The sequence below is a fragment of the Seriola dumerili genome, unplaced genomic scaffold (genome assembly GCF_002260705.1).
Source record: "Seriola dumerili isolate Sdu_G_001 unplaced genomic scaffold, Sdu_1.0 BDQW01000035.1, whole genome shotgun sequence".
NCBI classification, from domain to species: domain Eukaryota; kingdom Metazoa; phylum Chordata; class Actinopteri; order Carangiformes; family Carangidae; genus Seriola; species Seriola dumerili.
The window spans coordinates 541,245-602,820 of NW_019174290.1; the positions used below are offsets into that span (position 1 = coordinate 541,245).

The 61,576-nt window shown below is 41.5% G+C and overlaps 1 protein-coding gene across 1 annotated transcript; it reads right to left on the reverse strand.

Annotated features, from left to right (window-relative positions):
* Nucleotides 1-24,572: 24,572 nt before the first annotated feature.
* LOC111216697 (vasorin-like) lies at nucleotides 24,573-56,067 on the reverse strand. Its single transcript, XM_022738315.1, has 2 exons — nucleotides 55,815-56,067; nucleotides 24,573-29,484 (listed from the first exon to the last, which is right to left on the reverse strand). The coding sequence occupies exon 2, from the start codon at nucleotides 29,461-29,463 to the stop codon at nucleotides 27,337-27,339; it is 2,127 nt and encodes a 708-aa protein (XP_022594036.1). The 5' UTR covers nucleotides 29,464-29,484; nucleotides 55,815-56,067; the 3' UTR covers nucleotides 24,573-27,336.
* Nucleotides 56,068-61,576: the final 5,509 nt, after the last annotated feature.

Sequence of the window (61,576 nt, forward strand, 5' to 3'; positions counted from 1 at the left end):
AAGATTAGTTAATAGCCATTTTGGAAAAGTTTTGAATCAGTATGGCACACGAAAATGTACTGTACACTGCTTACTAATTGGGAAAATTGTAGTTTTATATATCAACCTGAAATTTTCCACACTTACAGGAGATGTAAAATTTAAAGACTCTTATAATTCATGTTTTCGAAGGTTCACTGTAAAACAAAAAACAAGCACAATTCCATTTTAAAAAAGTGCATATCTAATGTACTATATTTTCATTGAGATAAATAAAGTAGTTTATGCTTATAACAGTACAAGTTTCTTTTTCAATTTAAGCTATTTCCCATTGTTTCCTGCCTTCATGCTAAGCTAAGCTAGCTGGTAGCTGGCAGAAACATCAGCTTTGTGCATCGATCTTCTCATCTAGCTCTCAGCATGAAGTTAGACTTTTCTTTTTGGAGAAATTTTAACTTAATGTTGTCAGAAGAAACAGTCATTCGGTGATCTTTGTTCCATCTCTCTCTTCATCTGCAGTTTTCCATTGCGGCATAAAGCTCATGAATCAAAACAAAACTGCTCGGACGCAAATGGCAAATTCAGTATTATTGTTAAGTAATTTTATCTTTGACTATGTCTCAAACTGTTGTAATTTTTGGGGCCATTGCAGTAATACTGCCAATTTACTGTGTTCAACCTAATTTTAGGGGCTGTATTGTTTTTGCAGCCGTGCAGTTGACGAGATGATGGTGGTTACAGAGTATGAAGGTTGATGGGTTTGTCAGATTGATCGTTTCTTAAAATGTTTTTCGTCCAAGAAAGGAATTCCACCAGCCTCTCCAGTTTGTTTTCAAAGATAAAAATAGAGGAATGTTGTTTTTTTCCTGATCGTTCCAAGTGAGGGCAGAAAGACTAGCTCCCTCACCTTTGATCCTTTTTTTTTACAGCAACACACAAATACCACAGAGGTGACTGCAGGTGGTATGACCTTGACCTCTAAACTATTAGTAGCAGGGTTAGAGAAGGGTTATGGAAAAGATCTAAGGGGCCAGTTTGCAGTTTGTGTTTCTTCTTTAAATTAGATGATAAGTGATTATCACTTATCAAAGATGACAGAAGAGTTTGTGTTTTCAAGCTTCCTGATTTAAAACTTTGTGGAAACTAGCAAGCAAGTATTCACACAAAGCATTCACACACACATACCAAAGACATGAAACATTTGGGATTAAGGGAGCTTCAAAGTCCTGAAGAAGCTGATGAGGACCAACCCAATTACACCTTGCAGTAATTTTACAGGATGTACTTTGTAGTGAGAGTTGTGGCTAATATTTTGTCCACCCTAATTTAAATAAATGATGGTAGAAAATATAGTCAACAAACGGACTTAACCTTATATAGATTTGTGTCTTGGTTAAATTAGCATGAGGTTTAGAGCTAGGCATATATTTGTAATCTTTAAAAGAGGTATTTTTAAGTTTTGCTATTGATACATAGCCAATACAAGAGGTTATAATACAAGTAGCTCTGAGCAGCTACTTCTTCAGAGCAGCCTGGGCCAGGGCTAGCTGGTTAGCATGCTAACTTCAGTAGAAGAAAAGACGTGATTAGGAGTTAAGAGTTAACATTGGTGTTGTTTTCCACCTCTGGAGACAGCTGTTGGAGAGTGAAGGAATGAAGTTTGATGCTGAACTCTGAACAATGTTTCTACTACACTGGTTAGTAAACAGCTTTTAATGCTGAGGCTGCCTAGGTAGCGACAGCAAAACTTAAACATAGCTCCTTAAAGTTATATTTATGTAAGTATCATGTGTGTATGTGTGTGTGTGTGTGTGTGTGTTTCTCTCTGCCACATTTCTTCTCCTTAAATCAAAGCAATAAAAGATGACAAATAACAGAAATATGCCAAAAGTCTAAAACCAGTGTTGTCACATATTTAATAAATCACTTATGGTGGTTTTGAATGGTTTTAGATTCAATTCCACCAAGAAAGAGAAAATTACCATTTGCAGATATGTGTGATATTTCTTCAAAGTCAGAAATGTGCAGTGTGGTGCCTGTGGGGCTGAGGATGACTACTTCCACCACAGCATATTTCCTTAGGGCTTTGGAGAAGTGACACAGTCAAAGAGTCATTTGTTTTTCAGAGATGACTCTGCCAGAAAGAGGAAAAAAACACTTGAATGTTTACTTAATCAAGGCTGCATGCTGACTTGGCAAGAAATAAATCTGAAATGATTACCTTGCAAAGTTCATAACATTCATGGAAAACCTGTTTCATTTTTAGTATGAAGAATGAAGTGTTGAAATGTACGTCTTGTGAAAGCTTGAAGGAGATAAAAAAAGAAAGTAGAGAAATATTTGTTTTTCCATTGCAGCACCACATAGTGCAGGAGACTGCAGTGCTCAGTAATAATCTTGTTTTGGTTAAGATTAAAAGAGAGATGGAGAAAAGAAAACTAAAAAGACAGATGCAGTCTGAAAATGAAGTCTGAAGATAATTTATTAGTTTTCATGGAACACACTCACTCACAAGAATTTCCTCTCTTCTCTGATTCTCTTGCAGTTTATAGCATAAACACTAGCAAAGTAATAGGCCTCCTGGTCCTTCAGTCCCATACCACAACATGTAAGGACCCTTTTATGGCTTTATTGATCTGTCACAGTTGGGTGTAGCTGAATGAATCACACACTGCATGCAATTAAATGAATAGCATTAGGTTTAGACAATCACAAAGTCACTTTAGTTGAAGGCTTACTATCTGGGATGATAATTGAGTATCACCGATCTTCCTGTAGCTGTAGCTAACCACCTCTCTGGAGTCTTATGTTAATGTTCATCACTGCATCCAAAAAATATTAGCAGTCTAGAGTAAGGATGCTCCAATCACAGATACCGATCATCTATGAGTGAGATCAGCCGCACAGCACACAGCGCCTCTCTCAGCTGCAGACACCAGAGTATTAACCACAGGTGACCGGTTTTAAGGTGATCAGTGACTAGAAGCAGATTCACTGATCACATATTTTTTTTAATGAAAATCGGCCGATCAATCGGAGCATCCCTAGGCTCCAGCCATGCTAGCGGCTCTGAGGTTGCACAGTGGTGGTTTGAGCTAAATGCTAGCCTTAGCACGCAAGCATGCTCACAGTGATGATGCCTGATGTTTAGCAGGTATAATGTTCCCCTAAGAAGCTATTACAATTCCTCTTGAGCAGAGCATTAATGTATGTTCAACATTTGTTTGCAATTCATCCAGTAGTTTATTCTTCAATTTAATTAAAAAATGTCAACCACATGGTGGCATTAGAGCTGAAGTCAAGTTCAGACTGGTCCGAAGTGGTGGACCAGCTGACCACCATCACTTTAACCGCACCACTAGCATGACTACAGAAACAGTTTTGGTACCTTGATATTAGATATTAAGCATTTAATGGATATATTAACTTGCAAACTAATATGCCATTGATGTGACACAAACACACCACTGAGGAATCACATGTTGCTTCCACAGATCAAATACACTGTTGAGTTGTGTTTTCCCATCATAAAATCTTTGTGTGGTGGTGCAGCTTTTTGGCAAACTTTTTAATGTCGTGGGTTTGATCTTCATGCAGTGTTAGAGGAACTAATATTTTTTTTTCTTTCTTTCTGACACCCATAAAAATGCAAATTCATGCTTTTCTTACTGTCATTGGTCAAAAAATGTGAATTTTGGTGATGTGGTAGAAACAGCCTGTATTTGTTGCATGCATATTAATACCCGTACCCATCTGAAATCATGCTATCATTTATTAATATGATGGAAGCCATGTTGTCAGTGCAGTCCCTTTGCATGAGAACAGACCAGATTTATAATAATGGGAATCTTTTTCGGCTCATGAATGTTGGACTGAACTTGTTGCTCAGCTGTGATAGCTGTTAACGTTTTAACATGTGTTGACAGTTGTGCATGTTGCTCTGCCAACCTTGCAAAAACAATACAGTCCAGTTTCTAGTAAATCAACATTGCATTAAGACCAGTTTTTCTGGTCAGTTTACAGAGGGAATACGTGAGCTCGTCATTGATTTGGCTCCAGTTCCTGGCAGAGGTAGATGTTTAACAGGAAGGTGTGGTTTTAAGGGCCGGCTCTTTCCGTTTCAATGAAAGAAAGGAAAAAAAAAAAAAAAAAATTTTCAATAACAATCAATAAGCTGTTGATGGAAGTGTTTTTTCGATGTGTGTTTGTGTTTGGGAGAGAGAGAGAGAGAGACCTGTGACCTCCTGTGTGTGGGAAGGAGAGCGAGTTAGAGTCTCACCGCAGTAAAGTAACATTCTGAGTTGCAGATGAGGCGTGACAGGACTGACAGCGGTGGGAGTCTTCGTTATTAACAGCAACCAATAAATAGTAACGTTTATTTTTTTTTTCCTGTCCCTAACCCTGTGGACTCTGCTTTCACACCCTCACAGGCTCATATATATTATATTCAATTACTTTTATCCTTCAATTTGAAATAACTAGTTCGTCTTTAAGGTAAGAGAGGACTCAGGGAAACGGCAGAAAATGAGGGACAGTGTTTTTTAAATGGCTGGACCATGTGGAAGAATAGTATGCTTCTCGCAATTTTTCACTCCAGCTAACATGTTATGCATGAGGCACTGGAACATAGCGGGGGCGTTGTGCAACCCTAATGGCATAACGGTGTATTGGAGGAAATCGCCGGGTGTGACCAACATGGATGTCTCCATCCCAGGGAGCAGAAAACAAGTTGGGTTTGGTGCCTGAATTGGCCGTAGTCTGTAGTCATTACAAAACTGAGGAATATCGTCTGATTTCTTTTGGAAACTATGCAGGGTGAATTCCAGGCACCACAGCTATGACCCTTCTAAACCAACGTTTGCTGGGGATGATCAGAAAATATCAACAAGTTGTCATCAATCAAATGAATAATATCAGTGTAAGCTTACTCAGATGAAACAAGAAAGACTCTCAATTACTCAACACTTGAGTGAGTTTCTCAAGCGACTAACAAGCATAGAGCCACTGTTGTTGTCAGCCCTTCCTCGGAGCGATGATATATAGGAAGTCACATGGATACTGGCGCGGTGGGAGGCAGGAGCGGAGCATTACTGTCAGGAAAAGTAACACTTGAGCATCTTAACGTGTCAAACTGTGGAATTTCTTTTCCTATCGGGTGTTTGAATCACATGATTTGTGTCACAGCTTTTTTCTTTCCACCAGATATGGGCAATAAAACTGGGCTTGTAGGCTGCAATCATCAATTACCATACATAGGAGAAAAGAGGGTGAAAAGAAACAGCAGCCCACAGATGGGCGGATGGGAAAGGAGGGAGACAAGAAGTCCCCTTGGTCTCTGTTGCGGCTGTGACTTCACCACTGCACTTGCACATGTGCTCACTCGATCGCTCTTCCATCTGCTGACATCCACTTTGTATCATCATCTTTTGCTTCTCCACAAACAACACCTCCACACACACACACACACACACACACACACACACACACACACACACCATGGATAAACTGATGGGGATTTCCACTCATTTGTGTTGCCTTTGGTCGTAAATGAATTGTTCGTTTGTAGTAAAACCTTTAACTGGACTCTTCTTGCTACGTTCCCTGAGCCAGTCTTCCTTATATATAATACACAGATGGGTGACAAGTACGTGTATTTCACAAAGTAGTAGAGCTGATTGTCACCCATTTCTATCATTCTTATTACATGTGATACTTTAGGTCAAATCTCAAATTTAAGCGACTAAAATTGCTGAAGTAATGCAGTGCTGCATAACACTGATTAGCCTGGTGCTCTAATCAATAACAGTGTTTTTTGCTTTAGCTTAGACATAATATCGGAGAAGGTTTTTATGGAATTTGGAAAAATATTGCATTTGGACTGTGGTGCAGTGTTTCCATTCATATCTTAAAACAAAACACTATTGAGCTTGTATGGGTCATACTAAAGGTCAGATGATGCTGTTAATCAAATGTGGAATTGTGATTATCACTGGTACTTTAATTAAATATTTGGTGCTTGTTACTGATTGTAAAGGTCGAACTTTGAAAGGCCATAACAGCAATAAAGTAAAAGTTCATTCTTGACCAGGAAACGATAATTTCACACACAAAAAAAAAAAAGCTTCCAGTCTTATCTCGACGAATTTATCAAAAGATGTTGTTTGCTTTACTTTACTCAGCACAGCAAAGACCGTGAAACTTTTCGCAGAGGGAACTTTGTTCACGTATGTTTCATACTGTTTTCTGCACATACAGAAGCCACACAGGCCTGTATATAAATGTTATACATTATATTCTATACACAGAGGCTCCAATGGGAAAGGCTGTGGTGGTGGGAAATGGGGGAGTGGGGGTGGGGGTGGTCTGTCACCCCTCCTGTCTGATTCAGGTTGTCAGGGTCATGTGACGTCTTGACCTGACTGTTTGTCTTCACAGGGTTGACTGGGAGACTTGACTCCGTCTCTGGGATTGAAATTGATCCACAGCTCTGTAATCAGTGCTGGGCAAACAAGACAAGGACGTTCGTCTCTCTCTCTCTCATACACACACACACACACACACACACACACACACACAGGCACACGAGTAAAAGGTAAAAGTCCAGTTCGTTTAGTGACCGTCCAACATGATCTTTAGTTGCGAATGTCAGCTTGTGAGTTGCAAATGTTAAAGAGGCCCCAGCCTTAGAGGGAGAAGTCAACTACTGACTGGCCTCTGACCTATAGCAGTGTTGGCTGAGACTCATGGGTATTGTAGTATTTAAAGCTCCTCTCCCTATCAAACTAGTGGAAAAATCATAATTTCTCATTAACAAAATAAAAAAAACCCAAAAATGTTGATGTTATGCTTAAAATAAACCAGGGATTCACAGAAGGGAAAATGCTTCTGGAAGCTGGAACCGCAGTGGCTTCTTTATGTGTCTTCACACTAAATACAACAGATTCAAACTGTAGCACCTTTTGTAAAATTCACCCTTGCTTAAGTTGGGCTGAGTGACTTTTCGTTAACTGTTCAGTATTTAGTATAGTCATATACTTTTTCAAACTGGTCATGGAAATCTCACAGCTGATCCATAAATAAAGAAAAAGGCCAGTTTCTCAGCTTAGCAACTTCTTGTTTTCAGCTTCCTTCTCATTTTTGTTCTCGTGACTGTCCTCTCTCTTCCAGTTTAAATCGCAGACAGATGATGTCTCGTCCCTCAGGCTCTGACAGTGGCGAGAGCTGTTTATGTATACAGTAAAAATGCACATGCACACATAAACTCATATTCAAAGCCCATGGCTGAAATTGTCTCCCCTGTCTTCCTTTGAATAGCCTTAACATGAATTACAGGAAGTCCCCCATGCTTGAATAGGAGGGAAAAAGTCCTGCTTGGAAAAACGCCCCGGCCCAAAGAAGTCATAAAAGACTTATGGATATGAACGTAAAGGAAACAGAAGTATGAGTTTTAGATTATGGGGTATAAATTTAACAGGAATAGGCTACAGACCCAGGAATAGTTTCGTCATCTCTGAATAAAACCTTCATTCAGAGGAACAAATTAGGACAGGAGGCTTGGATCACTGAGCAGGGATGCAGTAAATCCATCATGCTTTACACCTTATATGTACAGCAGGAATACTCAGTGGAAAAGTGCTTCACTCCATCGATAATACCGTTCACTGCACTCTCATTTAATTTTATTAATCCAAGGAAAGTTTCCAGTAGGTTTTAGCTGCTTCTATGTTTCACTTTTTACCGGGTTTGCACACATTTACACCTTTTAACTTGTTCTGTTTTGTTCTCCTACATCTGTCCGAACCATGAACTAAATATATATATACATATATATATATGTATATATATATATAAAAAAAGAATAATAACATTGCTGGGACACTGGCTCCCACTAAATTCCACATGCATCATTCAGATGTGGGTCTTCATCAGTCCTACTGGCATACAACTACATTAAAAGAAAAGCTTACTTGGAGTAAAAAAAGTGCTGTCTACATATTTGTGGTCTTTTCTCTTCTATGGAACAATGGTCCAGTTTTCCTATTTTTCTCTGATTGTCAGACGGCGACAGAGTGAGTTCAAATTAGTTCAACATTTTGGATAATACACGTATTTTCTTTCATCCATCCAACCATCCACTATCATTCGTCTGTACGATAGCAATGCAATGTTAGCTAGAGCCAGCAGCTGCTTAGCTTGGCATAAAAGACTGGAGGTAGCTACTGTAGTCTGTCTCTGTCCTCAGGTAACCTCTGAAGTTCACTAATCAACATGTGATAGCTTTTGCCAAGGAGCAGTTTTTCAGTTTTTATACGGATTAAACAAAAGAGATAGTACACGTTAATTATCGACCTTTAGAGGTGCTGCGAAGCTGATTTTATTAGCTTTAGGCTAGCTGTTTCCTCCTGTCACTGTGCTAAGCTAACTGACTGCTGGCTCCAGCTACAGTATTCATCTTCTCTGCAGCTGGTCCTGACCTCTGAACTCCAAAGAGGAGGGAAAGCAGATTAACATAATTCAAGACTAGTACCTCTGTCTGACTTTAGGACCTTCAAAATAAAACCTATCCTCACACATTCTCTTATGTTTTTATTTTTAGCTCAAGTTCCATTCACTACAAGTCTTAGCATATTTGTCTGGGGTAGAACGAGGTTCAACGGTTTTGTTGTGGTTCATGACAGGTCCCACAAACACAGCAACAAACCAAGACAACAAAAAAAGCTCAGAGTCGGTCATTTTATTGGTCAGTTTCATGCAAGAACAAACTGACCACGTATAATTTACAACACACAGAGACACATGTGGTTCAAGGACAAAATGAAAGAAATCAACTCCACATTTATTATTCATTGTATTCAGTTATTTCCCTCCGCCAGTTCATTTAAAGATGTATATACTCCACTGTGTGTTATCACAACTTTGGACCATATGGCTCGTAGGAGATGTGTGCCAGACAATTTGAGCTTCATGCGTCATTTGCTAAAAATGCACCGTCCATCCATCTAAATCGTATCTTACCTGTTCCAACTTCCTGTATTTTCTCTGGCAGGGCCTTCATCACCGCAGTCTGCTCCCATGAAACCTCCGCGTGCATTAATTAAGACCTGCAACGATGTCTTACGCCCACTGAATGGCGGCTGATCCTCTCCTGGAGAGTGGGAAAGCAGGGCTGATCTGACAAGCTCAGAGGGAAGAGAGAGAGAGAGAGAAAGAGAGGGAAAGGAAAGAGAGCAGGAGACTTATAATGCAATTTTCAAAAGGGAGTTTGATTTCATCCTGCAGGTATTTGGAAAGCAGAGAGAGAGGCAGGCTTCAGGGATAAGGCTCTCCTTTGTGTAAACTTTCCACTGTATGAAAAAAGATCAACAAGAAAAAAAAGAAAAGAAAAAAGGGACTACTTCGGTTTCTCTTTAAGAATACTGGAAGAGCTGTGGTGGTGGAAAGTCGGGGGCAAGTGCCGGGCATGGTTTTGATTAAATGTTATGAGGCACCGAAGGGAGCGCTGCCAGAGAGCTTGCACATTCTTAATTCCGGCCGTCAGTCAGCACTCAGTGTGCTCGCACCTCAGAGAGAGAGAGAGAGAGAGAGCGACTGCGACGCTCAATGAGAAAACCAGATCAGCTCCAGGATCATTACTCAGACGGTGTATTAATCTCATTGGCTGATTTAAACTAACGTGGGTGGAACAACAAAGAAGGTGTTGTGGAACTCATGTTTGCTAACTGATGAGTTTAAAGGGACTAAAAATGGACTAATCAAAATATAAATAAATATTCATAATCATGATTGTGTCCTAAGGCGATGAAAAGCTAACAAGCTAAGTTAGTACTGAGATGAGCTGCGGCATTCAAACCATGATTGATTGGTATTAAAGGCCCAAATTCTGGCAAGAAAACATTCCCCACACTGTTACTACCACTACCACCAGCTTGAACTGTTGACACAAGGCAGATGTGGTCCATGGATTCATGCTCTTGATGCCAAATTCAGCCCTCACTATCAGCGTGAAATCAAAATTCATCAGACCAAGCTAAACTTTCCAGCCCACTGCAGCCTCAGATTTCAGGTCTTGGCTGACGGGAGTGGAACGTGACGTGGACCTCTGCTGTTGTAGCCCGTGACTAGTGACTGGATTTCTAACTAACTCTCTACCTCTTCCTGCACTCTCAGCAAAAGTCTGGCACAAAGCCACAGAAGACTCCTTTCTCAGAAAGATAAAAGAAAAAACAAAAGGTAGAAGTCTTACAGCAGCATTAGCAGAAACGACTGCCTGATAGGCAAAGTAAATAAAGAATAATGGACTCATACCAAAAATGAAGACAGCAGCAAAACAGTAAAACAAAATTAATGGTGAGGCATGTGAGTCAGATTCGTTTTGTGTTTTATATTCTGTAACATTGAACAGTCCACTCCACCTCCTGAGTTGCAGCAGTGGTTTTGATTAGCTTGCCTTGTGCAACACCAGCTCCTGTTTCTCAGTTTGTCCTCTAATCCATCTATTCATAATGTTATTTCCAAACGTAATTAAAACTTTACATAACACACCTTTTAACTGTTATACAATGGCAGATGATTAAGAGATCTTGGCCTACTGAGAACAATGAAGTAAATGCCACACTTCACACTTGCAGGACTTGCTTTTTGTTTACAGTTGCTGAGCTGAGGAACCCAGGAGGAAACTGGCAGGATGTCAGTATCTGTTTGAGTAAAAGGAAACTATCAGAAAACTAACTTTACAGCTTAAAGGTGCATTCACCAAACTGAAACATGATCAGTTTACATATCTCAAGAAGTACTGCTCAGCTTGTGAAAAAAAAAAGATGTATAATCCCATCTGTGTTGTTGTAGGAGCTTTATGGAGGGTTATTGTTTTGAAGTTGTTTAAGAAAAAGAAACCTGATTACATCAGCAGGGTTATATCGAACAGGCCTTGACGCTCAACGTTGTTCATAGACAGCCTGAGTTAGTTAGTGAAGACGTGAGTTTTGAAAGAGATGGACATTTAGAAAGTGTTTTTTTTTAAGGTTCAGGGTATCTCGGCCTCGACTGCGTCAGTTTTGATCTTTCTCTTTCAAATCTGTCTCTTATCAGTCCCCCAACAACATTGAGGGATTGCCCCTTTAGATCAAATTGATTACAGCTGTTCAAATCCTCTGTCCTTTAATCCTATAATAAAAACTCCTATGATAAAAACTTCTATTTGCTTAAGGTTCACAAGTTTGAGTTGATTTACCACTGTGACATTATAAAGTTTAATAAAGAACCATACGTTGTGTGTTTTGAAATAAAACTACGTCTAACCACTGTTGTGTTACAACAGTCAGCCTGCTAAGCTCCTGTATTTTGAAGGGGTTTGCGTGTCAGAATCAATGCATCAAGTTCATTCAGGAAATACACTGTAAACTGAATTATATTCCACAAATTACTCATTCATGATCTTCATATTATCCACATTATGAAACACAGATTTTTCGATCGGAAAAGAAGATAATACAGAATAAATTTGTAGTACTTGTAAACTGTGGGCAGATCCCGGTGACTTTGTGGCACGAACACGAGGGAAGGGGCTGCTTTCACAGATGCTGCCTCGGTCTGAGAGCATCACAACATCACAGACGTGCGTTGCGTGTGTCTTCATGCTCACCATCTTGTTTGTGTTTAAATCTTTTCCAAACAGTTTTTGGACTTTCAAAGAAGCAGCGGGAGATTTCCACACAGCGTTGCTATAGTCCCTTAAGATTAGGTTGTCATCATAGTTCTAGTTTTAGCCTCTGTTTGTTGGAACACGCTTCTGTTTTTCCGGCTTGACTGCTTCAGCTTCATCCACCGTCTGTCACAGCTGAATCACGCAGGTTTGGCTCAATTAAAATGACAGGCTGCTGATCAGTGGAGGTTTTTCTCTTCGAGACATTTAACTGTGTTTACATGAGGCTGGCAGGATGCTGTAGCTTGAGCAGGGCAATGAGAGGAAGTCATGCAAGGTCAAAAACACAGAAACCCACATGCGACCTTGGATGAGGTTAAACTATAATTAGTAGGAGGATTGTTTAAAACGCAGAGACATTTTGACAGCTGTGTTTCAAAATGAGGTAAAATTTTATAGGAACAACCACATCTCAGTTATGGTTAAGTTCAGGCATAAAAAACATACATGTTTTTTTAAAAATTTGAACTAATATAAGCAGGAAATTCTGCCCATATTTACCCATAATGTTTTCATGCACACATCTGTTTCATTGCTCTGTGTCCTGTTGAAACAGTTCCTCACCGGTTTCTCCCAGGCAACCCATCACAACACACACAAATCTCACCGGCACGTCATGAGGCCCTGGTTGTCTCTCAGTTTGACACCCTCTCATATCTCCTCTCAGCGGGCTCCACGCAGCCCGCTGCTGAGTTTTTAATATTCGATCCCCCACCTACGAGCTTTCCAGTGTTCGCACAGTCACTGCTGATCCCACGCAACCCTAATCTCCCTGCGTGTTAGGAGGAGGGGGTGATGCAATATGATTAGTCTGGCCGGGGACGACGTTTGTGTGTTTGTGTATGTGTCGGGTCTCATTTGATAAAATACATTTCAGAGAAGAGAAGTTTGGCTTATATCTAACCCTTTTTTTTTTTGATTAGCTATGATGCAAATATAAATTGAGAATTTGTTAAAATGTCCTCATCACCAAGAACTTTTTAAACATCTTTTTTCTGCTCTACATAAAATATGGGATAAATATGAAAAGGTTTTTATCAGATTATTATATGTAATGGACTATTCCTCTCCTAGATTTGCTTGTTTGAATCCATCAGTCACAGCCACCTACTGTATAATCCATCACAGTGAAATTAGTTTATATTTTAAATACCTTTTCGTTTGAGATCAATACACTGATTTTGTTATAGCAGCCAATAAAATAAGATTATATTATATCATCGGAATATTTTCATTTTCATATTTTTGCGTCACACACATTAAGACACTGTGCTTTGAACTCACTCTGCGCTCAAAATCAACAACAATTTGTACAAAGGTATTCAAGTTTTTCTCTGGATGTGTTTTCAGGTATATGATGAGACGTGTGTGTGTGTCAAAACAACACCATGCCAATAATCTTAGGTGTGTGTCCTCATCCGTGTAAACGTTTTAATCAGATGACCCACAGTCATGGCAATGAGACACAGATCAAATACAAATACATGTCACACACACACACACAAAAAGAAAATTAATCTATATATTACGTTTGCTTTGCGATTAGAATGGAACATGAAGAGACAGCGAAAGTACAACAGGGCTTAGATGTGTGTGTGAGTGTGTATGTGTGCGACTGTCTCTTACAATGGGAGCATAGCTGACCTTGCCTGTCTGGTCTCCGCGGTGAAATCATTGTGCTCTCAGTCGCCTGCAACCTGCCGCCCGAGTGTGCTCTCCTCAGAGTCTGAGGAGTTCAGACATTTCATCACACTCAGTCCATTCAATAGAGACGGACACAATGTCTTTTGTTCGAGGAGGAAAAACTCATAACTGAGAGAGGTCACTCATTTGTTTAGAGGCTCTTGGGGGCTTATCTGTGTGAAAGGAAACGAGCTGATGTTTGTCAGTCAACAAGCTTAAAGTAGCCAAACATGACTGAAGTGCAGATGTACAATTAAAAAAAAAAAAAAAAAAAAAGGAGGTATTTAAAAAGTCTGTTTTCAGCACCTCTCTCAGGGTAGTTTAGACATCCTGCCTCTGGCTGCTGTTCAACATATAACACAGGAGGATTTAATGCAAATAGAGTCATTTTTATTCAGCAGAGGAAAGAAAAAGTATTTTCTATTTAATGAGAAGGAGTAAAAGAGCAAAATATGCTCATGAAAGTGCAGGGAATAATATGGGTTTTATGAAATATTGGGAGACATGAGACTCACCCCACCCAATATGAAACCTTACATTTCCTGCTCTCACTATAGTTATACAGTCTGCACACAGTATGGCATTCAGAGCTGCGATTCACAAACTAATCTTTTATTCCACTGAATTTAGCAAATTCTCACTCGTTCGCTTTCTCTCTTCTCTCTTTCTCTCTCTCTTCCTCCTCACCTCCACTAACCATCGCTCAGCAGGCCCACCAAAAACCAGTCCAAACCGTCTCCACAGTAGGAAACAGTGAATGTGGAGGAGACAGGCCCAGAACATGGTTGCAGAAACCACACTGAAAAAAAAACAAAACAAAAAAAAACCCAAACATAATCCTCCCTCAGTTAAAAACAAATAAGGATTAGGATGGCTGCTCCGTCTCAAAAGCCACTGGAAAGTCCAAAGTACGTAAAACAACCTGACAGGAGTTCAAGAGAATGAACTTCTCAGTGACCAAATTTAAGACTGCTGCTTCTCCTCTCTCTTCTCCTCTCCTCCTCTTCAGTGTGTCAGTGTATCTGCTGCTGTTAAAGGACGTTTAAAAGGAATAGTTTGACATTATTATTATTTGTCTGTTAAACTACTTCCTAGCTGGGCACAGGAGCGTCCTTTTACCTGGACAGAGCCAGGTTAGCTCTTTGATCCTACTTCCAGTCTTTGTGCTAAGCTAATGCTGGCCTAACAGCAAACAACTTTTTAAGCTATTTCACTGTCACAGACAAATTTCCAATGTCAAGAGAGTTCGCTCCCGTCATCTCGTCGATCGTTTGGTCCGAGCTGCCTTAAGTCTGTCTTTTTTTGTCTTAAAAATCAAACATGTTTGATATTGTCGTCAGTTTTTAGTCTTGGATCATCGAATGCATAGTGACGTTCAGTGACGCTTTCTCCTGCACCAAACAGGAAGAAGCAAACCGAGTTGATAGTGAGCATGGGGGCAACTCCGGGGAGGCGTATGTCAGCGGCTTGGTGTAAGGCAGCATTAAATATATTAGGGGTGCAAGGGTTATTGGACACAAGGAAAATAATTTCAAAATAAAACAGGAAATCCTATATGCAAATTCCAAATAGTCATTTTAGGGGCAGTTATACAATTATAGTGTTGAGTTACTAACTTTATATAATGAATGTAGAATTTCAAAGAGCAAAAAAGTCTGGTTTTTCTTTCTGTAAATCTCCGCCAGGAGCATGATGGGAGTTAATCTCAAAGGAATCTAGTCTTGCAAATATTGACCCTGCAAGATCCCCAGTCTTTACAAAATCTTTTAGTGGTAGGAATAAACTAACCATCTCTCTCAGCAAGAAAGTAAAGCACATTTCCCCAAAACATGCAACTCATTCTTAAGTCATGTGAAAATGCACGTTTTGTGAAATGCAATTTGAATTTCAAGCAGATATGTAGTAACACATTGTGACAGTTGTTTGCACAGCGATTGAATTAAGTTAGTGATCACAGTAACAAGATGTAGTGAGATATGGTTTAAAATAAGTAAACTAAAACCTAGATTAAATTTACTTAAAACATGGTTAGGAGATGTCAAATGCATTACTTTAGATAATTTATATACAAAGATATAATTAGTCCCAGGATTCTGGGAAATAATCTAAAATAAGATTTGGCTGCAGATGTAATGACTCGACAGAAAAGCTCTGCTTCGTCTCCTTTTGTGAGCTAATGGAACTTTTTGGTCCGATTGTGGACGTCAGGAGAACAAACGCTAAGAAAAGATGAAAAGGTCGTGTGGCTGCAACTCACAGAAGATTTGAGTGGATCAGCAAGAATGGTGGAGAAGAAATGAGAATCCAAAGTCAAGGCCAAGAGGGAAATTAGAAAATTAAAACATTCTTGAAATAATTAACTGGGTCGTGTCTGTCAGTAATCTTTCTTTTTCTTCTCTTCTTTCCCCACATTTCCCCTCAGAAATGCCTCGGAGTTTGGAACTGAAGTTTTGGGGCAATAAAATGCAAAAGAGGGTTTAAAATTCACTCACTTTTGATTTTTGAAGAAACAGAATCATGGTCCTAATCTGGTGTAATAGAACCAGTTCTGACCAGCTGGTTGCCGTAGCTACAGTTAACAGAAAAACACGCCCCCTTAAAACCAACAAATACGATGTCAAATGTGAAATCAACATGTTTGATATTGTCCAAATACAAATCACCACCTCCCTCTCCCCCTGTTCCTCCTTCTCACCCTCCTGACTTCTCCCCATCCTCCGCCCCCACCACCCCCTTCTTCCTCCTTCCTGCCAGGTCATGTCAAAACCTGCTTCACATCTGGCCTGACAAACACCAATAAAACAGGGCCCTTCGTCATGGGGGTGGCAATTCAATAACTCAATTGGTATCAATTTGATGAGGGGAGGAGTAAAGCCCAGAGGCTTACCAGACGTTTCCTGAGACCATGGGAGGAACAAACAGAACACGGGAGGGAAGAAATGAGAAGTGAGGGAGAGATAGAAAGAAAGAAAACTGAATAATGGGGACATTTAGATGTAACTTGTGTGTCGCTGCCAAAAACTGTCTGAGAATGAGCAAGAATGTCTCATAAAATTAAATAAAAACACACTGAGTGCAACAACGAGTGGGAGAGAAAATCAAAAGCAGCGTTTTGGGAAGACACAAGAAGGAGAGGGATGATTGAAGGCAACTAATTATAAGTGACAAGGGGATGGGATGAGTTACCGAAAATAGCTAAGCACTCCAAACACACCCTTTCTTGTTGAAAGAAGTCGGCACATAGAGGCTGGCCATGGCCTGCTCCTGCCGGGGGTCGAAGGTCACCTGTCGAGAGGGGAGAGGTCAAGGGGAACAAGCCCTGCAGCAGTAACGTTTTTAGAGAGGGGCTTTGTTCAATAAAGCAGAGAAGGTTAGACTGAGAGGAAAATAGAAGACTCAAACAAATCTATCTGTTTACCATCATGCTCACCACCTGCAGGGTTGAAAGGTCGCTCTGTAGAGCTTGTAGCTCGCTAACTTGGAGGATGGCGGCTGCAGTTATCTCAGATTCAGAGCATGTGCAGTGGTAACTTTAATGGTAATAAATTTAAGTAACCTCTACTATATCATAATCTTCTTCTCTGCTGTCGTTTAGTATGTGCTTATCTGTCATTGTTTCAATAATTTATCACCAAATATGCTACATCAAAGTTTGTGGGCTGCATGGCAGGCTAACATCCTGCAAATTATATTCATATTAAATTATTTTTTTCCCTCTAAAGCTGAATCCCAGTGCTAGCGCAGGAAGTACTGTGTCTTGAATGCAGCAAAGTGGAAAATAAGGGTGTGGTGGTCAGGGTGGTGGATGAGCATGTAGTGGTAATGACTTGCAAACAGAAGACCGGAGTTCATATCCTTTTTCAAACCTGCAGCTCACTGTCACCTTTTTATTGACATATTAATACGATTAATCCCTAATCTTGAATGTAAAGTGTTTTGGTTCCCAGCCCTAAAGGCCAGGTTATACTAGGAAACCGGTTTGTACAACATGTTGTCCAACCTTGACATCAAAAGTGTTTATTGCAGTAATGAAGACAGGGTGAAAAACTGGCCTTCATTTAAATATGGGGATAACAGCGCATGTTTTCAGATAGTCTCTCCTGGAAAACATTCGTAGAGTTCAGTTGTACTAATGAGAAGTGACAAGAAAAAAGAGAAACAGAAGGAAAAATTCAAACCCTGGCTCGTCTACATCTCGCAGCTCGCCAGTCATGGTGTGAAGTGGGTAATGTCGGATATAGTTTCCATGTGCTGATGTTATGACGTTCCTGTATGACAATAGGGTTGTATAAGGAGACAATAAGCAGATATTTATTGGTTTTATTTATTGTCTTCAATGACAAAATTAAACCACTGAATGAATGTCACTGTACATATTGCAGGTCTAAGAAAAGCCCTGGTGTTTTCATCTTGATTAACAAGCATTTGAAAGTTACTTTTAGTGTTTCAAAAGCCTTAATTTGACCAGATTTTCTAAATCCACTGAAGAACATGTAACTATCATAGATTACAAATATCAAAAATTGAGTTACATGGTTTTCATGTGACAAGATTCATACTTTATAGGCAAGAAATTATAGATTTAACATATTTTACAAGCATAAATAGTACTGTAACTGCTCTCTGCATCTGTATTTCAGACATGCCTCCACGCATGAATGCGCCTTCCCATGCTCATGCATGATTTATGCCTCCTCCACATTGTATGCATATTTGCAAGCATATGGTTTACAGGCATGTATGCCTCACCGTGGCGTATTATTAGTCTTGTCTGTTATGCTTTGCAGTGAAGGCCTGAAAAAGGTGCAAGTCCTTGTTAATCCCTGCTCTGTGCACTCATGTCACCTCCTATCACAACATGACCCTGCCTGGCCCTGAGGGCCTATTGTTGTAAAAGTACTGGAGCCCAACAAACCCTCGGCTGCTGCTCCAAAGCCCACTGTTCACTGCAGAAACCCTTCCCATCACCTACCCGCAGGTTACTCTATTTTCTTTCAGGTTTCCTTGTTCCTGGTTTCATCTTTGGTTTGAAATTCCAGTGGAATTTAAAGATCTTGTTTCTGCTCTTGCTCTAGTTTGTTTCCTCAGTCTTCTGATCTGATTTCTGCTTTCTTCATCATCATTATTTCATTTCATTTATTAGTTTTAGTAGAGATGGCAAGAACTCCACTCATCATACTTGTGGAAAATGTTTTTATCTAACAGTTCCAACGATCTGTGAGATCTCGGGTGGTCCTGTGTTGGGTTGTGTTAAAGACTTTTTCATGCAACTTCAAATTCTGCCTCAGAGAACATGGAAGTCATTAAGAGCCCTGGGTAAGAGGAGACCTTTGGGTTCCTCGGGCAAATGAATGGCAATTAAAGCTAATTCAATTAAACCTTGTGTTTTATTTCAGAGAGGAAAAGGGCCATCCACAGCTTTATCCACTGTGATTTTCTCATGAGAATAAGGAACATGAGCTCTCAACCCAGACTGTGTGGGAAGCCATTTTGGAGAGAACTACAAAGTGAGGCTCCTCTTAAAGTGATTCATTTCGGCTCTTTAAGTGATTGAGTCAGTCTGTTCCTCTTCCATCTGAAAGGTAAGTTCCACTCAACTGGACTTTCACATACAGAAAGGTATTTTGCAAGGCAGTTTCTTTCTTGGGTGGTTTAATTTAATCTCAGCCAGAGTTTAGGTCATTCAAGTCAAGTCGGAATCAAGTGTCACGTCCGTCGTCATGGGCAAAGTCAAGCCAAGATACATGTCTCTTACAATTTTTTATTTTAAATAGTATTTATATGGCAGTTCCCATATTTTTCCCCAGGTTAAAGCTTAAAGAGGCTATTTGTAAATTTTCTCTGCCGCCGAACGTGGTTTCTTGACAAGAGCAGGTGGTGGTGATTGTTGCTTCACAAGAGCTTCGTCCTTCGTTGCGTTTACAAGACAAGCGGTTATAATCCACCCTCTGAGCAGCGTTATGTCTTCAGGGCAGATTGGAGCCTACAGTGAGTCGCTATCGGAAAGTAATGAGATGCTAGCTTGTTGGTGTGCTAACTTCAGTAGAATAAAAGATGTGATAGAGACAAGAGTTAACACTGATGTTGCTTTCCACCCCTGGAGACAGCTCTAGGCGAATAAAGGAATGAAGTTTGATGTCGAGCTCACAATGTTTCTTAACTGGTTAGTAAACAGTTGTAAATGCTAATGCTGGCTATGAAGCAATAGCAAAACTTACAAATGGCTCCTTTAAAGAATAAGGCTGACATTATTCTATAATTGTCTCACTGTCAACAAATCCTATGACACAACCAAAAAACAACAACCTGTTAGTTTGTTTCCTACTTTCCTCCTCCATCTGTGGTTCTCAGCCCCAAGCCCATTGGTTGCTCCTGACGACATCAATCTTTAAAAATGGGTCACATAACAGCCTCAGTCATTTCCTAAAATGGCTGGATACTGTAGTTTTTAGAAAATGTTACTCAAATATAAACTCAAATAGGAGTATTTTTTGGGGACTACTTTCAGCTCTGCATGAGTACACATATAGTGCGCAAGTGAATATTTACTGACTGACTGTATATGGGATCAACTCGCATAAAACTACAGTGGGCATGTTAATGAAAGAACGTGTCACCCAGTGCAACACTGTGGCTCATTTATGTGTTTTTAATAGGTTTTGGACAAACAATGGAGCTCTATGCCACAGAGGGGTATGATATATCAGGCTTCAACTACACAGACTTGTTTGTTGGATCAAATCATTGTCGGTTTCGGTCTTTTAATGGGATTTGTTGACAAAAGGAAAAACACAAGTCTCCAGTCTCCAGCTCTAGTTTCTAGATCAAGGGCATCAAAGTGCAGAGCCTTAAATTCTTGAATTTTACAGATGCCACATTTGAGTTAATCATGTGGTTAATGCAGCTCCGGATCACGGAAAAGTCTTTCAACTGACAAATTTTGCCGCCTGTGACGAGTGAATGGAAATTTTATGGAAACATTAAGAATTAGGAATCGTGGTAGATACAGTAGCCTGGTTTTTCAGATCCTGTTTAACACAGGCTTTTTTTCGTTTGGTGATTTAATGGATTTTCATTGCTTGTCCACAAAAAGAAGTAAATGATAAACCTATCGCAGCAAGAGAAATGTAAAAGATTCAGTTAGATTTAAGCAATTATGACTCCATCATACTTTTCAAGGACTGCCCAAATAGTCAAACTTACTTATTCTCTGTTCTGCTGACTTTTCACTAGCATTTTGTTCCCACAATCAGTACTTTGGTACTCAACCATCCAATTATAAGTCTTGTGTCCAGATCCTCTGCCACAGATGCCGGTCCAGTCCCTGTGAATCGACATATATATATCTACAGTAAGTGGTTGTGATCAGGATTTACTGGGACTGGATCTGAGCTGAGACATCAGGACATAAAACTTTAGTTCAGAATTCCCCTAAAAAGATTAGAAATGCATCCTGAAAAAGGATCTGTGTTGTGAATTAGTGCCAAAAGCTTTAGTGTATTAGTGAATGGTTTTAAACACTATGAAGTATGTGAATCCCTTTTAACTGAGACATCCTATATCTTTGTGCCAGAATTTTTCTCTTCAAAATGCATCAACCTCCAAAAGACATATAAACGTTTGCCTTTAGTGTACCAGCAGCTGTAGTAAACATTCTCTCTCCCTCGCTGGTCCTTACTATATATATTACCCAGGTATGTCTGCATTGATAGAAAGATATATTGCAGCACGGATGAGTTGCATATGGAGTTCATGGTTGTAATGCGGTAAGTTAGGTACAGTTCATACACAGAAGTATGTATGCACACACACACTGAGCAGGGAGGGTGGGGGTGGGGGGGTGGGGGGGCTTAAGAGGCTTGTAAGGTCCGTTTTAACCATTATCAAGTCCAACGATCTGTCTGCAGTTGGATTTCACTGCGTTCACTCTTTCCCCCCTCCTCTTTTCTCCGCTCGCTCCATCTTTCCACCCCCAGCGAGCGCTGACCGCTTTCATTGCAACCAGATTGTTCAAATAAATCAAGCCTCTCCCCCTCCCCTGGCTTCTTTTTTCTCTCTCCGTCTCTGGCTTTTCTCTCAGCGCCCCACAGCAGCTCATGTGGAGGAAGGTCTCTAAACGAGAAGCACATTTTGGGGATAATGAGGGTGATGGGCTGTGAAGTTGGGGTTGTTTTAATTTAGGGGCGTCATTGTGGTTCCACTGTATGCTGCATGTATTGACCATTTATATTAGGGAGGTTGAGCCACAACTATTCCTATCAACAAAATGAAAGCAACCTTTGATCTTGTTGGGAACCAGCCAGGCATTTGAATTCTTCCTTTGCGTTGCAATGTGTTACGAGGTCTGTGTGAAGGTGTTGCAGATCTATAGCCTCCAATGATCTGTACCTGAAACATCTGTTAGTCCAGATAAATTTGCTGAATGTCTAAATTGCATGAAATTTGCTGGTGCTTTTGGTAAATACAGTGTTAAAATGGATGGGAAAGTCTTTTTGAGGAACATTTTGCATTTGCTGGTAATTAGCCAACTGCTTTATGCTTTAAGTGGACGAAAATCACAGTGAGTCGCTATTGGAAAGTGACGACACTGGCCTGGGCTAGCTGGTTAGCACGCTAACTTCAGTAGCAGAAAAGATCGGTGTTCTCCACTGGGGGGTGAAGGAAGCAAATCGCTGTAGATAATTAGTCAGAGGGTTTATCTCAGTGGTCCACATTCATCAAGTCTGACTGCTCACTTCTCTCACAGTTTTGAATCCTCCTCCTCCTCCACATTTGTAAATGACGGGTCTTACCTTTGATGCCAAACTAAATTTTGTCTCAGTCTGCAAAATGACTTAAGAATAGACTTGTCAGCTACTGCTTAGTTACCAACTGATCTCATGTGTTGGGTCTGTTACTGTAATCTTAAACAGAGAAGATGTCATCTAAAAAAAATACCTCAGTTCATCACAACACATTGCTCGTATCCATACCTCTGACAGGTTCAGACAGCGTGACACTGAGTGCCTTTCTAGCATTGCAATGATGTCTGTTATGTTTCTGGGGTAACACATTGTCATGAACAGTGATTTGTCACTGGTAAAAATGTGTTGGAGCTGAACAGGGTTAGGGTTAAACCTTTATCATTTTTATTTATCTTTATTTTTTTTTTCTTGTCAGAGAAGAAAAATGTTCCAGACAGTCACAAACACGCTTCATGTGGCTCCATGTGGCTCCATGTCAGCTTCCTGTTATATCACTCTGTGCTATTATGACATTTTATTAGATTTATATTGACTTTTCTGAACACTACCCACTGTTTTGCTGAATCCTAAAAAAAGAAATCTTTCCTTTCTGCCACAGTTATAGTATGCCATCCGATGCCACACCCTTTAAAATTAGGTCTAGCAAACACACAAAAAACAAACAAACAAACAATGTTTATCCCCTTAGTAATTTTCTGTGGAATTCAGGATGATAATCTAAAACACCCGCCCAACGAGCCACAGCAGCTGCTGTCAGGCCAACTCTTTAAAAGAATCCTCTTAATTTTAATCTCTTTTTCACTACAAAAACTGAATATACAGTATAATTAGGTATCTGTATTTCCTTATAGTCCTCCTACTGTTTTTTCTGGGCATTAAACTTCATCAGTTGGCAAACCATGCCAACCTCAGCTGGAGGTTGTGCTTACTGTCATGTATCTGTGTCTGTCTTATAGAAGCCTGCTTGTAAGGTAACCACCTAAAAATCCTCAGTAGGTTTGTGGATGTGAACATAATCATAGCAAGGTCATTTGTAAATGGGACATTGGGACTGACTACTATCACCACAATTCCATATCTTCTGAGTCATAATCAATTAATTTGACCTTTGCCCTCCGTGCTGCCTGCAACAGAGCCCCCTTCCCACCCCCAGCATGGCACATTCAATGTGTCTCTATCCTGTGTGGAAAACATAGCTCTTTAATCTCTCTCTAATAAACACATTTCACTAGATATGTAGTGGCAGAATCCAAATAGAAAACGTACTGTATTGTCTGTGCCAGCACTCAAAAGCTGTACCACACACTTGCAGTCAACCTGGTGCCTCATGTGCTTCCGCATCTCCATTTAGGGCGACAAGTGCCCTTGTGGCTTTGTAACAATCCACAAGCCAGCATGAACAAATGAAGCACAGCCTTTGACAAAGCAGAATGTTGTATTTAATAAGATAATGGCTGCATAGCGTTTGGGTGTGCCACTTCCAGAGGCCTGGCATTTTTAACATGCTGGCTCACTGTTCAGGCCGACTGAATGACACCTGTGCTTGTGCTGCTTTGACAAATCAAAATGCTCCCCATAAAAATGGCCTATGATACGAATTATTCTGACAAAGCCGTTGTGTCTGTTAGAAATGTTTGTGTATTTTTATATCAGAGCAGACATACCTGAGCAGTGAAGTCACCACTGTCTACATTTGGTTGGCCATGTGCTCTGATCAGCAACACAAAGCTGAACCACGACTGTTTGTATCTGAATTAATAATCCAAACATTAATTTGGTAGGAAAGATTTACCGGATGTTAAGGAGAGAAATGAACATAACCTTCTACCCTTAGAGGTTGCATTTTTGTATTCCTTGTCACAAGTTTGGACTTTTAGTTTATTGTGTGCTGTTTTCATTGCACTTAGCTTTGGGTAAGATATAAGAAATGTAAATGCTGAATCAGCAAGAAAACAGCCATTGGCTGCAGAGGCCATGTAATCTCAGTGATTTGGAAACTGTGTGTTATTTTGTAATTTTTTCCACTGGCATCTGTTCTTGGCTATTAGTGAAAATACAGAAAATGACCTCCATCCACACACCAACATAACGTCACAAATAATCGTGTTGTGGCTGGGGTTAGGGTGTGTGTGTGTGTGTGTGTGTGTGTGTATGTGTAATGAGGTATTGAGAGGTACAGGCTGTGCATAGTCTTCTGTTGTTACTGGAAATCCTTTCTCAGTTGTTGTTTTTGACGTGGCTCTATTACAACACCCCTGCACATTCAAAATGGATTTAACAGCCTAGAATGGGCCCAAATTCCTCAAATCCACAAGGAGGAGGAAAACAGCTAAAGCCCTCGCTACTGAGCACATTAACATGTACGTTACTGCACCATTAAAAAACACATAAAAGTGACTTGAATCTGCAGCCAACACCAGTCTTGATTAAAACACAAAACCACAGGCTAGAATTATCATCATGGCATTTTAATACTGTTCTTTTTCTCAGCATTGCTTTTCTGGCAAACATGTACACAAAAAACGTAATTGACATAACTGACAAACATAAAACAATAAGGAAAAAAAAACTTCCCTAAATAAACAGGGAAGGTACTGTAGAAGCATGTTGAAAATATTTCAAACATTTCCTGCCCCGCTCACTGTCCAAAGCAATACAGAATGTCTTCCAGTTGATATATTGGAGGAAAGCAGATATATGAGTATCTGTGTCTGTGTTTATACTGGAATATTGACAAAGTGAAGAAAGAAGTGAAGCCAGAGAACGGTAAGTTGATTTTGGACAGTGCTGGAGTGTAGTGCATGGACTCAATTATAAAGAAGACGACGTACGGTTGATGTGGAAGCAAAATTAAAAAAAAAGACATGTTCACCTGAACAAACCAACTGATAACACCCAGTTATCTAAGCTTTCAGCTGTCCAACATAACAAATGTAACGAAGAGGGAGATCTTTTTTTACCTGGATAAATTGATAACATTACATTTCATATTTCTTCATTTTTAGTTTGTAATGTAATATAATGCAATGTCTTGTGAGGCAAAATAAAGCCCCTTTTGTTTCTGAAATACACATCAACATGTAATATGACACAACAAGATCTCAGTAAGGCTCCACACCAATGTCGCTAAGGCACGTCTCTGTAAACCTGTTATACTTTGCTATTTAAGATTCTTTTTTATCATTTTTTATTAAGAAAAGATAAAAAAAAGTAATACCAAAAGCTTGTGACATTCCCGGCCCCAGACAGGAAAAAGAGAATAAATACCTAAGAATGGTGCATTTCACAGTCTGGTTGGCAGTAAACAAGCAAAACAGTCTCCAAACACACAAGCCAGTAATCGTTGTTGAGCAGAAACACACTGAATGGTTAAAGTGGAGGGGCAGAAAAACAGCAAAAGTGTGTGAGAGAACAAAAAGCTGCAGGGGAACACTGTTTAGGGGCGGCACAGTGGAGCAGCGGTTACCACTGCTGCCTCACAGCAAGAAGGTTCTGGGTTTGAAACCTGTCGGCCGGCTGGGGCCTTTCTCTGTGGAGTTTGCATGTTCTCCCCTGTGCCTGGCTTCCTCCGGGTACGCCACCTTCCTCCCATACATGCAGGTTAATTGGTGTCTCTAAATTGCCCATAGGTGTTAATGTGAGCATGAGTGGCAGTTTGTCCCTAAATATCAGCCCTGTGATAGACTGGTCACCTCTCTGGCAGTCGAAAAAACAGTTTGAGGCTCGTCTTAACCTCGTCCTTATGAAGCGTTGGCAGACCTGTCAGAGAGAGTGAAGTGTCTGCCACTTGACGGTTAGATTCATTTGCTGAGTTCCTCTGATATACTGTATACCGTATGCTGTATTTTGTCCACGATGTATAGATAACAGAAATTTAATTGAATCTTTTCATTAAATCTTTTAAGATATTTGATATTTCTGGCGTGCTTTTAGTGCTAGTCTCACTAGTAAAATAGTATTTTACTTTAACACTGACTGCAAGGATCTCAGGAAAGTTTTAACTACATGCACCCTAAAATGAAAATAGGAAATGATCAAATCCATGATGTCTCATGCAAGCATTTTTAAGAGGAACAATTAATAATGTTTCAACTGACAACAATAACAATTCTGAATGGACATCAACAGCAAAAAAACAATAAAAAAAACAAAAAACACAACAGAAACAGAATATCATATCAGCTTGACAAAACAGCCTTCTAGTCAGGGCACAGAACAATCAGGCAAGTCCATTTACAATGGCTCTTCGTTCAGTCCATTTATCTTTCACAGCAAATTTATCTCCATGGAGCCAGAAGAGTTGGGATGTGTAGAAAGAATTACTGTGGATCTGTGGACGCAGAAAAATCCAAATCCGCATGTGAAAAAACTTCAAAGTTTTGTTTCAGATTAGATAATGTCAACAGCAAAATATGGAGTTTAGGCAGCTTTTATGGTCATTAACCTATTGCGTCTAAAGTGTTTGTTTTGGTTTTTTTTTGCATTTCCTTATGTGACCATTAGTCTTGTGGCAGTTCATCACTGGGACACCAGAAAGGAAAAGGATTATTTCTTTTCAGTGCAAGCTCTTTTTTATAAATTCCCATGGAGCAGTTGGAGTTGGTCGAGACCCCATTTTGTACCACGGCGTGTGGTCCAGGCAAGTCTGGATCCCTGTTTTCATTTAAACCACTGTCATTTCCCCCACTTCTGTAGCTCAAACGCTGAGGCACTTCTCTCCTTACCGTATCTCCCAAATCCAGCAACAAGATTACAGCTCATTCACATAGTTTCTTTTATATAAACAAAGAAATTTTTAAAAAACGAGCCGCCGATTACAGTTGTGTCAATGCAAAAAGGCACTTCCGTTTTCACTCTGCTACTAAGACTCCTCTAGTCGATTGCACATAGTTTAATCACTTGGTTAAGCCTCACCACCATCACCCAACTTGGCTTGATGACTTTAAACCACATCCTGCTTATTGTCCACAGCGGTTTAGCACATTTCCAATACGCTACGTAATCTTAAATTCATCATTTAGTATCTTTAAAACAGATGATCCATTCTGTAGTGTTATCATTTAGACAAGTCCAAATAAGTAAGTGCCACTTTTCAAACTGTGGATAGGTGAAATTGGAATGAAAATCTGATTTTTAACCACTAAGTGAGCCATAGCAGGATCTCACAAGTCCTGATGGGCAAGCCCACTCTCTCCAAAATCTTTCCAAGTGTTTGTATTTCATTGCATCTCAGAAGTAAGACGGCTTTAGGGATGCTATATTGTTATTTGATGGGCAGTGTCCTTGCATCAAGGGTACCTCATAGTCCAAACCCCCATTTTGTTGCGAGGATGGAGGCGGCTGAGGAGTGTGACAGCGGTCAATCTCAGGCTGTTTGTGGGGTAGTGTACCATTTCCCCCATTCTCCAGGCAGGCCTTGATCCCCTCCAGTTCCATGGGATCAGGATCAGCTGGGCCCAGCTCGAGCTCCATTCCTGCCTTGGCCTGCCTCCTCTTCCGCAGACAGACGATAGTCCCAGCCACCACGGCCAAACCCAGCACCAGTGCCAGGGCGGCGAGAGCAGGGATTAGAATATATTTTACCTGGCTCTGTGTCTTCACCCTGGGCTCTAAGGATGTCAGTGGAACCCCTTCGGTGCGAGCCTCTGTACACGACACTGTTTCTACAGAGCTGTTGGCCCGAGAGTTGACTCTCTCCCTCAGGGGACTGGCACATACTGAGTAGGTACAGTTGGGTCTCAAACCCCGCAAAGTGTACTCAGGGTAAGATGCCGGCACACTCAGGATCATGGGGCGGCGGTCAGGCCCTGAGAGGTTACGGTAGGTCAACCTAATGCCACGGATGTGTGGCCGTGTCTCGATGAAGCGGTGCAGGTCAAGAAGGATAGATGTGGAGGTTACCTGCCGTGAGCTGATGGCATCAAGTTCAGCAGGAATTGCAGGGGCAACTACTGAAACTTCTGTTGCTGAAGGTTTTGGTGGCTCAGGAACTTCATCCACATTTTCACAGTAGAGGCCAGAGGTTCCCGAGGGACACAAACAGCTGAGCTGACCCAGTGGGTCAAAATTACAAGTGCCCCCATTGAGGCAGATGTTTGGTGGGCAGATGTGCTGTCCATAGTCCCCACTGGTGGAGCTAGGGGAGACTGGAGGTTCTGGTGGAAGTGGGTAGCTGTCTGTTTTGGAGGAGAAGGTTTCCTCACTGGGTGGTGGTGGAGGAGGAATAGCATTGGTGTGGGTGGTTTCCGGAGAGGTGGTTGGCATCTGGGGAACAGAAGTACTTCCAATGGGGGAGCCAATCAGCATTGTTGTTGTAGGTGGACATCCAAAATCTTTGTGTTCCAGCGCTGAAAGCATCTTCCCAGCGTTAACTAGAGGGAAGTGACATCTGGTTTCCTCAGGCCTCCCAAGAGTCACACCCTTCTCTTTTAGCCAAACAGGGAACCAGGCTAACGGACACAAGCAGTTGAATGGGTTCTCAGCCGCTGTCAGCTGCATCAACCTAGGGAAGCTCTGGAAGAAACCCTGTGGAAAACCCTGAAGATTAAGTCCACTGAGATCCAGTTCTTGAAGTCCAGTCAATTTCTGGAAGTCCTCCATCCTGAGCTCACCAAATGGGTTGGCCGCTAGGCTGAGCTTGATCAGCCCCTTAAGGGAGTCTTGCTTTAGGGCCTGCGGCACCTCAGCTAACTGGTTTAAGGAGATGTCGAGCTCATGGAGGTTCCCCAGGGAGGCTATGAGATCCACATCCACAGAGGTAAGCCCCAGAGAGGCCACCTTAAAGGCTTCTAGGTGGGGAGTCTGGAGGTCTGAGACTCCTAAGTTTGGGATGTTGTTGTTGCTGAGGTCTAGAAGCAGAAGCCTGGGGAAATGAAGGAATGGCAGAGATGTGAGCTGGTTCCCTTGGAGCTTGAGTTCCAGTAGCATCTCTAATCCTTCAAAAGCATCCAAATGGATACTCTGAATGCGGTTTGCATGGAGATACAGCCTCTCCAGCTGGACCAAGCCAGAAAAACTGTCTTTGGAAATGTGGGTAATGTGATTAGAGGAGAGATCCAAGTTTTTCAGCTTTGACAGCATCTCAAACACACCATCTGGAATCTCTGCCAGCTCATTCTGGCTCAGGTCTAGCATCTCCAGCTCCACCAGGCCTTTGAAGTCATCTTGGGACAAAGTGCTGATGCCGTTCTGGAAGATGTAGAGTTCTCTGGTGGTGGCGGGGGCACGTGGCACAGTGCTGGAGCGTCGATTAATGCAGAATATCGAGTCCTGGAGCGGGCAGGAACAGTCTGTAGGGCAGTCGGAGGATAACACCAGACCAGATGAAAGGAACAAGAGCAGGAAGTAAGGTAACATGGTGGTGTCAGGCCTCAAACTCTGAAAGACATAAAAGAAGAAATTGTTTGTGTTAGTCACCAGTCGCATACTAAGGTTGTTGTAATTAAAAGCGAAATTTCACACGTTCAAACCAATTGATACATAAAATAAACTGGAAATAGGTAGAAAGTTAATAGACATGCTTAATTAGGAATACATGAAAGTTATGTAAGAAGATTTTTTCTCAGTCTAATTCCTTAAGCCAAAATCAATTGGCTCATGAAAAAATGCCAGGAGATTTTTTCATTATCCCTTCCACATCCCTTCCCCTATCTTCAACACTCACCCAGACATATATACAAACAGTAACACCGACTGCTCCATCATAGTGAATTTTGTGTTTTACATTCTTAATGAGCAGACACCCCAGGGATCAGGACCCACAGGCCAAGGCAAGTTAATACAGCCCACCCAGGGTGACCCCTCCTGGGGTAAGTGAGAAACCTATTCAGCCTCTTTCCTGTGTTTATGACACAGTCCTTAGCCCATGCAACCCAGTCTGCAGTAATGCAGCTGGAAGCCCACAGCCGCACGGCTGCAACATACACACATACCCGAGGCAAATATGCTGTGAGTGTGAAGGCACACACACGCAAACATTCAATCACATGTTTTGACATATTTGCCTAATCATATTACCAAAAACATTGGCGGCACACACAGGACCGTGGGGAATTGGGGGGCAAGCGGCGCTGTTGTGGGTATGGTGTGTGTGTAAATGTATGAGTGTTGGACAGAGAGGGAGGTTGGAGGTGGGTGTCAAGATCTAATTCATAATGCAAAGGCAGACAATGAATTTGTGAAGATGGGAAATGATAATTTACTTTACAAGTGTTGTACATTTGATTGATATTTGTTTTATGTTTCACTGGAGTAGCTGATTAAAGGCAGCGACTACTGAGGCAAACTGAGGTTTCATTGCCTGCAAGGCTGGCAAAAAAGACTCTGTTTGTAATGGATGAACTAAAGGTTGTTTTCTAGTTTAGATTCAGCCTTGCCTAGAGATGATGCAAATACATGCAAATTATATATAGATGAGTGCATACACAGATGATTTGGAAGCCTAGTATGACGGGATCAGCTCTGGCGACTGTGACCTTCGACTCCAGACCAGCTGGAGCCCAAAAAGAGGTTTTTCCAATTTCATCAAGTTTATTCTGGATGGCTTGTTGTAGTGTGACACGATCCAAGAGTCACAAAGACTGAAACTTGAGAGTGACCCTGGTAACAGTCAAAGGGATTTTCACTCAGGGAGGAAAAGAAAACAACAAATGAAACTGATGACACTTTGAATTTTAATTTGAATGAACAAAAATATAAAATAATTTTTTTTAAAAAAAAAAAACACTTTGAAACTGTACCATCTCTACCATTGAGTGGGAAATGATTCACATTTCTAATTTAGACTGAACTGTTCAGTGACACAGGTAATGTTTTTAAAAGAGCAACGAGTGCAGGAGCGGGTCACTTGACTTCATGTGTATTTAGCTCCATCTTTGCCTTTTGTGCATTTGCAGTACATATCCCTATGTCACCCCTTCCTCACCCCTCTCTCCTCACATCTCTCCCTCTTTCCCCTCCTCCTGTCCGACCTGGTTCATGTTAGTAAACTCTTGCCCTTTCCAAGACTCCAGAGGTGGAAGTTAAGGAGAAACCTAAGATGTTTTATTAAAGTCAGGAGCGCACCTCCGGCCCAGATGCCTCCGTTCCCTTTCTGCCCTTTGTCTCCTCCATTTATTCCTTTCTCCTCATAACATGCACTGAGCGAGGTCAGGGCTTGTCAGCGTGGCAGGAATTTGCAAATATTCCCTCATTTTCTTCATGTCTTTATTTAGCTCAAAAGGAAAAGAGGGAAAGGGAAGAAAGAAGGTGGGTAAACAAGATTCTTTTGTGTCTTAAAAAACAAAATTGGGACTTCAAGAGAAGCTAATACAAACCAGAAGCAGCCAAATCTAACAGTGTTGTGGTGGTTGAGCTTCAACGGCTCACTTGGGAAAGATCAAACCTCTAACCTGCTGCTCAACGATAAGTGCCATGTTTTAATTGGCCCGTCCGTGAATACCAGTTCTTGGCATGTTCCTAATGCTTTTCTGTGTTTTATAGAAAGTGACCACGACAAACGGACAAATGTGCGGCAACAAGGCAATAAAATGAGGTGGGATACAATGTGTTCTGAGTGCGTGGAGTCAACCTCTCTCTATCTGATGCCAGCTTCATAAAGTTTTATGAATGAGTTTCCAATTACAACTTTGTTTCCATTTTGGTACAGTGTCTCTCAGTTATGGCCAAAACTTGGAAATGGCGGGAAAAGGTGTTAAAGGACGTTAGAACTCTAATCACTTGCACCTTAACTCTTAGCTTAACTTTCCAACACATTTCATGACAGTCTGCAGGAGTTTTTGACATATCCTGTGAAAGACAGACTGACATGATCAAAAACACGACCTCTTTGGTCGGATACTGTGTGATTCTTTCTCACGTTCTGCTACAGTCCATCACAAGATGCAACTGGATTGAATATGACCAGTGAAATGTTACTGTGTTAGTGCCGATGCGACAGTGTTAGTTTTGGTGAGTGGAGACATTGAAGCAGCCACCGTAAAGAAATGTCTGGCATCACATTGCTTAAGTCACCAAACCACTCACTCTCTCACATCAGCCAGAAGAAAAAGAGAAGTGATCATTAGCATTGTTCAGACAGAAAGCTAATGTAAATGTCAACAATGCACGCGCTGAAAGTGTGGAACAGCATGCTCCGCTTATGTCAAAGTATTGCTGCTATGTCCTACGACTGCTTTTGTATGAAGGCGCATGCGTCAGTCTGAAGTAGCACAGCTCGGGAATCCAGATCTTTCTTTGTGTGCAGTCACTTACTGTTTATAGAACAGTAACAGGGTTATAATAAGAGCTGCTTGTCATTCCTTTAAGGGTGCTGCTGCTGCTGGTACAATTTGATTGCAGGGGAGAAGAGGAATGAATGGAATATGAATGAAGGCATAATTGTGTTTCAGAGTCAAGAAAGAAGGAGAGAAAAAAAATCATCTCCTGACAAATCTTATAGTTTGCTTATTAAATTTAAAGCTAACATAACAATCTTTATCCCTCATTCTACTTAGGATATATCCTTTTAGAAAACAAGTGTCTGCCATTTCAAATCCCAAGCAAACAGTGTGCATGTGGTCTCGTAGCTTTGCTGTTCCAACATGTGTCAGGACATGCACTGTAGGTAAAACCCTCCTGAGAGGATGCGTCATTTACAGCCTCTCTGCAAGTTTACTGCAGGGAAACCCGCTGCTGTGAGCTCTCTGCCGCTGGGTGCTGAGGTAGAAACAACCTTCAACCACAGAGGATAAGGATTTAAACCTCCATGACAGCGGGCATCCGCCCTGCTGAAGCATCCTTGTTTAAGAAACAGAATCCCTTCCCACTTCAGGGCTGCTGCTCTGTAGCTGAACGTGACCTCTGACCTCCCTGTAGACGAGGCTGAGACAAAAGACAAGTTTCTCTTTTAGGGTTATAAAGTGTCTCCTTATGTCAGTGAACTTTAGTCTTTCCAGAGGCGATTGCACCCTCATGTGTTGATGTCACCGAGAGATCAGCTGATCGCCCGTCAGTGACGCCTCAGCGCAGCATTGTATTATTTTATTTTCGTGTCTCTCTACTAAAATATCGAATTATATCAAATTATATTTCAAATTATGTTTGTTAAATGATGCTATGTTCCTGACGTGTGCCAGTTGCTAACTAATTATATATTGCATCCTTCAGCTTTTATTTTCTTGGCTTGTTTTCTGAAAGTTTACTCCCTCAGTGAAGGCATCATGTTGTCATGGCAGACCTTGGTAAATGCATGTTTTTGTGCAGTTTTTACATGTTGTTGTTGTTGTTGTTGTTGTGGTGTTGTGTTGCAGTGTAGAAATAACAATATTTTAAAAGAACGTGAGTTAATTCGATCACAGCTGCTTTATACACGGTATACCTCCTCTTAATTTGAAAGCTTTTCAAAGGAATGACAGGATGAGTGGGAGGAAACAAGGATGCAGGAGGAGATGAAGCGAGGAACGAAAAGCTCACAGCTTAGTCTGTGTGTGTCTACTTTAACATCTCGACCTGTTGGTCCTGTTGTTTGATACTGAACCGGTGCCCACATCATAAAGCCAAGAATCTGCCATCCACCACATGCAATCGGTCCTGCATAGCACTGCAATAACACAACTTGGAGTTACGTTCTCTTTGCTCTTTCATAAATTCATAATTAAATGTGACAGTGAGCATTCTGCTGTTAAGACTTCGTGGCACGCAGTATATCCTCAGCTATTTGTATGAGTGTAGATAAGGCCGCATGATGAAAGAGAAACGTCGCCGTCAGATTGACATGAAACAGGTCAACATTCACCCGAGACCTGCAGAGCACTGCAGCACACAGCCACACACACACACACACACACACACACACACACACACACACACACACACAGGCATTCCTGCACATGTTCACACCAGCAGACACACACACACACACACACACACACAAACACGTCTACAACACAGCTGGATTCTGTTACCCACAATACACTGCAGCCATCTCTCACTGTGAGACAGAATGAAAGACCCACATAAACCTTTGTCCTCCCCCGTGATAAGAGAAAGGTAGAGAGAGAGAGAGAGAGAACAGAGAGAGAGACTAATAGACAGTGAGTGTGAGAGGGAAAAGGACACGAGACGGTGAGAGAGAGAAATTTGGTGTCTTAATAGCTGGTAGCTGACGACGGCCTCCATTCATCCAAAATCTGCTGTAAACACACCGACTCCACTAAACCTACAGTGTATAACAAAAACCAGATATGACAAGTGTTGACATTCTCTCAGACTGAGGTGGAGGGAGTCCGAGAAAATCCCGGTCAAGCACAACTACTGCTACTTGACTGACTATTACTCAAGGAAAATTAAAGGAAAGTCGACTTTGAAAGGGAGACGATGGACTATTTTCTTACTTTTTACATTTTTTTGTAATACACTGGAATTATCCTTTCCTCGTAAAACATCTCTTTACTTGTTAGCTGTCTTCTTCTTCTTCTCCGACAGAACAAGGGCCAACTCATACCGAACACTGTTCTTTAGCTCTACTAGTGGTCAAAAACTCCACAGGTTACCTTTAAGTACGTAAGTGCAACTGTACAAATATTTAATTAAGATTAACTATTAAAGAATATTTACACAAACCTCCTCAATTTTGAGTTTGTAGAATTATGAAAACTGCTCAAGTGAAATTGATTTCCTCTTCTCTTCTCTAACTTCATCTGGGGCGTGCCAGTGGATCAAAAGTATTTAATTAAAGGCAGATCCGCACCACCTCCAGTTCTTTGCCATTGCTTTGTATTGTTTTTCCTCCTCATTCCTGTCAGGGGTGAGCACTGCGATATCAAAGGGAGGCAGAACAGCAACTGTGGTTGAATCTTTCCAGGATAGGAAGGTTTGGTATTCTTTATTTATTTACACCCACGTCAGCAGGGAGCATTATGAAGATTAAAGAAGGGGAACCTAGAAATACTGTTGACTAAAACAACCACAGTGGCTGCCATAATGCAGGAGCAACAAACGGAGCTCATGTCTGTTGTAAAGTTTCAGGTATGACTTAACGCTGCAGATGTAGCTCAACTAAAGAGGAGGGGCAGGAGAGTCAGGAATGAAGGTACAAAGAAGCAGAGAGTGGATCATAAATTTTGTCAGAAGGTCTGTCTACAGGGAGATGACTTCATTCCCGTGGAGAAAAAAAAAAAAAGGGGGACGTGAGTTAGCGGTACAACCCTTACCTTAACTCCCCCACCCCTGAAACTCCCCGTAGTGGAATATCCTGTTACCTCACGGCTGAAAAGCCCGAAAAGTAAAATCAGTTTAACCACTTCAAACTCTTTGCCTTAATGGCTGTTGTGTGAACGGGTAAAAGTTCATAATATACTGTACGCACACATGAACAAGCAAGCATGCGTCAGGATAACTGACACACACACACACACACACACACACACAAAATGTCTCAGATGCTACTTTTACGCTTATTTTGATCTAGTACAAACTTTTTCCATTGCTGGATTTGCTGCTTTGTACATGTCCCATATTAATCAGTGGATGGTGCGTTCACAGTCATGTGATTGCTGACGATGTGTTAATGTTGATTAGCAAAATTTGAGCCTGGCTCATGTTTTTGTCACTTGTCTTTGTGCTGAAGCTCTTTGCATTGTGTGATTCAGTTGTCACATTGAAATGAATGAGTAAACTGTATCAGTGCTATTGTTGTGGGTGATGACGTGTTGATGATCAGGTCCTGTAAGTCATTCTGTACAGAGTTCAAACCTGCGGATGGCATAACATAATGTGGATCAACAACTCATACATTCACATGTGCTGTCCCTGCAACTGCTGCTGAACACTTCCAGTGTCCATGGATGGATCCAATATGGAAGCAAATCTGTCTCACCAGATTTTGAAATTCAAACGCCTGCGAATTTGTAGCGGGGAATTTTTTGCATTGAAATGAAGTATCGGATTGATGACCGTATGCACGTAACTTGATTGGCTGTATGTTGGTTCGGTTTTAGAGTTAATCGATTGCTTATTCTTGTTATCCTGGATGATGACTCAAAATTTTTTAATTCAAATTTTGGGATCTGAATTTGGACTATTGAATCTGAGCAACTTGAATATTTATGATTCAAATTTTTTAAAGCTTTAATTTTTTCATTCTGAACAGTGAAGTCAGTTATTGTGAATGAAAAAATAAAAAAATGATGATTTCAATTTGGAAAAAAATCTGTGCTAGAAATTTATGGGCTTTTAAATTTCTAAATCTGGTGAGACAGATTTGCTTCCATAATTGAATCAATGAGAGATGGATTAACACGTTTGTTTCAACTCTTTCCAAGACCAGTCAGTCTTTTTTTTTTCTGTGCCTCAGTCCAAAAAAAAAAAAAAAAAAAAAAAAATCCAAAAAGCAGTTTTAATGTGAAACAGCAAAAATGCATGATGGATGAAGAGATAGTCATGAGGAGCATGTTGAGAAAATTAAAACCAATAAACACATGGAATTCTCTCATTAAAAGAAGGCAGGAGACGATGCATTAAAGGGCCTGTGTATAGTCTTCACTTTAGATGACAGTGAGCCGACTGCGTCCCGCTGTGAGCCCAACAAAGCAAAAACCTCTCGACTGACAATAGCAGCACATAAATAAGTCGCACAGAACACAATGGGCTGTGTGAAAGAAACAATCAAACACATGCTAACTATTAGTGCTAAAGCTTAATTACATACACAACCTCCCACACACAGTTTTCTTTCTCTCCAGCTGCACCGAAAGCTCTTCTCTTCTCTTCTCTTACTCTCTTTGCTTTAACATCTTTCATACAAATACATATACACAGCACACAAAGGCAGAGTGACCAGTCGCCTCTGGGGCAAATGAATAACACAGTGTGTGACAGCCCGTCTCCTCCTGCCATTTGAAACTACGGAAAACCTCTCGTCAAGCTTTCACTGGCTGCTGATCCTGATCTGATTGGAGTCAGGTCTCTTCTTACCTGCTGTGTTTTCGTCTTTCCCACCAGTTCTCCTTACTCTGTGCCTCTATCAACCTCTGGCACTCTGTCCCTCTCCACGACTACATTTGTCCTTGCATGAGCAAAAGTAGAGAGAGCATTTTCATCAACTTCAAGAGAGCAGCAAAGTTGTTGTTAGCCGCTGCTTAACCTTGTTACTCCCAGTAGTTTCAGTAGAAGTGAGGAGATCATCACGTAGAATATGACAGAACAACCCAACAAACCGGATTACTGTCTTATAATCAATCATTATTTGCCAGCGACCTCTGTCACCCCAGTGGATGGATTTGGGCCATGTGGCTGCCTCAGTGACGCCTGGTGTGTTTTTGGTGTCTGACTCAAGTATGGCAGAGATGCCAGCTATGCTGCTGCTGCTATGATGAAAATGCAAAGCGGCACGTAGGTGTGCTGTTGCTGCTGCTTGTCAGACCTCCATTCTCCTCTGTGGATTTAGGAGTCATCGCTGTGAGGGGACGCAAAGTCACACAACTAGAACCTGCCTGTTTACAAGTTAATCTGTCTTTGGCTTGACGTGTTTGTGGGACAAAGCCAACAGATACTTAAAAAAAAAAAAACAACTGATTATTAGCTGAAGTCGTTCCAAAACAGAACTGCAGTGACAAGTCCCTGATATCAGAGGAGTGTACACCCTACTGTCTGCCAGTAAATCATGTAGACCCAAAGCTTGATATTTAATCTACAAATATAATAGTTTTGAAAAAAAGTCACCACTAGGGGCATTTTGAAAGCTGAAATATTTTAGATTGACGCTGAGCCTTTTTCATTTTTGCTTTATGTCTTATGAGACACAGGTGTAACAAACATCACTGATGATGGTTGCACTCCCTCTTGGTGTTTCAGGGCCAGATCTCTTGTGCTGTGCCTGCTGACTCACCAGCTCTTGGTCTTTGTTTTGTTTGCTAATTATTCTTTATATGGACTGTCCAGAACAAGAAAACATGTTGTTAACAGTGACCGTTTTAGTAAGCAGAGGTCAAGGTGGCACTGCAATACTCGTCATTAAGGTGGAGACTTGTATTTGAGGTGGTGTTTTCACTGAAAGCAAACCCAGTGTGTTAAGGCCAGTTTACACCTCTGGCTAGAATTGAGGCTGTAGATGTGGTGCAGGTATGGCGTAAGTACGGTGCAAGTACGGTGTGGTTGTACCCTTCACCATAGCCTGACATGCACCTCCTTAGAAATATAACTACACGTTACGGTGACAAAGACCACAACAACTATGATTTGTTCACTTGGTAGCATCATATTTCCTGATGTTTATCAAAGCGATGGCGGTCTTCCAGCTGTTCTCCTTCTGACCACAAACGGTCTAAGTTTCCACCCTGTGTGTACAGGGATAAATAAGCTGAATAAGTTGGAGACTACACATGTAACTGTGACTCCACTCAAGTATAGATTCTTTAAGCATGAAAATGTGACAGTGACACATTGGTGCAACTCTTTTTATTTTTTATTTTTAACAGATCTGTGCACACTCAGATAACTCAAAGCTTTCTTTCTTTTAAAATCCAGTAAATATCTAATAGATACATGTTGCTGTCCATTAAAATGTTCTGTTTCTTAGAGCTACTAGAGCCAGAGAATGTAGAATGGAAACCCGCCAACTTATCTGTGCTACAAGAGTGATTACCAACCTGCTTTGGTATTTCCGTGTGGCACGATTGGTTACACCCCTTTTGGTTCAGGATGAATTTTGGTGGCACTGGTTTTTCCACTGAGGCTCTAAACTTATGAACGCAGCGATAAAGCGCCACAAGCAAGGTCAAGAATCCAGCAGTAACGGCTACAGCAGCAAGTCAGTCATAAAATGTGGCGTGTGTGAGTGCTCAGGTGTCTTCACACTTCATTGGCTGTGAGCCTGTCCTGTCAGTCAGCAGTTGGAAATAAGCATGTCACCTGCACTCAGCCATCACACAGGTGTGCCAGCAGGCACCTGGCAATAGAAACAACCCTCTCAAACATGTCCACTCCTTTCCTATCATCCTCTTCTGACAGCTGCTACAAATGTGTTTAATCCTCCCAGGGAAGTTACAAATCCTACAGGTACAGTTAGACTTTTTACTTACTGAAATTATTGCACTAAGTTCATGTCTGACAGTCTGAGGTCGTCCAACAAGTTATATGCAATTAAAAGTTTTTATTCTCAACTTGATTAGGGCTGAGGTTTTATAGAATTAAACTGTTGGAGCTGAAATATGCAAACGTCTCACCCTGAAGCAGTAAGTGCATTATTAGTCCCTCCCTCGCCCCCTTCACATCTGTTAGACCTGCCATCACTTGTTGCTCATCTTAATGAGCTCTTTACATCTGGAAATAGCATCTCACCTGAAGCTGAGATACTGACAGAGGTCACAGAGGCAGCAGAAGCAAAAGTTCAATAAGGTTTTAATTGGCCTTGTTTTCTGTGCACCTTCCCTGCATTATTATTATCTGTGGTACCACTGCACATTTAAAGTCAAATACACTTCACTGGTCCCTGCTCTTCATCCATTTATCTCCTGCCTCCCTCCGCCTGTCCGCCCGTCCACCCATCCATCCCTCCATCCTTCCAGCTCGAGGCCTGATTACTGACTGGTGATCACCTGCAGGACTCTTTCCCAACAGGAGCCCCATCATGCTTGTTAATGCTAACTGTCAGTTACCCGTGACAGGCCTCTGGCAGGGTACAGGCTGGGCTGAACTGTGGGGGACGGGTGAGGCGCTTCAGGCTCCTCCAGCAACTTATACAAGTCTAGACAGGTATTATACCACTACAGCTTATCGGTATTTTAACAAACATCAGGCCTAGTCTCTCTCTGAGTGATGTCCCTCTTTTCTTCTTTTCTTCCATCACCCCACACGTACATACACACAAATATATTGCTATAAAACTTTTTTTATTGGTCCTTTTTTAATTGTCTTAAAAATAGCAACACATAAATGGAAGAAAACACACATACAGGTGTGAGACACTGCTGCAATATCATCGTCCAAGTAGCACAATCACAAAGCATCTCATAAATATTAAGCATGTTTGATACGGACAGGACTCAGTCCAGTAGTCAATGATTAGTAGCTGCAGTCACAGGGAGGGCCGACCTATCATGCAGTGTGTTTATATGCACTCAAGAAACCAAGTAAGGAGCTATTTGTAAGTTTTGCTATTGCTACATAGCCAGCATTAGCATAAACAGCTGTTTACTTACCAGTCTTGCTGAGAGCTTTAGCCATCGTTGAGTTTACAAGACAGGAGGTTATAATACGGCCCCTGAGCAGTGCTACTTCTTCAGGGCAGGCTGCAGTGACTTGGTATCGGAAAGTGACGAGACAGTCGGACCTGGCTGGGGCTAGCTGGTTAGCATGCTATGTTAAGTAGAAGAAAAGAAGTGATAGAAATAGAAACAAAACCAGAGGAATGCTTTCCATCACTGGAGAGAGCTCTTGGTGAATAAATGAATGAAGTTTGATGCTGAACGCGCAACGTTTCCTTTAGACTGGTAAGTAAACAGCTATTGATGCTAACGCTGGCTATGTAGCAATAGCAGAATTTACAAATTGCTCCAAACTGGGTTTCTCCTTTACATTATGATATCATCTTACTGGAGAAAGTGTGGTAATGTTGGGAAAGGCCCTGCCACATTTGTATTCTGACTATCCACTTGAACCTGACTTGAGGCTGTCCCTTATGTCAAGACCACTTTTTACTGCTATCTGTGTTTTGGACACCTTTTTTTTTTCTTTTTTTTTTTTATAAATGCAATCATGGTAACTTTCTTAACCTTTTGACTTTCACTCATAAGTTCACACTTTTATTCATTGTGACTAACTATGTATGCAGTGATACAGGTCATTTAGTGGGTGTTGTCCGCGTACCGAATCAGATTATCCAGGGACTTAATAAATTACTCGCCAAGCTTTGCCTCTCGATCGACCAATTCGCCTCAGTACAAATGTTGAAGAATGTAGCATAATTCTATTAGAGTTCATAATTTTCACTACACAGCAAAACTTTTAAACATTAAATTTGTGGATACAACGTATTTGCTGTATGTCAGACCTTTCCTCAGACTTCACCACAGCCCTGGCATGCTGGCGTGCTGTTAGCATGGCTCAGTAACATCATGGGACTTCCGGCTTCACCAAAACCTACTAAGTAATTTGTGCAGGAAATTTGTAGGCATGGCAGAGTCGCACCGGAAAATCAGCAACAATCAGTGCCGTTATTTACAATCACACGTCCCCGTATCATATTTGTCCCGTGCAAACACGACTTTACACCATCATGAACACTGCATCTTGCCGCACCCGTTGAAGTCCTTGCAGGGAAGCACGCACACACACAACAACACACCCCCACACACACAAGCAAGCAAACTGAAACTCATGGCCCAAAGACCTCTACCAACTGTCCCCTGCTGCTGGATCACCTCATTAACCCAGTGTTAGGTCAGGGAGTGTGGATGGATTTACTGCAGAGAGAGATTTCTATAGGAACTGCCAGTAAGGAGACACACACACACACACACACACTGGAAAATGAGTTCACCTTCTGAAAATCAAGAACATCATCAATAATTTATTAATATGAGGCACAAAGGCACAGCTTGTGTGTGTGTGTGTGTGTGTGTGTAGAAATGTATCCCTGAAGTAGGGTGTTGTTTTGGTGTGTGTGTGTGTGTGTGTGGGTGGGGGGAATGGGTGTTTACTTTGTCACTTATCTATTTACTTAAACTCCTGACATATCCTTTAAAGTAAACACATGCACGTACACACACACACACACACACACACACACACACACACACACACACACACAGTTGTCTCTGCTGGAAGGGGAATCAATTAGTGGAAACTGAAGCACGCGTGTGTTTGTTTGGCTTGGTTAAAGCCAGCGACCTCGGCTGGTTCATGACCCAGGAACAAAGGCTGCATTTTACACAGGAACAGAAAATCTGAATTTTAACTCTTTGTGGTGCCGGTTCAGAGCCACGCCAGGTCGTCTGCTTAAAGTTTACAAGACCAGATCTGATTCCCAGCCATTATTTTCACAGTGTGCAAGCAGCTACAGACACGTAAAATGTGTCCTGGGAGGGCGACTCTGCTGAGAACCCTTTGTGTCTGCAGGAGAAGGAAAATATGGAACTCATTTTAGTTTGGACGCAGATCATCCTGAGCTATTTGTGCAAAATGTCATTGCAAGAAAATTAGTTTTCATGCTGCAGTCATGTAAAGTTTGATGTTTTACAGCACTTTCTACTTTTATTAAGAAAACTATCTCACAAAAGCAAAAAGAAAAAAAAAAAAAAGTGGTGATTTTATACATAGACCACAGTTGATGTTTACCTAAACTCACAAAGCAGATTGTGTTAAGTCCTCTGATGACATCACACACAAACACACACATCAGCGAGCTTATCTCTTCAACAGACCATTAATCAAGACCGAAACCAGGCTCTTTCTCTGTTTGCACTTGCTTCACTATGAGCACTGAACATTCACCTCGAATCAGAGGCGACTTATTCAAAGTCCTGAGAAAAGCCATTGTGATCATAAGTCATTTTCTGGGTTTGCAAATTGTAACACTGCAGGAAAAGCAGCTCAGATTATCCAACAAGTGATCTAGTTGAATATGGTCAAAGGTCACGTTAATACCCTGTCTGGCTTCTTCTGTTTCTTCTGAGGTGGGACGTTTATTTCAGCTCCAGGAATATGACATCTATATATTTAAGAAAAATATATACAGTACATATATATATATACACACCATAACCAGTTACATGGCTTAAGTGGTTGATGATGAAGCAACTGGGCAGCAATGAAGAAAGTGTGCAAAATTTTTTAAATCTCATAAAGTTCAGTTGTGCATCTTGTGTCAAAGCCCAGTTCAATGATCCTTTTTTAAACACAAACTTGCCAGTTTACATGTTTGCTAAGTATTCCTGCGAGCCTCGCCCCGCCCTCTGTGGTGGAACTGGACTCTGAGGAGAAATGTGAAGGAATAGCTGCGACACGGTCTGCTGCAGACCGGGCGCTGACACACGACTCTTGGAAAAAAAAAAAAAAAAGCGCCCGAGGCCTGTGGGGATGTTTGGAGAAGGAACGGGGAGAAAAATAGTGTTGTTGTGTTTGTGTGGATGGATGGAGTGTGCATACGTGCAGACACACACAAAAAACAAACGCGCACGCTAGACTACCACAGAAGCCGCAAGTGACCTTGTTTGATTTTGCGCTGATAACATAAACAATGCTGCCTTTTTTTAAAAAAACATCCCATGTAAGGGGGATGAGATGATTTGGGTCATTTTGTTGTAAAATTTCATGTAAATACACAGAAAATGCAGGAAAGAGGGACAGAACATAGAACGGTGACAAACACTTGTACTAGCCACCAAATTGTTTTTCAAACCTCATGGAAACAGTGGGATATAATTTGAATGTTTGAAGTATTTTTTAACTCATATGAGTTTCGAAGGAGCTTAAATGGTCCAGTAAAGCGTGACTATGCTTTTTTTTTTTTCAGATTCCTTTACAGATAGTATCTCGTCTGTTTGATTTCATGGGAAGATTGGAGTCTGTGACTGTTTGAACTAGTTGAAGAACATGCAGAGTCTCAGCCTAACAACAAACAGGAAAAGACATCCACAGAAAAAGAACTTAAATCTTGTCGCTAAACCTAAATATTTCCACTGTAACTTCAGCTCATCCTGTCATTTCACACCTTTTATTTTCTTCTAGACATCATTTTAGATCACAGCTCACAAGTTGTCCTATCATTTCAGATCAGGGCTATATATGCAAAAAGCGAATCTCCAGGTGGTTCTGATCCAGTTCTTGCATCCCATGTTCATGGGGTTTCAACTCCATTTAAACTCTGCATTTGTCAGAGTGTTTGCTAAGAACATACGATGACTAAAAACACTGTGCGAGAACATAAAACAAATAGCTGGTTGATATCTCTACAGGCTCAGCTGTCCTTCAAGCTGCCAATTGTAAAAATACTGTATGTTTGTTTCAACTGCAGGGACATTACTGAGTCGACTTACAGTTTTTACTCCATGTCCACTGTTGTTTGCTTACTCAGCTGTCCAGTGTGCTGACCCTGTTGTTACCCTCAGCTGACACTCCATATAAATAGTTTTCTCTGTCCTGAAGCAGGGACAATAAAATGAACGAAATCCATATAAAACGGCTACATTTAACGGTTCTTTTGGAGATCTATCCCTTTCTTTCTTTGGCTGACTACAGGAGTTGCAATAAACTTGGGAGAACATGTCCCTCCCTGAACCCCACACACACACACCTTTCCAGACCTTTGAATAATGGCTGCAGTCAAATTTTAATGAGCAGGGAGTTTAGTGAAATCCAGAAGTGTCTGAACTGACCAACAGCCCAACTGAAACCCAACACAGTTCTGCTATGAGGCTGGGAAGTTGCTTCATCAGTCTTCGCTACCTCAATTCATCTAATATGTAATCTGTTCCAATGAGGGTAAGAGTCTGGTGTGTCTTGGCCTCGTCAGAGGTATGGAGCAACGTTCCTGCAGCTGACTGACCCTCTCACTGCTTGTCTTGGACTTGTGTTGGTCTGTCTGTGTTTATGAACTGTCTTGGTTTAGCTAGTGGCCAGCGCTAATGCATTGGTACAATACTCGTGACAGAAATAAAGAAATAAACACTGTCCTGTGTAGAACTTTAAGACCGACCCTGGCAAGTGTCAAGAGTACACACAATGTTTAGTTAGTGCACCCTAAAATGAATAAATCTGCTGTCTAATTACTCAATTTGTTCTCAGACACTAATTAGCAGAAGAGACACAATATTCACACAATGTTGTGTTCAACAACCAATAACTCAAGAATACATACGTACTGTATCTCAGTCCAAGATCACAATTAAACTGTGGCCTTATTAATCACAGGCAGCCCATTTCATTACCTAACAAGTTTTACTGTTTATTTTCACAGCAGCATGTGTACAGCTAGTTGCTTGTTAGCAAGGAGTAAGCAAAGTGTGCAATATAGCATCCCATGTAGCTATTTGTAAGTTTTCTCTGTTGCCAAACGTTGTTCCTTGCTGGGAGCAGGTGGTGGTGATCGTCACTTGACAACAGCTTTGACCATTGTTGAGTTTACAAGACAAGAGGTTATAATACCCCCTCTGAGCAGCGCTACTTCCTCAGTGCAGATTGGAGGGGCTAGCTTGTTAGCGCGCTAACTTCAGTAGAAGAAAAGATGCAATGGAGACAAAAGCTAACACTGCTGTTGCTTTCCACCTCTGGCGACGGCTCTTGGTGAGTAAAGGAATGAAGTTTGTTGCTGAACTTCTTGCTAACTGACCAAGCTTCCAAAAGCTGTGTATTATTTCAGTTTGAAAATGTCACCTTTTATACCTTCTCGCTTCATACTTTCCCTAATTGAATCTTTCTGATTTGTTGTCATTAACTTTAGTGGATGCTATCTGTGTTTGTTACTTTTTTCTTTTTTTAAATAAACACCCACTGATACGCATGCACACAAACACATACTTCCATTATTCACTCCTCTTGCTGCCAGTGTGCACTGAAGCTGCTGGTGCCTAACTTTTGATCCGCTTGCCATCTCTTTGAAGTGGCTTTCGCCTCTCATTTGTGAACAAGATGTCCAAATTAAAGATACCGCAGGCTCGCCCACAGCCGCAGTTTGCTACGCTGGGTTCAGTGGGCAGACTGATGTTTTATCTGAGACAGCACCAACTCAGACCAACAGCTAGTTATGAAGCTGGAGGGAGTGTTGATAAGTTGTAACGACCTTCTTGTCAACAGATAAACCGGATTTGTGTCTTTTGCACTTTTTAGCATTATGCAAAGAACGTGACCGCACTAAAAGCTGTTTGTGTTATTCCTAAAAAGCTCTCCAACTCTGCTGACATGCCATGTGGGAACAATGAGGAAATAATCTGTGCCTCGTCTACTCAAAACAACTTTACAGTGTTCATTATAAACATTCACAACTGTTTGAAGCTGACAGAGCGTTCTTGTGGATATTGTTGCTCTGTATAATTATTCTCAGCTTTCGGCACATTTTAATATTTGTGTTCCTGTTTTCTTTTTACGTCAAAGAAAACACTGCAATGTCACCCAGAAACTATAAAATACATAGCTTTGCCTTTTTTTCACTGCAGTACGAGACAAAGCTGTTTAATTTACAGAAACACCCTCACTTCCATGATAGTTTTATTCAAATACTTTGTATTATATGGATCATTTAGTCTGTCCCTTTGGTCTTTTTTCCCCCCATGATTTACTGGATGTTTTTAAGACTTCCATCAGTGGGCTTGTTGTTGCAGCAGTGGAGACAGATGTTGTCAGGCTCAGGAAATATATCAAAGATATGTTTTGTGTGTCACAGCAAAATATGCAACTGTCGACAGACTCTGCTTTTTCTCAATGACATGGAAACAAATACATCCAACAATATGAAATAAAATGTTTTTTATTATAGATACTTTAACTGCACTAAATCTTCATCTACATTAATCATAATGTCTTGGCAGTTATTTGTTGGAGCTGACCTCAAGTCTACTTTCAAAATGCCACACACCTTGCAAGATCTGTGATGTCGAAAGCCAGGTCGACTGTTGAAGACGTGACCTGAACCTGCTCTCATTACGATAAACAAGTGAGTAACAGTTGTGAATCTTGCACAAGCCCCTGCGTGCATGGTTGGATCTGTTTGTCTGTCTTTGGCCAAGTATTCAAGTATCATCAGACAGTCGGCCTTGAGCCAAGTGGAAACACGGTGAACCGCAGAACGCACTCAGCTGCGATGTGTTTGCCCCTCTGGGGTTGATTTTTTTTTTTTTTTATTTGATTAATTTGGATTGTATCTTTGACTCCTATTCAGCAGAATATCTGCACTTCTCTCTTTCGGCCTGTGTTTTTTCTGCTTCGTCAGTTTCTTGTCGCGGTCTGTAGTCTGACTGGTCCCCCCTTTGACTCCTGACGTCTTAATCCCCTGCCAGCTGCAGCGAGGCCTCCAAGGACGCCTCTGGTTGTGTGTGCATGTGTGTGTGTGTGTGTGTGTGTGTGTGTGTGTGTGTGACAGAGAGAGGGGAAACTGTCTATGCAGGAATGAATGTGTGCAAGTCTACAGCATGGACCTGTACTCTTTGATGAAATCAGTATTGTATTAAAGTTTGCTTTTTCTTGACACATAGAAATGTGTCTCTCTAAATTAGTGTGGATTAGTGAGTGTGCATGTCACTCATCCTCTTGCAGGAGTGAGATTATAAACACTGTGTCAGTTAAATAACAGGTTGCAGAGTATAACAATACAACTGGGTATGGCAAGACTGAGGATACACACAAACACACACAAAAAACATCCAGGAAATAGACTTGAGGCTGTTATTTCACAATAGAGTGATAATTCCTGTTGTGCGTTTGACTTGTGGCCAAACTATAAATAAAGTTAATTGCGGTTTTCCTTGTTGAATTTGTTGAGGAACAAGCGTAGTGCCACACCTGCAGTCAAAGCTGTGATTTTAGCTGGCGCTGATACACTTGTACTGTAGTGCTTTTGGTTCCTTTGCACATTGTGTCTCATCAAGCAATGAAGATAATAATCTGCAATCTATAATTTAAATTAATTTCATTCTCTGACCTCTGCACTAATTAATATTCATTTAATTTGTCTGTGGTGAAGCAGCAGCTGCAGCTACCTGGATCCTAGATCTTTTTATTTTGAGAAACCAACAGTGGAATAATCCCATCCTTCCACTGATACCCCTCCAGTCTTAATTTACTCCTACCACATATTTCAATGAATTGCTAGACGTACACACCATTAAACTAAGAAAGACTACAAAAACCAAACACCTCTAACATCTAGTTCAGTACAGACGTCCACGATCTTTAAAAGTCCGACTGTAATTAATCACAAACATATCGGCGATGAGACAAGTCGAGAAAGGATTATAAAGCGCTGGAGTGTTTTAAAAAAAATAAATAAATAAAAATGTTATGTCCACATTTATCATAAAGGCCCAGTCACACCAGCCTGTAAATCTGTAAATTCATTCCAATGAAATCGCACTAGATTCTCTCACGGAGATGAAGTAAATCTGCACAATATTTCTGTTGCACAACTGTGTTCTGTTCAGCAATAGAAAGCCGTGCCAGTTAAAATACAGGAGGGGTCCTTTGAATATATCATGTGAACCACTCAACTGACAGTTAGCCGCCTTGCTAGCTTGGAGAGCTTAAAATTTCTTTCAGTAACTCTTTGCTGAAATGTACAATCGTGAAAACAAAATGCTCAGGGGGAAATAAGCGGCTCACAACAGAGGAAACAAAAAAAAAAAACTAAAACCTTGGAGAGCTACTGTGAGTCACTACTCTGGCATGTCCCCAGCTTGCTAATGTCTTAGCAGTTAGCCCACTGGCTATAATAGTTGTCTAGCCCTGCAGGTAGCCCTTATATCACTGAGTTTCTGGAACCAGATATTCTGCCAAGACACACAGATTAATTTTGCTGTGAGCATAATTCCATGGAGGTTAATTAAGCAATTATGATATAGAGTAATTAGATTAGTTAGATTTAATTAGTCCTCAGATTAGTTCTCTGATGTGGTGACAGTCTCTTAGCTCATTAAAATCAATAGTTTTATGTGAAAACAAATGAACAGCAGCCCCCCCCCCCCCCCCCCCCCCCCCCCCCCCCCCCCCCCCCCCCCCCCCCCCCCCCCCCGACACTCCTCACATACACTTAATGTTTCTCCTCAGCGTTGGTTCATTCCACATTCTTCCCATAGTTACTCAGTCTGATACGTTTTGCTTGTTTTCTATGTTCACTCCCACAACTGTTATCCATTTTACAGCTACTATCAAAACATTTAAATCTGCTCATTACTCTTCTTTTTCCTCGATGCCAACGTCAAACCAGTGATTAAACCATATACACCCATCAAACTGTGGTTAATGTTTCAAGTAAGCACCGACTGATTTACGGGCCAAAACATGTCTAGACATCTAGATTAATATTGGGCTAGACTCGTTTGTAAAGTGAAGTTTGTTGTTTCAACACAATTTTAACGATTTCTATGTGAAGCAGGTCCTAGCTACATATTGGAATATTAAATAAAATATATATGGACTCTTTTAGTATATCAAAAGCAAAAATACATTTTTAAGTGCTGAAGGTAATAATAAAAAAAACCTCATGCATGTCACAGACTTGAAAGGCAAACGCAGACTTGCAGTTGGACAAAAGCAGAATTTGAATGTCAACTCTACAACACAATGAGAGTAGAAGGGAACATGATACTACATGTGCACCTGAATGCAGACACACACATGAGCACAAGACCCATTCCCCTGAACTCACACCTGAGGCGACTACGGCTCAGTGATCTCTCATGCGTCCTGACGCATACAATGTGCTACACACAGGCGCGAACTTCAGCGCACACGTCCGTGGTAACCAACACTGCCAGCTACCTCCTGTTTGTCAAACGGCATCTCTCTTCACCTGTTGTGGCTTGGAGTTGTTCAGAGCATCACACGTCCAGACTTCAGTGCTTTGAAGTGATTTGAGGCCCTGCAGCCCCTAAGCCACTGTCTACTTCCAACCTGTGTGTGTGTGTGTGTGTGTGTGTGTGTGTGTGTGTGTGTGTGTGTGTGTGTGTGTGTGTGTATAGGGGAATGAGGGCTGTTGAATGGGGATAAAAGGATGTATGTGTAGACTGCTAGACTATGTGCCCTCGGGGAAAAAAGAGGTGAGTGAGGGCTCAGAAAAAGGGGGCTGGAAGGTGGGGTTCCCTAATCTACCACCCCCCCCACACACACACACACCTCCCCTCGCCCTCAGGTATGACTACAGTCAGAGGATGAAGGGGGAGAGATGCGTTATCTTAAAATTAGGTGTCAAGTGTGAATATGACAGCTTTCTGTATATACAGGGTCGTGTTCAACACTCGGTTTGTTAAAGGACGTTTCTTTCTGACTATAGACACAGATTTTTTATCTTTAATCAGAAGATTTGATGTTTTATCCAGGGGCAGATTTCGGGAAGACTTGAGACCTCAGACACAAAAAATGCCAATAATGTTTCCAAATTAATGACATCAGGCATGAGGTCTGGTAGATTAAATTCAACAAAGCCGCCTTTGACAGAATGAGAGCCAATAAACTCTTCTCCAGTCTTTTTTAAGCCCCTCAAAGACTTTGTTGGAAGCTGGGCTGTCCAATATATTGAATTAATTCCATTAATTAATATGTAAAAGGTCTAAAAATTTCCTGGACTGTTGTGATTCCAGCTGACCTTCTAGCTGTGGCCATGTTGTCGTGAATCTACACATTCACAAGATTGAGAAAAGACTACACACTTACTGTCAGTTTAGTTCGTTGTAGGTGTCATCTCTAGTGATGGGTGAAGCCACGGGAATCCACTGGACAGAGTGTGAATTCTACTTTGTTTAGCCTGTCCCTAGCATAGCTAATGCTAGCTACCCAGCTGTCTGCCATTATCATGCTAATGTCTTGATAACAAACAGCAGGAGGAGATGAAATCATTTGTGGACCTTTCTGCTTTATCTGTGCTCAAACTGATTATTAAAGTCGGTGTTAATGATCTACTTAGCTAAGGCATCCCGTCAACGTCATGGTCGTGCAAGAAGAAAAGTCAGGGGATCACCAAAGTAATAAGGATTTACCCTCTGAGGACCACGAACATGTGAGCAAACTTTGGTGCCAATCCTTCGAGCCTTCTGCCGAGACATTTCACTGAATAAGTGACGACTTTGATTTGCTGGTGATGCTAGAGGAAAAGTCAGAGGATCTCCAAAGTCATTAGAATAAATCCTCTTGGGATGTTGAATATGTGTAGTAACCTTCACACCAATCCAGTTAATAGTTGTGAAGATATTTCCCTCTGAACCACAAACGTCAAGCTCATGGTGACCCCTGGATCACAGAAGTCAGTGGGATTCATCTTCTGGGGATCATGAATGAGCAAAATTTCATGGTGATCAATCAAGATATTTCAGTCGGGACCAAAGTTGTAGACAAACTGACACTGGTAGAAAGCCTTGCTGCTCCTATTTTAGTCTTGATGCATTTGTGAAAAGTCCGCAAACTTGAGGTTTTTATTGTTTGGCTTTTTACCCCAATCCTGGTTGAAAACGTGGCTTTTACTCTGCATTATTCTGCTTTCTGCACGTTTTCTCCCACAGTGTGCGTTAAAGATAAATCCAACACGCCACAACGAGTCTAAATATATATTATGTCCAAGATGTGAGATTCTTTAAACACTTTATTAAGGGATACGAACTGAGAGAGGAGACTGCCGGTATCAGGTTATCAAAAGGTCGATCGTTGTTACAATCTCAGCTTCGTATTTCTGTAAATGGAAACCTGACCACAGATCTGCCGTAGGAGGCATCTTTCCCTCCTGGTGTCTCCTGGTACCAAAGTGGAATGTTATGAGGAGTCTATATGTGTCACGCTCTTTACCTTCCTACCGAACCACCGTGTTTATACAACACACTGTGAGGATGAAGGGGGGGGGGGGGGTATTTAGAGACACGCTTCATGGGTTAGTGAAGGAGTAGCAACCCCTAAACCCTCCCTGGGGGGGGGGGGGGGGTGGAAGGGGGAGGAGGTGGGGGTTGAGTTCTAGGAAAGTAGAGGTTCCCCCCTGGGTAAGCATGTTAAGTCTCAGCCCGTTGTAGGTTTGAGTGTAGCATTCCTGCGGTGTCAGGGAAGCTTGTAAGGATGTAACGTGAGCCTTTTCATGTCGCTGAAAACGAGACACCAAGTTTAGCAATATCCCAAATGCCATCTTTTTAAATACACGTATATTCAGCAAGTTCGTGTTAAAAATTGCATTAGGCAAGATTCGCATGTATACACGTGGTGCTGCAGTGCAGAGGAGTGTCCATTACCAGTAACTTGAAACTGTAGCGTCTGACAAAATATTGAGGCACTGGTGGTCAATCAATAACTTCACACCTCTACTGCTTTGATTAGGTTTTGATAGCCAATAATTAATAACTGCAGTGATTTTATCGAGTTCTGATTCTTCTCTCTGTTTTATGTCATTGCACATCGTCTGTCTTTGGGTTTTGAACTGCACATCAGACAAAACAAGCGAATCACAGACGTCACCTTGGGGTCTAGATAACTGTGATTGACATTTATTTTACTCATGAGATTAAATCAGTAATGGAAGTGATCATAGTTACACCTAGACACATCGAAGGTTACTTGATTTAGATTAATAGGTCTGGAAAGTTTGGAAAAATGTATTATTCAAATGCCTGAGCAAAAGTGGAGCAAACTAGGGGAACAAACTATCATCAGCACAGATGATCAAAACAGCTTGTTACTGTAAATGGTTTCAGTATGTCTGCAGAGCTTCAGGTACGCCTGTTCACGAGAGGGAAATCAGCCCCGAGCAGAATAATGGCTGAACTGAGCAGAATGATTTATCAGCAGTCAGAGGCTTGATGCTGGACGTCCGCTCCATCTGCGTGGTCCCCGCTTCCTTAAGCGTTCCCAAATGAGCCGACAAGCTGCTCAGGCCACCCCACCTACACATCTGCAGAACAGCGAGAGGAGGGAGATTTCTCCCGCCTCTTTTTAATGTGCACTTGAATTTTGTGCTTTGGAGCTAAATGTAGGAAACATCAGGAAGAAAAGAAAAAGAAAAGTGATTTCAAGTCGAGCTGAGGGAGAGATATCGCGATGTGTAGCGGCATTTGTTGCTCTCTGCCACAGTGTCATTCTTGATGCGACCACTGGAGGGTGCTAAAGTAAGAAATGTTCAGATCTTACACATACTGAATTTAAATGTTGTTACTGGACCCGCTTCACCATGTTACACCTGCACAGATGCACCACTGACATATCGATGCCATTCACTGTTACATGCCCTCTTCTTCTTCACATATGCCACAGTAAAACTAAACTAAATACCATTAATTCCATATTAATAGTGGTTGCCAGATAGTTTCATTGCAGCTTATGGAAGTACGTTGCAATTTGCCTTTTCTTTTGCTAAATTTTGTGGAATTTGCAAAAGATTTGTGCAAACACACCTGAAAGACAAGGGACCAAATCTGCAACACAATTAAAGAAGCAGTGTGCCCTTCAGTGGAGCAGAGAGTAGAGGTGTGGAGGTTTTTAACTAACCATCACATTTTCTTTTTTAAAGACATGACCACAATTTTTCTCTATCCTTAACCAAGTGTTTTAGTTGTCTAACCCTTGTTTATTTGAAATAAATACACACATGATCTTTCTCTAACCTCAACCATACTGTAGTAGCAATGCACAGATATTGTAAAAGGAGATTAAATAACGTTTAAGTGTCACTGAATGTAACGAAGGCATCCGGTATCACTGTGCTGTCTGGTGACGGGTTTGGGTATCACAAGGATTTGAGTGAGTGTGACACTCTGTTCCACATAAAAGAGAAATCCAGAGAAAATATTAAGGCAGCAGAAAACCAAGATGGAAAACAGATCAAACAGAGACGAGAACAAGGGAGCAGGAGGGTGAGGCTGGAAACGAGCCGCTCCGCAGTGGTAAAAAATGTCACGCCTGCACATGTCAAACACTGTGGACGCGACAGTCGAGACAACAAGTGTCAGAAAATGAGAACAGGCAGTTTTTGTCATTTTATTTGCTTATAAAAATTTATACAGCCAGTGGTACAGTGACCGAAATCTGACCTGGAGGGTGTGTGTGTGTGTGTGTGTGTGTGTGTGTGTGTGTGTGTGTGTGTGTGTGTGTAACATCAGAGCACCACAGGGCACACTTAAATCCCACTAAGAGGAGGGGCTTTTAGTTGGTGCGGTTGATAACAACTGAAATTTTATCCTCTCTCTCTCTCTAACACACACACACACACACACACACACACACACACACACACACACACACACACACACTATCCAATCCATGTCTCAATCCTCTTCACCTTGTACCTCTTAACTTCCTTCATGGGGTTATTAACTCCCTGATTGGGGGAGCTTTCCTTCGGGGTCCCCTCTATTTAGTTGTCATGGTGGCATGACCTGAACACTTATTAGCTGACCCTTGGGATTAGTCCAAGCTGGAAACGGGGGGGAGTCGGGGTTAAGCCTTCACCTCGAGGTGCTCGCTGCAGCATCTCACAGAAACCTTAATTAAATTGCTGAGACACCGAGTCAGGAATGTTTGCTTTGCTCTCTCTCTCTCTCTCCCGTACGTACTCCGGTCCATCCCTCTTTCTCCACCTTTCTTTGCTTTTCCCATACTCATACTCCACGCTGGGTTTGTTTTTCTGCCCACTCACCAACCAGTACTGATTTGGAAAAACTCTGTTGTACCCAAACTCCTCGTAGCGCTCTCTGGCAGTGAAGACCGCAGCTTAGAGGCGGCAGATCCAGGTCTGCACATCACTCTTAGATGTCTCTGAACAACTCACTCCTACTTGTTTATATTACCAATATATCAGCATGAAGTGCAGCTTCATTAAGTCTATATCACTAAGATAAGTTTTTTCTTTCTTTTTACGTGTAATATGATGTTAAAGATGATTTTGTTTTCTTATACTGTATTCTCTGGTCCAAAAGTTAAAGTTTGAATGCTCACCTTGGAGAAGCTGTAGGCACCTGATGTTTGACACTGTCACTCAAACAACTAATCAACCAGTTGACTAATTGTTGCAGCTCCTCTCTGAACAACTCAACCATGCATTACAAACTCCTACCTAACCTGTTGCTCATGTAATGTATCACCATGACGTGCAGCCTTTTAGAAAGTTAAATGTATTGTGACCTGAAGATGATTTTGTTTTCTTTTTTAATGCTCAAAGCAACAACTTGCTTGTTTGGTCAGACCCTCAGTCCAAAACCCGAGAGAATTTCATTTGCTGTGATATCCAGGTACAAGACAAGCAGCAACTGGAACAGAATGTAATGCGACAGACAATAAATAAGATCTAGTTCATAATGCAAATAAAAACACATGAATCGACGCTACAGCAAAACCCCATAAATGTATCCCTCTTAACCCACAGACAGCCTGTATGTCCCAACGGGAATAAGGTGATCTGTCTGTGGGGCTCGCACAGATTAAAGTCTCCCATCCGGGGTGAAACAGCCAGGAGGGAGAGAGACCGTGGAGGGGCAGATAACGCCCTCGAATCAGATACATTCGCCACAAACACGGTGTGGAGCAACGACAGCGATAAGAGCTAATCCAGTTTCCACATATCTGTTCAGAAACACTCCTCCTCCTCCTCCTCCTCCTCCTCTTCCTCCACAGCGCCTCTCCTGTCCCTGCGTCCCTCTCTCGGCTCCTCCGGCCGGCAGATCCTGACCCGAGATAGTGACCCGTGCGCCGGGGAGAGGAATGCGTGGACGCGCTGACAAAGTCAGTGGATCCACAAGAGAAGCTTTCACGTGTGAACCGGGCTGGGTGAAGGGCGCAACGGGGAGCTGAGGCTGGATCAATTATCAGAGCCTCAGAGCGTCAAAGTTTACAGAATAACTGATTAGCTGTGTGCCTCTAATCGATATCACAGCGTCTAAAAGAGCTCATACATGAGCGGGCTCTGTCATTTGAAAGGTGATAAGATCGCATTAATCTCCACTGAGGAGGAGAAGGAGCTGTTGTGCTGTTCAGTCATTCGCACTGTGCACAGAAAAACACACACTGCCAGTTTTTAAAATCACAATAACAGTGAGAGAGGCAGAGGCGCAGGAGGAACTTACCTTGGCAAAGTAATCCAAAGTTCGCCGGAATGCGCTCGAGCTGCTTCTACCCAAACTTTTTTATCCACTTTATCCGCGTGTCTCTCGATGCAAAACCCGAAACTGTTAAAAACAAAAAAAGAAGCTAAAAACCGTCTTGTTGTACTGCAGCAGAGTTACCGTCCACACACAGTTCAAACCCAAAGGTGTATCACTGCAGCGCGCTCCGCTCAGTCTGTCAGAGTAAGAGACCGAGGTCCGCCGGCGTTCAGGGGCGCACACACTCTTTCAACAATAGCGCTCATTGAAGTGAAGGAGGCGAGCACTTAAACAAGCTGGAGAAGTGGGCGGTTCCGTGTGTAGCCAGAGCGCGCGCAGTCGGGGCGCGTCCCCGACACTGACTGCACCTGCAAAAGATATCCACAGAAAGATGGTTTATTCTCCCTGTCAGAGCTGTGGAGGATGTGAAGTCTGCAGATTGCACGTGCGTCTGCAATGACAACTTTATGTCATTGCATTAAATCTAATGTAATGTCACTGTATTTTTTTCTGTCTCCCTAGATCTTTGAAGTGGTTTAACTTTCTCTGCAGCAGTCTGTGTACTCTGAGCCACTCTGAGGATTTGATCTGGTTCAGGGATTCCTGTTCTGTTGAACAACACTTCATCAGTGTGTTCATACCTGCAGCTCATTACGGAGTGAACCTCCTTAAAGCTGCATTAACTGATTTTGTTTGACCGCTCGATGGCGGTGCAACAAACTGTAAACACAGTTTTGATACATCTCCTTATAAAGTTGTTATGGTGCACTGTTTACCAAACAGTTGCCGGCGATGTGCGGCTGTGTCTCGGGGGTAGAGCATGTCGGCCAAATAACCGGGAAGGTCGGTGGTGTCACAGTGTGTCTGTATCTGTGTCTGAATGAATGTGTGTGTGTGTCCACTGGAAAGCGGATTTGAGTCGTTCATAAGAGTAGAATATAAGTGCGGTCCATTTATCATTTGTTTAACGGACAGCATGTATTTGGAGCTGTGTTTCTGGTTCCCCGGTGAATGTAAAGTTCATATTCAGCCAATCCGTGGTCAAGTCTCCACCAACCCCTAAGGGAAACATCTGCCTGTTTTAGCTGCTAAATGCTCCACTATGTTCATCAGCTACTCGCTAACTTTGGTGCTTCTGAGACACTTGTGAGAGCAGTGAGAACCAAAACAGTCATGTTGCAGTTTTATGCGGCATAAAAGCCAAAATAATGAGCTAAAAGATGATAAAATGCCTCCACAGAGCTGAGGGAAGCTGGTGGTAATTCTTTCACATTACTCATAGTCATTTGATCTATTTGCGATTATAAAAACATTGGTCAGAGCAGCTTTCATTTTTGGCTTGTTTTGCCAGGTGAGAACACGCTAACTCAAATAATACCAGTTAAATGATGTCTGAAAATGCAATGGGAAATTTGTTGGAAGTGAGTATTCAATTTTTAACACAAGGGTTTATGGGTATGAGGAGAAGTGCGTTGACGTCTGAGAACCAGCAGTTCTATTACACTTGGAAACGTGAACACAACAAAAATTAAGCTTCATTTCGTTCTTCATTCTTAACAAGAAACACCAAGGAAGATCAATTACAGCAAATAACAGACGTTTAGTTACAAGGAAGTGACTCAGATTTGTTTTCAACCCTGCTACTACGGCCAAAATTTCCAAATGATTGAAAGAGTATAACAAGAAAATCTGCCCAGCTCCAGTGAACCAAATGATCCAGATGTTAAAAGACTGAATAAAACAGTAAGAGTATGAAATGTTCCGTAGACGTGATACGGAGTTTTCGGATTAATCCTGAGGCTCTGCAACAGCGACAGACTGCAGTTACTGTTTTCTTCTTTTTCTCATCACTTCATTGTTGTGATAAAGGACTAAAAAGCCACAGCTTCAATCCCCATGTTGAGTCAGTGTTTCCTGTTAAGTTGATCTCATAAACATTAAACTGAACTTGCTCACTCATTCATTCAAATGCCTGGAATACAGAGGCCATGGCATGAACAGCAAACATCACTGATGATCAAACTACAGGAGGAAAATATGGTGCTGATGCTTTTTGTTTTTCACCTGCTTTGCTCTTCTGAAAACTCCCGTGTCGACCGTGTCGCCAAAGTTCACCCACCTATTACATTTCTTTTTATTTACAGCTCCCCAAGTTTGCGTTTCCATTTTAAGCCTGTGTATTTATACACAGTCTTGGGAAAGTTGGTGTACTTCCACCACTAACCAAATACTTCCGTTTGTCACCTAAGCTGTAAATGAGCTGTGGACGGAGACACTAAATTAAAAACGCAGGGCTGTGCTGCGTGCACGGGAACACGCTGAAACCTGAAACTCTTGTCGTTTTCACCTGCACCAGCACCCCGGCGAAATGCGTGCGCTGACGATGAAGCATGTCCACCGGTGTCACTCACATGTACAAACACAGGAAAAACAAGACACACATCTAAATATATAGTAAATACATACGTAATACCTGTACACACATGTGCAGCCACATGTACAAAGATGCCTCTGGCACACACACAGACACACACACACACATAAACACACTGACATCTGAGAGTCTAAAGTGAGGCGGTCAGTCAGACAAGCCGGGACTTGCATGAGCAATGTCCAGATGAAATCCTGTTTCCATCAACATGACTCACACACAATAAAAACACAAAGGAATGTGTTCAGTTAGCCAAATGTGATTTGTCTGATTTTGGTTAAAAAAAAAAATATAATAAGAATTTAAAAAATTACTTTGGGACTGTTTTAACTAAAATGTTAAACTGGACATGAACCAGAAGCATCACGAGCAAAGCCAATCCTTTTTTCCTGAGTGTTTTCTTTCTTTGAATGCAGCATGAAGAGAATAACAGCAAATGGAGTCAGTTATTAACCACATGACCTTATTAGTGCATTTAACAGTGTAATGGTTTGAATCTGAGGGTGAGAATTTGATTAATCGCATATTTAGACCAGGAAGTACTTCGTGACTAAAGTTGTTACACAATCACACAACAGATAGAAGCAGCAATCTGATTGGTCCAACATTTACTAATCTGTTTAGTATCAATGTATTTGCAACTTGCCAAATACATAAATTAACATTATATCCTAATGAAAACATCCTCTTCCTACTAATTGTATTTGCTGCTGCAGTTTAGTTGTACATAGATGCAGGAGACAGGGCTGCAGGCGAAGCACAGCATTGGTCCAGGCAGAGCTTGTGAAGTTACGCTGTATTGGCCAATCGGCATCAGTTGTCTCAGTTGACGCTGCCCCCCCCACCCCCACCCCCAGCTCTCACTCCCACCCTTACATCCTCCTCCTCCTCCTTATGGCGCTATTTTTGGTGTTGTTGATTTAACTAAGATTTATATTCATGTATGTTTATGTGGAGGGATTGGTTCTCCCGGCAGGATCCTTGCTGCTACTCAGATTTTGTCTCATTTAAAATGTAAACTAGTATTAACAATGGTTCGGAGTGCAATTCCAATTTAATGTTTTCTAACTTACTGTGGTTTACAATTTTGTTCATCGGCGGTGGTGTGTGAGGAACATTTTGTGGCACGACGATGCCACAGCAAGATCAGGTGTGGCCCTTTAAGAGAATTCAGCTCATTAATGCTTTAATCATTTTACCTCCATTCTCCATTTCCTATATGTGGCCATTATCAGCGGCCTCAGCTCCCTGCGCAAGGCCAGCTGGTCTGTGGGATCAGTCCCATTACAAGAGTTGCTTTGTGTTATGTGTGTTAGCAGCTATGCCTCTGTGTGTGTGTGTTAGTGTGTGTGTGTGTGTGTGTGTGTGTGTGTATGTGTGTGTGTGTTGTTGCAAGGTTGAGAAAGAGGAACAGATTTTGACAGCAGCGCGAGAAAACAAACACAACGACCCTGATCCCTCGCACTCGTGTTTGATCTGCTGCTTTACAATGGAAACAGTAAAGTGGGATTTTCTCATGGGAAGAAATCGATACAGCGAACTGATGAGCTTACATCATGTTTAAAGGGTCGATAACTGGATGTTGTTTTCTTGATTACAAGTGTAGGCTGAAAAGACAAATTATAAAGTGAAATTAAGGGAGGAGATTTGTTTTGTTTTTTTATCATTGATCTAAAATCGGTGTGTATTTTTAAAAAACAAAACCCATATTTAAGTATTTTTGTGCAAATTGTGTCATATGATTGTAAAAAAAACCCAAAAACCTGCAGAGTATAGCATCTGCATTTTATTAAATAACATTAAATAAAATGTATTAAGGAAATGCCTATCAACTTCTTTCAGGACTGTAGCTATTATTGAGGAATCTTATATTTCTGGGTATTTTGATTGTGTTGATTTTTACATTCTGCAGTCACACGCACAATTACACATGGTGGGATTCTTATGGCTGATTTCAATATCATGCAGATGAAATATGTTAAAATGTCACTTTTTATGTAAAATAAAATGAAATAAAGATAAAGGTAAAAGTAGGCTATTCTCTACTTTAACTACAGTATGTACCTGACAGTGTGAAATGGGCTTTAAAACTATATTTATAGAATAATATTGGGAGATAAAAGATACAGAAATATAATGGAAATCTTCATTGATGTCCGTTTATTCATCACAGAATTACAAAGAAAAAATAACCCTGACATTATCATTATACTACTATTGTCCATGACTTCGGCTTGAAGTCTGTGTTTGAAAGTTGAGGTTGAGTTTTGTTTATATACTATGAATTTTATAGAGTGGGTGGGGTTGTACTGTGGAAATATGACTGTCTCCTCCATTTTTCAAGGATCCAAAATGTCTGAGTCTGGCAGGATTTAACTGACAATCGATATTTAAGACACACAACAGCATTTCCATTTTGCAGAAACACTCTAATAGTACAGTAAAAGTGATGTTTAAACGTGTGGCTCCTGCAGCGGGAGCGCCAGAGGAGGGCTGTGGTCGTGTACGAAGTGGGAGTGTTTGAGTCGTGGTGTTTATGTGATTCACACAGCCAGGGCTGGGGAAGGCTTGACCCTTCACAGACCTCCCTAACACAGCGGAAATGACTTGTGTCCAAGTAAGACCCTCGTGTTTTCTCCCTCGGTCCCTCCCAGACTCCCAATCTCCTCCACTTGTAACTTTACAGGAATGTAAATAAGACAGACAAACAAAGAGGGTGAAGCACAGGGAGTGTTAATGTGTGTGTGTGTGTGCATGTATTTGAATTTCACACAGCAGGCAGCGTATACCTATTTGCATGTGTGCACATGCAAGCCTGACTGCTTGCGCATGTATACTGTTCACAGCTGCCTGTACGGTGTGTTTTATGACAGTGCAAACACTGGTAAAAAATCTTTCATGAGCGCTGGCACACTGTGTTTCAGGGAGAAATGACTGTGGCGCAGAGGAAAACATGAAATAACACAAAGGAATTCAGGCCTGGAGTTACTCTCCCCAGGGGAGGCAGTCAGACTCTGTGTTTGGTCCTCAGCCAGGAACGCAAAGACAAGACGAGATCAGCGTCCGTGTCTTTTTTTTTTTCTTCTAAGGTCTTTGTGTCTGACTCTCCAGCCTTCAGTGAGGAACCAGACAATGAGTCTGATTATCATGACTCTTCTCTTTTTCCTATTTAATCCACTTTTCTCCTTCCTGCATATCACTGTCATCTTTCCTGTGTGTGTGTGTGTGTGTGTGTGTGTGTGTGTGTGTGTGTGTGTGTGTGTGTGTGTGTGTGTGTGTGTGTGTGTGTGTGTGTGTGTGTTGCTGTTCCTCT

Bases quoted from the DNA above. Each gene is read 5' to 3' on its own strand.
- LOC111216697 (XM_022738315.1), bottom strand. From the start codon at position 29,463: ATGTTACCTTACTTCCTGCTCTTGTTCCTTTCATCTGGTCTGGTGTTA.